General features: G+C 36.6%; 6 protein-coding genes across 6 annotated transcripts; 3 read left to right on the top strand and 3 right to left on the bottom strand.

The window, feature by feature from the left end:
- Positions 1 to 1,519: 1,519 nt before the first annotated feature.
- Positions 1,520 to 2,464, top strand: LOC125362245 (olfactory receptor 51V1-like). Its single transcript, XM_048361001.1, has one exon. It carries the CDS (start codon positions 1,520 to 1,522, stop codon positions 2,462 to 2,464), a length of 945 nt encoding a protein of 314 aa, XP_048216958.1.
- Positions 2,465 to 3,326: 862 nt separating this feature from the next.
- Positions 3,327 to 8,969, bottom strand: LOC125361932 (olfactory receptor 52Z1-like). Its single transcript, XM_048360554.1, has 2 exons — positions 8,101 to 8,969; positions 3,327 to 3,336 (listed from the first exon to the last, which is right to left on the bottom strand). Exons 1-2 carry the CDS (start codon positions 8,967 to 8,969, stop codon positions 3,327 to 3,329), a joined length of 879 nt encoding a protein of 292 aa, XP_048216511.1.
- Positions 8,970 to 19,224: 10,255 nt separating this feature from the next.
- Positions 19,225 to 20,178, top strand: LOC125362384 (olfactory receptor 51I1-like). The gene has a single exon (XM_048361238.1). The coding sequence runs from the start codon at positions 19,225 to 19,227 to the stop codon at positions 20,176 to 20,178; it is 954 nt and encodes a 317-aa protein (XP_048217195.1).
- A 7,628-nt stretch (positions 20,179 to 27,806) lies between these two features.
- On the bottom strand, positions 27,807 to 28,760 carry LOC125362765 (olfactory receptor 51G2-like). The gene has a single exon (XM_048361722.1). It carries the CDS (start codon positions 28,758 to 28,760, stop codon positions 27,807 to 27,809), a length of 954 nt encoding a protein of 317 aa, XP_048217679.1.
- An 11,681-nt stretch (positions 28,761 to 40,441) lies between these two features.
- On the bottom strand, positions 40,442 to 41,401 carry LOC125362383 (olfactory receptor 51G2-like). The gene has a single exon (XM_048361236.1). It carries the CDS (start codon positions 41,399 to 41,401, stop codon positions 40,442 to 40,444), a length of 960 nt encoding a protein of 319 aa, XP_048217193.1.
- A 13,875-nt stretch (positions 41,402 to 55,276) lies between these two features.
- Positions 55,277 to 56,230, top strand: LOC125362382 (olfactory receptor 51G2-like). Its single transcript, XM_048361235.1, has one exon. The coding sequence runs from the start codon at positions 55,277 to 55,279 to the stop codon at positions 56,228 to 56,230; it is 954 nt and encodes a 317-aa protein (XP_048217192.1).
- The last annotated feature ends 4,718 nt before the right edge of the window (positions 56,231 to 60,948 follow it).

Genomic DNA, 60,948 nt, shown 5'->3' with positions numbered 1-60,948 from the left:
TTGATCCTTAGATCTCAGCCTCCTGAGCAGGTAGGTTTACAGGTGTGAACCACCAGTGCCCAGCTTCAGATAATAATGTCTAGTTGCTCATAAAACCCGAGTTGTTTTTTTACAAGACTAAGTTTTGCATTCATTATGAAAATCAAATCAACACTTCTTAGAAAGAGCGTGCAATGACCTCACAAATAATTTTGGTAGTCTATTGAAACTCCATTTTCATTCAGAACTCTTAGAATTACTATCTGTAATAATTAATCATCTCTTTTAAACAAAGGCACTAAACCATGTTCTTTTAGCACTTCATGTGCTAAAAGTTCTAAACTTATTTAGTGGTAGAATTATCTACACAGGCAAGGTACAAATAGGATGTCTTCACACATATAAGAATGTAGTATATGAAATAACCAATTGTATTCTATACATATGTAGATAATACAACCATAAATAACATACATTTTATTTTTAAATTCTATTTTATTATCATGGTAAAATACATTTTACCCTCTGTGTGTGTGTGTGTGTGTGTGTGTGTGTGTGTGTTGTGTTGTGTATTTATGTCCTGGGGCTTAACCTCAGGGCCTTGGCATTGTCCCTGAATGTATTGTTCAAGGCTCATGCTATACTACCAGAGCCACCGCTCTGCTTCCTGAAGTTTTGGTGATTATTTGGAGACAAGATTCTCATGGACTTTCCATCTTAGCCTGGCTCGGAACCATGAGACTCAGATGCCAGCCTCCTGAGTAGCTAGGAGCGGGCCACCGATGCCAGGCTAGATTTTACATTTTTATATGATATCCCAGTTTAAAATCCATGCCTAGTATCTCATGTTATGTATCAGAGAATCCACAGAGAAAAATACAAATCTTAATTAGGAATCTCATCTCTTATCACAAAGAGTTCCTTGAACAGCACAGTACAAAAAATTCAAAAAAATCACAGAGCTGTATAATTCAGAGAGGGGTTTAGTTATCGCAGAGTGTGAAAATTTTTCATATTCCACATTGATGGCTTAGTTTGACTCAGAGAAAGTTGATGCTCCACAAAGTTTGGTTACTACATCCACTCCATTTCCTTTGTGTTCCAAGTTAAGTGAAAGGCACGACTGTGGCCCCAAAGAGAGAAAACTGACCTAGATAATTCACCATCACCGCAAAGTAATGACTCCCTTCAGGACTGCACACCTGTGACCATGTACTGAGTACCCTTTGAGCTGAGCACAGGCCTCCAGACGGGGAGCTGCAGTCTTAATCCCCTGTGCCAATTAGCACTACTGTGTCTGCATAAAGCTCCCTGATCATCCCCATTGCTCATCCCCAGCACCACAGGATGTTTGCAGTAACCCCAAGAACTGCGCTTTAAGGAGAACAAGGTACCGGCTCTCCATTTTATTCCTTATGAAAAAGTGTACCCTGTTTTATTCTCTTTCCCCAAAGCAGAGGACTATGACTGGGATGTAGAGTGTCTCAAAACTGTGTAGTTTGCAATAAATCTGTCAAATAGTTTCAATCTTCTTTCATCCATGACCGATTATTCTATCTCAAATTCTAGCAGTTCAGGCTTTGTTCTCACAGGTTTTCCGGGCCTAGAAGTTTACTACCCCTGGATCTCCATCCCTTTTTCTTTGATCTATGCCCTGGTGTTCCTGGGAAACTGCATGGTGCTGCACGTGATCCGCACTGAGCCAAGCCTGCACCAGCCCATGTTCTACTTCCTGGCCATGCTGGCCGTCACCGATCTGTGCATGGGCCTGTCCACCGTGCCCACCGTGCTGGGAGTGCTCTGGGGCTTTGTGAAAGAGACCAGCCTGGATTCCTGCATTGCCCAGTCCTACTTCATTCACGGTCTGTCCTTCATGGAGTCGTCTGTCCTCCTGTCCATGGCCTTTGACCGCTATGTTGCCATCTGCAACCCTCTGCGCTATTCCTCCATCCTAACGCATGACAGAATCCTGAGAATTGGGGTGGCCATTTTATGCAGGAGTTCTTTGCTCATTCCCCCAGTCATCATCAGGCTGAAGTTCTTAAATTATTGCCGGCCCCATTTCCTCTCTCACTCCTTCTGCCTGCACCAGGACTTGATTCGCATGGCCTGCTCAGACATTCGCTTCAACAGCATCTACGGGCTGGCCCTGGTGATCAGCAACCTGCTGCTGGACGCCGTGCTCATCCTTCTGTCCTACCTGATGATCTTGCACACTGTGTTGGCCATTGCCTCTGGGGAGGAGAGGATCAAGTCCTTGCAGACGTGTGTGTCTCACATCAGCGCTGTGTCGGTTTTCTACATCCCCATTATTGGTCTGACGATGGTGCATCGCTTTGGGAAGCACCTCTCGCCAATGGTGCATGTCCTCATGGGCAATGTCTATATCCTGTTCCCACCCCTGATGAACCCCATCATTTACAGCATCAAGACCCAGCAGATACGCGTGAGAATCCAGAGGTTTTTCTATGTGAAAGGAGTCTGAACTCTGAGGGACAAGTGGAAGGGATTTAAAGCTGAGTAGTGAAGTTAAGAAGGGAGAGAGTCAGTGAGTGACTACATTGACTGTATTATTTTAGTAAGGGTTTTAAAAATCACAGGTTCTCCCCTTTCCTCTCGTCCATCCTTCACAGCTCAAGTGTCAATACTTTATACATTATCGGTGATGGTTGATCATTCTTCAAATCAGAATATGCATATCTTATTGATGTTACATTAATCTATGAGTTAGACTTAACAGTGAAATTCATAGCCAGTTGAGCCATGATTTTTTCCCTTCCTTATTGAGATGATAAGCTTTTGAAAATAAAAGTCATGTAAGTGGCCATCCATTATTACCACCCCCCACCTTGTTTTACTGTTAGCAGCATGTCTGCCATTGATACTTACTCCCTAATCCTCATTTCAGCCTTGTTATCACTTAATAAAATCAACATCCAAGGTGAATATATATGTTTTAAATTATTGAAAAAATAAAACAACAAACAAAAAAGAATCTGATGTGTGATTGTGCCCTTATCCAACAATAACCCAGTTATTCCATATTAGCAATTATGGAACTGGAAATAAAAGTAATTAGTAACTCTTAAAGCAGAAGAAATGCAATTTCTTGGCCAGGTATTTATTTAAATGATAATATCTACTCTTACCGCCATTAGAAGAACATTTAAATCACTTAAATATGTTAACTTTGGTAGGGATTTTGTCTTAACTTTATAAACCACTAGACGCAATTTAAAATAAACTGCTTTGATTTTTACTATGAATAAAGTATCTAAAATGCATTTCTAATTTAGTATCTTTATTAAAGTTTTCAGGTAGTTATTATTTTCTACATTAAAGAGAATTTATAGAATTCTAACAGTAAAATCATATGTTAACTACTTAGGAGATCATTTCTATTGGGGTTTGGATAAATTATTTCTTTTAATTAAATTCAGATCACATAATGCTGTTTTTCTGCTCTCTTTTAGTGTTCCTTTTAAAAAGTGTCTAAGAAAATTAGGGTTTGATGGATGTATATCATCATGCATGTATTATCATAATGAACCTCTCTCTTGTACAACTGATATATGCTAATAAAAATCTTAATTAAAATATTGAGGGAGCTGGGGATATGGCCTAGTGGCAAGAGTGCTTGCCTCATATACATGAGGCCCTGGGTTCAATTCCCCAGCACCACATATACAGAAAATGGCCAGAAGTGGCGCTGTGGCTCAAGCGGCAGAGGGCTAGCCTTGAGCAAAAGGAGGCCAGGGCAGTGCTCAGACCCTGAGTCCAAGCCCCAGGACTGGCAAAAAATAAAAAAATTAAAAAAAAATTGAAAAGCTATTTATATGAGAAGTAGCTGTGAAACAAGATCAGTGAAGTAAATACAAAGAATGCACCTTTTGATTATGATTTGTGTCTAAAGTACTCAAAATGTAATACATAAAATACTCTGCATAAAATACATCACAATTTTATAGATTTATTAAACTACTGATAGTTGCTGGGTACCGGTGGCTCATGCCTGTAATCCTCAGGAAGGTTCAATTGGAAAATTGCTGTTCAAAGCCAACCCAGGGAGGAAAGTCTAGGAGATTCTTATCACTAATTTTATTTCAAGGCAAGTGGTAGAGCACTAGCCTTGAAATAAAAAATAAAACAAACTTGGGGATAGAATCCATACCCTGCAAGCCCCAAGACTGGCATACACACAAAAATATACTTGTAGTCATGTGCTCATCAGCACAAAAAAGAGGTCATATTTCTATCACTCTTATGTCTGTCTTTTGTCTATCTTTCCCACTATCTCAATACCTTGACATTTGCTAATTTAATTTCTGTCATATATGCATATATACTCATACATATATAAATATATGAATATATATTTGCCATTAAGAGAATATCAGATACATTAAAATAAAATAAATAAAATGAATAAATGAATAAAATAAAATAGAAAGATATCAACACCCCAAATAATCATTGGAAAGTTTCACTAACTCCTGTCATTTTGTTTTTATGATGTTGCATTCCTTCTCAATCCTTAGTTCCTTATCTACTTTTAGACATAAATTTATGACTGCATTATTTGTATCTTCTTTGAGTTCACTTATTGAACACAAATTTCTCATTTGAAATTATGTGATATTTATCCTGTAAACTCCATTTCCTCTGAAAAGTGTTCTTAATATTATTTCTGCATATGCACTTAGATGTATATTGTGGTTGCAGTTTATTATAGTTTTAAGATGCTTTTTGGTACATGCGTCATTAGATCAGGTTTTCTTTCTTGCTGTGAGCATATATGCACAATTTGCATATGTTTGTGAGTTCGCATGTATATTTCCTTTGGTTTGGTGATGCTGATGTGTGAATTCATGGACTTGCATTTGCATGAATATTTGTACAAATGGGTAGGTGAAGGTTTGTTCCTATTATTTTTTTTTAATTTTCTATCATCCTGTTACTGCACCATTGTCATTGGTATTAGCAGTGGCCAGAGTCCTAGCAGTGAAATCGTGCATCCCATAGTAAAGTCATAAAATGCCTGAAATGATAACTGCTCCCTCTATAGTTGTTTAGAGGAAAATGGAAAGGTTTAGTCCAATTTAAATGGTTTGTATTAGCATGTATGCAAAATTTTTTGAAGTCTATCTAAGATAAGTTCTTTCTTCTGTTTCTACACTGAAAAAATGGAATGGTTTAAGGTGACATAATTAGGCAAAGTCATTTTATTGCATAATGTCTGATACTTTGTGTAAGAAGGAAGAAATAAAATGAATATACTTTTTTATCTGTATTTCTACATGTGATGAACAATGAAAATTCATTTGCTAATAACAACAAAAGAAAGAAGATGCTTAAATTTTTATTTAATGACAAATACTGATTTAGATACTATATTCGTCTTATATTAGCTTTTCAGTCAGTCACATTTAATGGGCTTAAATCATATATATATGTATCTATAATTTATATATACACATCTACATATATATTTATACATATGTGTATGTGTGTGTCCCCTTATTTACAGAAGTGTACAGAAGCAAAGAAATGATGTACACTCTTCTCCAAAGTCCACATCTGAAAGTTTTTTTGAACTCGTAGGAGAAATGCTAAATTACCAAGACATTCAGCTAAATATTAAGTAGCACTGTTTCTTATAATACAGTGCTTTTTAAGTCTTATCTAGTGACAATAAATCTGCTTCTTTAACAGTTGTGTATAAATTATCATGACATTTTCATTCTTCCTAAGTCTTTTTCACCGACTTAATCAAAGAGATAGTAATAAAAATTGTATTTTGTGGAAATAATAACTGAATATCTCTTGGCAACTGTTTTTGAAAGAGTTTGCTCTTCTTTAATTGGCTTGTGTGCTGCTAACATGGTTAACATAACTGGTATCTGATGCATTAAGTCTTCCATTACCTCAAATACCATGCAAAAGCCGCCCAAACATCTTTCTCTTTGGGTCCTGGAAGATACCTGGGGAAGGGATAAGCAGCACCTATTGGCATTGCACACACAGCCACTCCAAGGGGTGAGCTCTGTTCATCAAGGAACTATGCCTATAGATTTTTGTTGTTGGTATTGGTTAACAGGCTGGGACACTGGGCCTGGGCACTGTCCCTGAGCTCTTCAGCTCAAGGCTAGTGTTTTATTACTTGAGGCACAATGCCACTTCCTGTTTTCTGGTGGATAATTGGAGATAAGAGTTTCAGAGACTTTCCTGCCTCGGCTGGTTATGAATCAAGATCCTCAGATCTCAGCCTCCTGCGTATGTAGGATTACAGACACAAGCCACTGGTGCCCAGCTGCCTATAGATTTTTGTTATTGCTATTGTGTCTTTATCCATTTTGGTGTGAAATTGGTTTTACATAAATTTAGCAACATTCTTTCCCTTTGGTAGTATCCTTAGCCTTTAGTAATATTCTTTCCCTTTCCATTTTATAGAATCGTTGGAGGGATACTGTTGGTAATTACTTTTTAAATATCTGATGGGATTAATTAGCAAGTCTATGCAGTCCTGGGCCTTCTTGGATGGGAGACTTCATTATTCTTTCAATACCATTGCCCATTATTGATCTACTTGTATTTAAAATATATTTTGATTCAATCTTTGTAAATCACAAATGTCTAGAAATGTTTTGCTCAGACTTTTCAATGTATTAAAATACAAGTTTTCAAATTATTCCTAAATTAGATTTCAGTGGTGAGTGTAGTATATTCTCTTTTGCATTTTTAATTTCCCTGGGAAACAGTTTTTTTCTTTCATTATGCTTTGTCAATTTGTATGCCATTTCAAAGATTCACTTTTTAATTTCATTGACTTTTTATCATTTTATTATCTTCCCTATTAATTTCAGATCTAATATTTATGTTTCTTTTATTGTATCGATTTTGGGGTTAGCTTATTATTTTTCTAAGAAGTACTATACCAAATTAAACTAATTCAAGTCTCTAATTTTATAACTTGCTATATCATCTCTGACACTTCAAAATATTTTGTTTTCACTTCCACATAGCATTTGTAAGTGATTTTTCAGTAATTGAAGTATATTTAGGATGTTCTTTTTTTTTTCTTTTTTTTTCTTTGCCAGTCCTGGGGCTTGAACTCAGGGCCGGGGCACTGTCCCTGAGTTTCTTTCACTCAAGTCTAGTGATCTACCACTTAAGGCGCAGAGCCACTTCCAGCCTTTTCTGTATATGTGGTACTGAGGAATTGAACCCAAGCCTTCATGCATGCTAGGCAAGCACCCTGCCACTAAGCCACGTTCCCAGCCCAGGATGTTCTTTATTTCTACTTTGCCATCATAACATTGGTAATAGAGTTGTGATATACACACTTGTGAATTTGTGTGTACATTTGTGCAAGTGAACACGAGTTTTAGTTTACTTAGCTCTTAGCTATTACTTTATTATGATTTTTAATTTTTTGTATTTACATTTATTGCATGATGAATACACTTATTATTTCAATGAGCAGTAATCATTTTAATGTGCAATCCATAGTGCAATTCATGAGAAAAACTGTCATCTCCACATTCATTTAGAAAGAACAGGTATTGTTTCACTTACATGGTTTTAATTAGAATGTATGCAAGTAATTTTGAGATATAGCTCTGGTATACTCTCCTCTATCTCAACTGAAAATATTTAAATAGTTTTGTGCCCAGGATTTCTGGAAGTTATTATGTCACTTAGTAACTGAAATTTAGTGTGAGAAGAGAGAAAAAGTAAAGAAGCGTTCTTTCTCATCTTGTACATTAGGAATTGTGTGAGGCTATTTGATTATTCAATACCAATTATAAAAAAAACAGCAAACACTCTCTCACAGTCCCTGTGCTCTTACGTGAATCATCTCATATAAGCTTTGAAATTATCGTTTCGTGGCCATAAAATTATAAACATGCCCATCATATAGACAAAATACGTAAGAGCTCAGGAAGCAAGATTTGTTCTTCTTGGATGGAATAAACCACAGAAATTTAACATTGTCTCATTTATTCAAAGACTGTAAACTTAGAGGCATTTCAATTTTAGAACATCGTGTGTAAATTAGTTACTAAACTTGTTAGCCTAAATCAACACAAAGTCTTGTTTAAAGAGAAGACCTGAATGAACCTCTCCTGGATTTTCTTGGTCCTGACTCCATAGATGATGGGGTTGAGGCAGGGTGGCACCACCACATAGAGATTAGCAATGAGGATGTGCACACTGCTGGGTATGCTGTGGCCTCCAAATCGGTGAGCAAGGGAGGAAAAGAAAAGTGGTGTGTGGAACAGGAGAATGACACAGACATGGGAGCCACAAGTCCCCAGAGCCTTATGCCGGGCATCTCGAGAAGGGATTCTAAACACAGTACAAAGAATAAGCACATAGGAGAAGATAATAACTACCACATCTAAAAAGATTGAAAATAAGGCCAAAATCATACCATAGTAGATGTTGACTTTGATGTTATCACACGCCAACCTGGCAATATCCATGTGTTCACAGTATGAGTGACGGATGATGTTCCTCCCACAGTAAGTGTGCCAATAAACCAGAAAAATCAAGGGGAAGCAGATCAAGAAACTCCTAGTTACAGAGGCCACACCCAAGTTTCTGATGACTGAGTGGGTTAAGATGGTTGTATATCTCAGTGGAAAACAGATGGCCACAAAACGATCAAATGCCATAGTCAGCAATATGGCAGACTCTGCCACAAAGATGAAATGGAGGAAAAACATTTGAGACACACAGCTACCAAAAGAAATACCTCCAGCGTGGAACCAGAAGATGGCTAGCATCTTCGGAATGGTGACTATAGCCAGTAAGATATCTCCCAAGGCCAACATGGAGAGGAAAAGGTACATGGGCTCATGGAGGGTGCACTCGGTGAGGATCAGGAAGATCAAGAAGGTGTTGCCTACAATAGCTATTATGTACATAGAACAGATGGGGATGGAGATCCAGATGTGTGCATCTTCCAGCCCTGGGATGCCAATCATGGTGTACCAGATGTCTCTGAGGTTGCTCTGATTGGAAGATAGTAGAGAAGTTGTCATTGCTTCTTCTGGCCTTTCACTAGAGTCTGGAATACAACTATGAATATATAAGGAAGTATCAGCATAAGTGGGTGTCCTCACATTGTGGAAACGCCATTGCCTTAAGAAAGGAATTTAATCACTCATACATCCAACTTAAACTAAATAGATATGTTGTGTGAAATTTATCATAGTTTTGTAAATCTTCTGCTACTGGCAGCAATGGCAATGGAAACCCTACTAAGTCTTTCTGAGTTTATAATTTGATCGATGCACTGTATTGTACTCTGTTCCTGTTGTCTTAGTATTAAACATAAAACTCTCTTCAGGTTTTATTATTGTTATTGGGTTTGAATTTAGGGTCTTCCAAGGCCTGTATTAGTATCACTTTGCTATGCCAACAACTCATGACTGGTTATTTCTGTTGCTTAATCACTATCTTTTTTCCCCCTAGACCTCTAGAAATATACTGAATGTTAATAATACTCACAGAGTATATAAGCATTTTAGTAGCTATATATGAGTAAAGTTATGAAAATCACTACCTCATTCATTAATGAATATAAACCTTCTTTACAGGAGCTCTTCTTTTCCTTTCTCTGCTAATTTATTTGGAAAGATTCAGAGATAAAATGAATGTTGCCTTACTTTTCACAATTATTTAATATTGAAATAATAAAATCATTGTTGTTTTATATGGGTGCAATATGTTTGTCAATTAAGCCAACTCTATCCAAGATGAAGACTCAAATAACGTTCTTTTCACTAACCGGAGTGTTTTCTCCTGTTGTTTCTCATTTTCATTAGCATTAATAAGTTTTACAAGGATGTTTAATTTTGACATTCCCATGTGTGCATGCAATGCACCTAGATCAGATTCACCTCTCTGTCTCCCTTAGCCCCTATTTACCCAATTAATTTCAATAAGCTTCATTATTTCATTATCATATAGGTACATGAAGTATTTCAATCATATTCTTTCTCTTAAACACTGTCCAGTTGTCCTCACCCCCACCACTAGAGGAACCTGAATTATATTCCAGTAATTCATTTTTGTGTATACTCATTAGTCAAAGAATCCTGATTTTTCTCTCACATTTATATCTTATTATTTATGATTAAATACTAGTTTTTCCTACTTTTTTATTGTCATTTCTTTACAAATGTCACTATTACCGGAGAAAGACAAAAGGTAGCTCAGTCAAAACAAAGTAAGATAAGAAATTATCTACAAACATATGAATCAAGTTAACAAACATTTATGATCACTGTGAATTGGACTACACTAAAGAGAAATCAGATATATATTTATGTATGCACACACACTTACATACATATATATGTATATATATATATATAAATTTCAAGGATTTTATTCTCTTGTGATGACTCAAAACTGGACACAAACAACTATTCTCTTAAATTCAGACAAGGTAAAAGTTGTGGGAAATATTTAAGCTGAATGTCAATAAAGAATAAACATTAACTTTCAGAAGGGTTAGGAAGAAGAGTCATGGAAGTACTGTCATTAAATCAAAAAAAATCCAGGGCTTTCAAAAATATATATCCATATAAACAGGCTTTCATTCTAATGCCATTCAGTTTTTCTTCCTAAGAAGAATTAAGACATATAACACCCTTAAATGTGAAGTGTGTATACCAATGCATGAAAAATTGAGAACTCAGAGATGAAGATTATAACTCAGCAAGTAGATTGTCTTGAAAAAGTACTATAACACACATACAGCCATGGTAGCAAAGTAGTCGCAATCTCTTTCCCAAGAATCAAGTGTGTACTTAATCTGAACTCTGACAATTATAGAATAATTCTGTAGTTAGCAGCCACCTACTATTCAATTAGGAATACTAGGTGTAGTTACCTCCACTCTACAACTGCAAACTTGATGCTCTGCAAGATGAACTGTTCCTTCTTGATCTAGATTTTAGCACTAGCTGGGAGACTGACTTTATAGCTCTCTCCATCCCAGGAGCCCTAAGACTCAAGTGGTATTGAGGATCAGGAGAATGTCTGCATCCTTCTAAATCCTGAATCTCTTTAGCATAAAAGAAAAAGAAAGATTCATGAGACAGGCGTATAAGAATAGTGTTTTATTGAAATAATCGTGGGCAATTAACAAAAGCGCCATTGGTGGCAAAGAAAGACTGTATAATGGTGGGGTTACCACGTTTTAAATGTATGAATTTTGTTTTGTTTGTTGCCAGTTCTGGGGCTTAAACTCAGGGCCTGAGCACTGTCCCTGGCTTCTTTTTGCTCAAGGCTAGCACTCTACCACTTGAGCCACAGCGCCACTTCTGGCCTTTTCTGTTTATGTGATGCTGAACCCAGGGCTTCACACATTACCCCTAAGCCACATTCCTGGCAAATGTGTGAGTTTTGATGAAAAGAGGATTGCAGGACAGGAGGCCTGTTTTGCAATTTTAGAAATGTACTCCTTAATAATTTACTACTACCTAATCACAGTATACAATTCATTGAGTATAAAATGATGTACAGTTTATCAACCTTTCCTTACATGCAGTCCTTCCTCTAACCCAGGATCTGGTACATTTGAGGCAAACTCTCTACCACTGAGCTACACTCACTCAACATCAAATATTTTAAGGATTTTAAGTGTTAATTTTAAGTCAATAACAGTTTAAGTCAATTATATTTAACCTCTGTTTCCTGCTCCTGGTTTATTACAGGAAGAAAGAGACAAATATGCAGGGAAAGATAGAATTCAACTTTATCTCCTGCGGTCATAGAGCTTCTCACATTTAAAATTCATTTTTGTGTATTAATTATTTAAATCCTAAAATATCTTCCATATTATAACTTTTCTATTGATATTAAAGGTCAGAACTTGGTTTCCTTAGTTGATCTGCACAAAAAACAATTCACTGAGTAAAAATTACATGAGTATGTTCTTGCCCATATCATGGATAATGTAATCCCCAATTCCTAATGCCTAATCTTCTTTATAAGTGAATCTGGAGAGCCCCTAAAAGATTTTCCGCCTTTTAGGATTAATATATTTTTATGTAAATAAAACAGCATGATATCCTTCCTCACACCCTGGCAGCCTCATAAAGGTATAAATTTCCAAGAAGAATATTAATTTAAGTTTTCAGTATCATAGGGCCTCTAAAGGAGTAAATAAGATATTAAGAAACTATAATTTAAAAACACGTGTGTTTAATATGTTATGGTTATAGTCTTCTTTCTCTGTTTTCTCCTTTCCTCCTTTCATTCTTTCCTTTTTCCCTCCCTCCCTCCCTCCCTCCCTTCTCTCTCTCTCTCTCTCTCTCTCTCTCTCTCTCTCTCTCTCTCTCTCTCTCTCTCTCTCTCTCTTTCTCTTTCTTTCTTTTTTTGGCGCTGATCCTGTGTCTTGAACTCTGGACCTGATTGTTGTCCCTGAGCTTGTATGCTCAAGGCTATCTCCTTACCACTTGAACCACAACTTTACTTCTGGATTTGTGTTAGTTAATTGTAGATAAGAGTCTCGTGGACTTTCGTACTTAAGCTAGCTTTGAATTGCAGTCCTCGTTTCTCAGCTTCCTGAGTAGCCACTATTATAGGCATAAGCCATCAATTTTCAGTTATGTTTGTATACTCACAATACTACTATACTGGTGTGAATTTGCCTATGGAATGATAAAATGGATAGTATTTAGTGAATAAAGCAATGTTCAATGCCTACAGTAAAAGAGTGCTGAGAAGAAAAGGATAACAACATGAATGATAACATACAATAACTGCATGGTCAGAACCTGCCCTTTTTAAAAAATAATTATTGTCAAAGTGATGTACAGAGGGGTTACAGTCTCATACATTAGGCCTTGGGTACATTTCTTGTACTGTTTGTTATCTCCTCCCTCATTCCTCTCTCCCCCTCCCCCTTTCCCTCTCCCTCCATGAGTTGTTCAGTTGGTTTATACCAAATGGTTTTGCAAGTATTGCTTTTGGAGTTGTTTGTCTTTTTATCCTTTGTCTCTCAATTTTGATATTCCCTTTCACTTCCCTAGTTCTAATACCAGTATATACAGTATCCAGTGTATTGAGATGAGATACAGTGATAGCTCAGGTACAACCACAGGAAGGGGTACAAGAAGATCATCAACAAAAGAAGCTACAGTTTCACATGGCATGTTGAAAGTAATTACAACAGTGATATAACAGTTGTTTCCACAACATGGAGTTCATTTCACTTAGCATCATTTTATGCATTCATAGGGGCATAGCTATTAGGCAGAGCCTGCCCTTTACTAAAGCTTTCAGTTGGACTCACTAAAGGTACAAAGATCCAACACAATAGGTCAATGAGGGACAAGGTAACAAACAGTACAAGAAATGTATCCAATGCCTAACGTATGAAACTGTAGCCTCTCTGTACATCAGTTTGATAATAAAAATTTGAAAAAAAATCAATTTAGATTAAAAAAATCAAGAATACCATTTATTATTATTGTTATATCTTGCACAGAGGGCATAAGCTACAGAAAACTCAGCTGGCGAGGGTATCTCAAGAATCATGGGAATATCAGGCAGTAAAGGTATATTTTGTGTTGGTTGTCACTTTCATTATATCATTTTAGATAAAAATAAAGTAAGCCCATATAAGGATTCAACAAAGTTGGTTGAACATATTTACAATTAAAGTGTGCAAGAAAACAGATTTGTTTTCTTCTGTGCAGCTTTGTCTTCTTCAGGACTATAAACTCAATAGATTGGATCACTTAACTCTCAGCTATGATATTTCATCTGAGTCCTTGGGCACAGTTTAAGTTTCTATGAACTCCTTCATAGCATTATTATCTTGGAGGTTAATGACTTTGGTTTCAAGATTTTAATTATTTTGGAAACAGTTGTTTTAAACATTGTATTTATTTGGGGATTTATTATCTATTTTTTCTATTGCACCTCAATATTGTGAATAAAAATGCACATTTATAATAATAGTCACAAATACGTTGTACCCTTCAGCTTCTCAGAGCAAAGGCTAGGAATTACATTTCAAAATTAGTCATCTCAGGCTGGGAATGTGGCTTAGTGGTACAGTGCTTGGCTAGCATTCATGAAGCTCTGGGTTAGATTCCTCAGCACCACATAAACATAAAAAAGCCAGAAGTGGCACTGTGGCTGAAGAGGTAGAGTGCTAGTCTTGAGCAAAAGGACCCAGGGACAGGGCTCAGGCCCTGAGTTCAAGGCCCAGGACTGGCCAAAAAAGAAAAAAACAATCATCTCTGCAATAAACTACACTAAGTCCAGGTGCTAAACAGTCACCTATTATTAATAATCAAAGCTTTTCATATGTTATGATAGATAGCAGAGACAAAGTGAGTTCCATAGATTAATTTGTGATAAATTATAAAGACTCTGGGGGTACTAAAATAAACACAAAAGTTTGTTGTCTCCTTTGGTAGAAGTAATTTGTTTTCGTGGTGTCTCACGTGTGGCATAGTTTCACCAGTATCTCATGGGAAATTTTTAATAACCTCCCTCTGGTACCTTCATTCTCTATTTCTTGCAAAAATAATTCTGCTGCAAGCTAACAGAAGTTCAGAAGGTCTGGGCTCTGAGATCCACTCATCTTTGCCTATGCCAAAAAAGGTGCGGTTGAAAGAGAATTGTCATTTGTTCTGTGCTGAGAATTCTGGCTTGTTGGTAAGGATATCACAATATGTTTATTTAAAAAAACAAACAAACAACAACCCACAGAGATGTGCCATTGTCTTTACAAGTTGCTTAAATGAAGTTTTCCTCCTGTTGCTCTCTCTCTCACTTTACCTTCTCTCTCTCTTTAGTTCTCTCTATGTCTCTCTTTCTGTCTCTCTGTCTCTCTCTGTCTCTTTGTCTCTCTCTTTTTGTCTCTCTCTCTGGTTATTGAGTCTGTTTTCTGCCCACACTGAAATTCTTTGTACTGATAATTCCGTATTTCACTGACTTTTCTTTCTAGTACTTTTTCACTTTATTCCTTAGTTCTGGCATTTTCCATCTGGATAGTTTTCATCTCCCATTTCTTCATTAAAACACATATATTGGGCTGGGAATATGGCCTAGTGGCAAGATTGCTTGCCTCGTATACACGAAGCCCTGGGTTCAATTCCTCAGCACCACATATATAGCAAATGGCCAGAAGTGGTGTTGTGGCTCAAGTGGCAGTGTGCTAGCATTGAGCAAAAAGAAGCCAGGGACAGTGTTCAGGCCCAGAGTTCATGGGACTGGACAAAAAAAAAGAAAAAGAATTATCCAACAAAACACATATATTATACTCTCTCTCTCTCTCTCTCTTTCCTGCAAATTGCTTAACATTATCTCAACTGATTACAATTTTTTAATTGGTCCTGGGGTTTGGTCTAAAAACCTGGGTGCTGTCCCTTAGCTTTTACACTCAAGGTGTCACTGTACCACTTGAGCCATAGCTTCACTTCCAGCTTTTTGATGTCTAATTGGAGATGAATCTCACGTACTTTTCTGTCCCAGCTGGTTTTGAACCGGGATCCTGATATCTCAGCCACTTGAGTAGCTGCATTTTGCTCTCTCATTTTTAAAATGAAAAAAAAAGTCACTAAAGTTCTAAAGAAAAAAGGAGAACTGGGAAAAGCTGAAAGTAGAAAAGGTCTGATTGGAGAAGTGAGAAGAACATTATAGCCATTAGCTTTAATAGACAGAGAGGCAGCATTAAATAGATATTTTGGAGGCAGATACTCAGCTATAGAATGAGACTGGAAAAAGTATATGTCAAAAAGGGATTCATGAAAGGTTAAAAAGAACCATGCTCATTGGTTGTTTGTTTGTTTGTTTGCCAGTCTTGGGCCTTGGACTCAGGGCCTGAGCACTGTCCCTGGCTTCTTTTTGCTCAAGGCTAGCACTCTGCCACTTGAGCCGCAGCACCACTTCTGGCCATTTTCTATATATGTGGTGCTGGGGAATCGAACCCAGGGCTTCATGTATATGAGGCGAGCACTCTTGCCACTAGGCCATATTCCCAACCCAGAACCATGCTCACTGGAAGAGTGATATATCCTTTGGAGCTCCAGGAATAGTCTCAGGAATACATCTTAGCTAGGCTAGGAGTTCTAACATACACACAAGTAGAAATGCAAGGTAAAGGTAACTGGAAACTTACCAGGTTGACCAAGTGTAGAACACGTATTCTCTACCAGATATGTACATCTCTTCTCTTACTTTCAAGAATAGTAGCATCAACTCTTCAGTTTTCAATAAGCCCAATAGAAAATATAACCCCACAGGTCTTTAAAATTAGAGTTTAAAATGGATGTTGGGTTATTGATGAGTTGTATGTCTCTGCTCTATAGATAGTGGAAGGCATATGCTACATTAGGAAACTCATTTTGTTTAATCAACATATGCCACTCCGTTCATTGTTTGTAAAACTATCCTTAGGTATGTGAAGGATGCAATCCCAAAATTAAAGATATGTAAACTGAAATTAGGTAATGTATGGAACACTCATTTAGGCAACACATTGAGTAACATTAAGTCAAATATTCAAGAAAATATTGCAATGTAGAAGTACATTCCAGATTTAATGACTGAAGCTAGTTTAATGAAATTAGTTAATCGTAAGAATACCAAGAGTATGCTATATTATCAACTGACATTTAATTAATGATTTTTATCATTGTCAATTGAGAGGAAGCATGGAATTTGAGAGTGTGATGAAAAGGCACAGAAAATTCTGATATGAGAGTGAATGTAATATCTAGTGGGTTGAAACACCAAACTTCAGATGGAAGACTGACAAAAATTATATCAGTTGAAGGAAAACTATTCTCACTGGCCATAGGTATAGATATAAGAAGTATTAAAAATGAGATAAGGCTAGATACGGTGGATCATTCCTGTAATCCTAGCTACTCAGGAGGCTGTAATCTGAGGATCACAGTTCAAAACAGCCCAGGAAGAAAATACTGTGAGACTTTTATTTCCAACAATCCCCCCCAAAAGGCCAAAAGAAGATAATGTACCTCAAATAATAGTGCTAACCTTGAGCAACCAAGCTAAGGGACAATGCCTAGGCCCGGAGTTCAAGCCCCAGTACCATCAAACACACACATGCACAAACACACACGTGCACATACATACAATTAAATAAGCTATCCCATGAACTGAATATTGACTTGAGTTTGTGCTATTTGTGGCAGAGGTGTAGATTCTGTTTGCAATGTGACAGGTACTGATACAGATTATTCCAGAGCTAAGTATAGAAGGGAAAGATGAGTATAAAGAAGGAAGCAAATTCCAACATATGGTGGAAGAGAATGAAAGCAACTCGAGGGCTGGTCATATGTATGTGCATGAACTAGTACACAATGTTCACCTGAGAAATTTGTACTGAGGTAAAAGACCTTATCAGGGGCAGTATATGTTGTCGGTTACTCTCCACCACGTAGGCATGATTTGTAAAAGCACTTAGTCACTACTGTGTGGTGAAGTACCTAGGCATCAGTACAGTGAAGAAAATGAAAACTTTGCTCCATTTGGGATTGCTTTACGCAGATGTATTTACACTTTAACAAGTGCCAACATTAATTACATTTACTTGGTTCAAATGATACTCGGTTTTTAATTTGTCTAGAAGGAAAAACAAAGAATTTATTGTCTCACTTCTCTGAATTCTTTTCTCCTAAGAAATAATCCTTTAGTGTTTCTACTTAAATTTTCTGCTGATGATTTTTATATTTCATTGCATTCTTAATTAATACAATTTTACAATAGGCATTGTGGATATTGTTCAAAACATGTACTCATTACCACTGTAACCCCTCTTACATTACCTGTAAAATAACAATATTTAAGGTATTCTGTTTAGATTCTATGCTTATGCTAGTATTTATGGTTTAATGGATATTCAAAGACTTCAGTTATCTTAATATTTTCAATTTCTGCATGAATGATCTCTACATAAAAATTTAGTCTTTTCAAGACAAATTGTTTCTAAAACAATTATAGATAATATTTCTTCTGATTTCTTCATTGATTACAGGCAAGTAATAATATAGTTTTCACTAATGAGGCTAATTTAAGGCATCTCTAAAACATTGACATTTATTGATGTGCAAATATAATTTACTCATATTTTGAAGTAGATACATTTCATCTTTTCAAGAAATTATTTGTTAATGCTTGATGCTTTTCTCACATCATATGAGAAGTTAAAACATTCTCTTATATTTTAGTAAGTTTTCACATTTGGAAAAACAAGTCTATCCTCTCCAAAGAAAGTATTAAATATAGCCTGGTGCTGGTGGCTCACACCTGTAATCTTAGATACTCAGGAGGCTGAGATCTCAGGATCATGACTGGAAGCCAGCTCCAACTGGAAAGTCCATGAGATTCTTATCTGTAATAATCTACTAAAAATGTAAACAGAGCTGTAACTGGAGTGTTAAGAGCGGTAGCCTTCAACAAAAAGTTCAGGGATAATTCCCAGGCTCTAAGTTCAAGCCCCAGGACCAGGAGAGAGAGAGAGGAGAGAGAGAGAGAGAGAGAGAGAGAGAGAGAGAGAGAGAGAGAGAGAGAGAGAGAGAGAGAGAGAGAGAGAGGAGAGAGAGAGAGGGAGGGAGGGAGGGAGGGAGGGAGGGAGGGAGGGAGGGAGGGAGGGAGGGAAGGATGGAGGAAAAAGAAATCAAACACCTGAAAACTTCACTGTAAGAATGAAAACTATCATGTAAAGTTAAATAAAAGACCTCGTCTTATGCAAGTTACTGAAATATCCTCTGAATTATTTCTGCAAGGAGAAATGCTAGAAAAAAATGGTCTATGTTTCAAGATACCTGAATGTCTATAGGTACAAAATTGATGTGGAAGAATTCCTCCACATTTTTGACCACAAAAAAAGAAGAAAAGAAAGATAAAGCAGATATACACATAACTAAGAGAACTATGATAAATAAGGACTTCTAAAAATGATGTTTTCCTCTTAGCATCTTACCAATGATTGAGTAATTTGTGCCAAATGAATGCTAGTAGTTGTTAGAATTTAATACCATTTCCCCTTTTCCAAACTCCAGGTAGTTATTCAAATGGGTCTGGAAACCTAAGGATCACTTCCTAAATGAAACACGTCCAATTGGCACTCCCTGGGATGAGGTAGATGCATTATCTCTTCCTTTCTTAAAATCTTCCCCCCCTCCCCTCTTCCTGCAGAGACATGTGAAAGCATATCTGACCTGACTTCCCCGAGGCATCTTCATGGAGCTTAGCAACAGTAGCTGGTTTCAGCCCCCAGCTCTTCTTCTCACTGGCATTCCAGGACTGGAAGCTGTACAAATATGGATCTCCATCCCGCTGTGCATCATGTACTTAATTGCCCTCCTAGGAAACTCTACCATCCTCTTTGTCATCAAAACCACTTCCATCCTTCATGAACCCCAGTACATCTTTCTGTGCATGCTTGCAGCTACTGATGTCGGTCTGTCTTTTTCCACTCTACCTACAGTATTCAGTGTCTTCCTCCTGAATCGCAGGCAGATTGAATTCCACTCTTGCCTGGCACAAATGTTTTTCATTCATACCTTCTCTTCCATGGAGTCAGCTATCCTGCTGGCCATGGCCTTTGACAGGTTTGTAGCTATTCGCAACCCTCTGCAGTACACGGTGGTTTTAACTCCTTCTCGGATTATTGGCATGGGGCTTGCAGCTGTGACTCGTGGTGTGATTTTGATGGCACCGTTGCCGATCCTGCTCAAGCGGCTGCCCTTCTGCAAGGGTGTCATTCTCTCTCATTGTTACTGCTACCATCCTGATGTTATGAAGCTTGCCTGTGGACGTGTCAGGGTCAACGTCATCTATGGCTTGTCTCTAGTCCTGTGTTCTTTTGGAATTGACTCTGTGTTCATTGTCATTTCATATGTCTTGATTCTGCAGACAGTGCTGGGTATCGCCTCAGGAAGTGGCAGGCTCAGGGCACTTAATACTTGTGTTTCTCACATCTTCACAGTCTTCATCTTCTATGTGCCACTCATTGTGTTAGCCCTGATTCACAGGTTTGGTACATTCACTTCTCCTCTTCTCCATGTCACTATGGCCAATCTCTTTCTCTTCTTGACTCCTGTCCTTAATCCTTTAGTTTATAGTCTTAAGACCAAACAGATAAGGTCAGCAGTGTGTAAAGTATTCAAGGAGAGGGAAATCTTGCTCAATTAGTCACAAAGTCTTAGTGAGACAAATACTGTGCCTCTAGCTTCTCATCTGTCTGCTCCCAAGATATTTACCATTGCTTCCAGGTATGTTTATCTTATAATTCAAGAAAATGAAGGTGTTTTGATTATGATTGTGGAAGAAAACTGCCAAATGTATAATTTACCATACTGTGAAATGAGAGATGGAGCTATTTTTTCCCTCTTTTAAAGAAACACAAAAGATATGTAAATCTTGAAAAAGTGTAGAAACCATTCAGTTAATTGATCATTCCTGGGAAACAGCAATGAAATAGGATTAGCTACCACAAGGAAGAAAGGGACTTTTTTCTTATAAACTTCAATTCTTTTCTTGCATATAATCATCCATTAGCACAAGTAAAACATCTTAAAGTTAGGCGAACCAGTGCAACAGCAATACTTACAAGACAATATGTTGTAAGCCAACTGTAGAACTCGGGGGTTGGGGGGGGGATTAGGGAGGAAGGAAGGTGGGAGTAAAATGAGGGAGGAGGTAACAAGTTTGATAAGAAATGTACTCACTGCCTTACATACGTAACTGTAACCCCTCTGTACATCACCTTGACAATAGTTCAAGCATGAAGTGATATTGGATAAAAGTCAATCTAAGTAGATGAAAGAAATAAGGAAAGCTTGAATTAGTGAACAGATTATAGTGGTACAGATGAGTGAAGACCTTCAGGATATATCTGTCATCTCTTTTCTATCATCTATATATCTATCTATATGAGACATAAGTGAATGAAATCAGTGAAGGGCTAAATGTGATGAAATGAGAATGTACACAGAAATACTGGAATGTTATCGGTATAGCAACATAGCAATATATCGTCATGGATGTATATGAACAAGTTGCAAAAGAGGAGAGAGAAGCATAGAAGAAGGAAGAGGAGGAGGAAGAGAGAAGAGGAGAAGGTGGAGGAGGAGAAAGAGGAGAGGGAGGAAGAAAAGAATAAAAGAAGGAAGAAGAGGAGAAGAGGAGGAGGAGGAGAGAAGGAAGAATAAGAGGAGGGGAAGAGGAGGAAGAATTTCCCTTTGGTTCGCCTTGAATTTGAGGATGGGTATAATGAGAAACATGCCCGCATGTCCCCAAAGTCTAAAGACAAACACTAAATAAAACAGCATCTCAAAATGTTTATATAGAATGTATTCTATAATTGTGAGGTAAGTAAAAGTTATTAAACAAGCTCACAGTGATATAATCTATAAGATATTCAGACAAATACACTTTTCTGCAGAAAATTTCATATATTGGTGGAGGATATTGGGAAAGATTTTCTTGAATACAAACCTATTCTTGGATAAACAAAAATAACATATAAAATAATATATGAATTGATTTTGGCCCTGGTACTCTACTATTTGATATAATTAACTTAGTATATATAATGCAAATGCATTTTGCTCTGGTGAAGATGATAAAAGAGAAGGTTATAAAATAAAACATAATAAAGCTTATGGAGAAGAAAGGAAAGTGGTATGTTTTAGAACATGTTGAAAATGTATTGACCTTTCTGAACTCTACAGAACGGCTGAGTTATGAACTCATTCATAAGTTGTGAACTTATGAAATATGAAGAATTTGGTGAAACTCCAGTCAATAGTTTCTCATTTGTTTTAACTTTGTGTGAATAAAGTATTTCAGATTACATATTAAGAAACATAGGAGCAAATGAAATATTATGAATGTATAAATGGACAATCTTTACTCATAAAACTATGACTAATAAATTTTATCCTGTTTTCATACCTAAATCTATATCCTACACCTAAAATTGATGTAGAGATCTGCATTTATCAAACAAATCTAAAATTGACAGTCTTTTTAATCATCAAATTTCTTACTTTTCATATTGTCTATTGAGTGATTTTCTTTTCTGAGCAACATGAATCTTCTTGGTCTTTAAGAATATACTCAATTTGAGTTGGACATCAGGGACAACCAGAGGTAGATATTTTTCAGGACTGACCTGCTACTAGAGAACTCTTATGACTGATTTAAACAACTACAGTTATGCCAGGAGAGGGCCACAATAAATCAACCCAGTAAGAATGAGATGATACGTGCTGAAAGCCTTCACCTGGGTCTTTCTGGGAACATTGCCCAGCACAGCTTAGAATATCAGACAAATAAATGGCTACAAGCAGAAAGTCAACCACTAAAGGAACTATAAGGCAGACTTTTGGTTGTGACATGAGAAGGACATGGTTGTGATATGAGAGACCATCAGGGAGGCATGTCTTCAGGGTTTGATAATGGCATGTGGCCAATGGCAATGGTATTGATATTGACCACTTGGTCACTACCATATCTAAAGGAAGAGACCTCTAGTCAAAGGAGAGATCAAAAGACTGGTCTCGGGTGTAGAAGAGAAAGACATAAAGTTAAGTGTGAGTGAGTAAATTAGAGTGCTTTCCTGAAATCGTGGTGAGGTGAGACTGAGTGAATTATGAAAGTCACAGGTTATAAGGAACCCCCGAAAGTCACTGAAGGTTTTGAGATAATGGAATCATTTGATCACATTTTCATTTTAGGAAATTCATTCCAGTTCATATGTGGATAATAACTAAATGGGAAGAACTGGAAGAGGGTGAAACATTTGGAGCCTATTTTCATGTTCTAGTGAAGACCCAGGGTTAGACTATATTTCATAATGTGAATAAAATTGCATTACCCCATATTTCAGAAGAGTGACAGCAAAATTATTTCTGTAATCACTGGTATAGTAGGAAATCCTGCAAATACTTTTTTGTCCTGCAAATATTTCTTAAATTTGCATCCAACAATGTGTGTCAAGTCTGGAAACCATGTCCTATCAAGGCATTGTGGTCTTATATATGGGCAGATGAAAGTTACCCAGGAATAGGCAAAGACTAAAAAACTGTTTATAACTTAACAGTAAAGAACTTCTCAGTGTTCAAGGAAATAAAAGGCATTCTGACCACTACATTCCTATTAGTTTTTTAGGAAATATGTTCCCTATCCTATCTGAGGATGAATCCTAAGCACTCAACTATTTTGGTTTAGATTTAATAAACTCATGTCTGTATCTGAAGACCTTGTGTGAACTGGCAATGCAGTCCCATTATTGACCGATTTGTTAAGGAAGTAACTAGTGTTTTTGCTAATGATTCTGGTAGTATTGTAAAAAGAAGATGTTTGTTCTCTCTTTACCTCACTCATTGATTTATGAAAATAAATATCCATAAACAAATGTGTTTTCAGAGAAAAATTGATTTAATATTTTCCAGAATCCTGGGTTTAATTAATTGAAAAGGGAGTTGTTTAGGGATATCCAGTAGTAGAATTACCAGGGTAGAAGAAAGTGAATTGAATATTCTGATCCCACTGGGATCAGAGATAGATAGTTTCCACATCTCACAGCTCAAATGGATTTTAAAATTTTGGTGAATGCAAGTTAAAAACCTACAGTGTGTTATTTTCAATCTAATGCACTACCACAATGGAAATAACCTCTGGTTTATCTTTTCTATGTTGTCCAGCAAGAAACACATCTTAATGATGTCAATTTTCTTCAAAAATGTTAACATAGGATAATACAGAGTCTATTAAAAATAACCTAACCCATGTAATATAAAATATCTAGTGTAGAAACACAGGGAAGTATCTGTTATATCTAATAGACAAAGTCAAGTACCATAGATAGAAAAAGGTCTATGATTACAAGAGTTCTTAAGAAATATGTGGAACACTAGAATATGCCTCCCCCATGTATAAATGGTTGTTCAGAAGAACAAAATTCAGAAGCACATACAAAAGAGTGTTCTTCTTTCACTCTATTTACCACTATGAAAGACATAGATTTACAAAGACAAAACATATTGTGTCTCCAGTTACCAGTTACAAGATAGGTTTAGTTTTTTGTTAGCCTTATGATGATACTAAAAGAATTTATATTAAAAGAGTTCTTCCTCTTTGCCTGCCATGTGTTTTGTCTCTCCCAGAAAGATTTTCCCCTTACACTCATTGTCCAATATTTATTTCTCACATTTGTCCTTAACTCATTGATTTACAGTATGAAAACATATGAGAAGTGTAGTGTGTGGGCTGTTTGCACGTAATGTAATATGAAAGGTACCAGGGAAAGAAATTTAGCCGTTGTTTTAGAATGTCTTTGCATGGTTTGACTATAGCATTTCTGGAAAGAGGGGATCATCTCTTATTTTAAAACCTAAGGATATTATATAAAGGAACAACTTCTCAGCATTGTGTTTCTTGTAACATACCCAATTCTCCAGTCTGAACTATTCTTTACTTTGACCCCTTTTCCATTTCATTCTCTTCTGTACTAAATGACCCTGGCTCACTATACAGACTTCAGGAACACAGCATGGAAAGTTATTTCCTCTGTGCAATCTTCAGGGTCTTTACTCTGGCAACTTTTAGTCCATATGAAATCAAAGTAGATAGTTGTGACTCTGAGGTGCTAAAGATAGGAGTACTGTCTTCTGATCAACACATTTATCCAGATGAGAACCCAGACTTAGAGAGGTTAATTAACTTGCTCAAGGTTGTAATGGTTAGCCTTGGAACCACACTCTAAACCAGGCACCCTGATAGGAGGAGGAGGAGAAGGAGGAGAAGCAGGAGGAGGAGGAAGGGGGGGGGGCGATAGGAGAGGACAGGACAGAACTAGTTTGAGAGCTAGGTGGGGTAAACATTTTCACTTCAGCAAAAAAGGCTCTGCCTTTTCTTCAAATGCCAGCATCAGACCACTTCCCTCTGTGTCCAACTGAATTTTCACTACTCTAGAGATACAGAAGACTTGGTTCAATAAAGGACAGTGTGGTGTAAGCAGGGGTCATTGGCTTCTAATCCAGACAATCACACTCTACAACCTCCATCACCCAAATACATGTAAGGCAGTTAGCACAGGGCCTCAACTCTGTGTCAACTCATTCCTGTGTTGCTTTCTTTCTTTCTTTATTAGTTTATTATTTATTTATTTTCTTATTTATTGTCAAAGTGAGGTACAGAGAGGTTACAGTTTCATATGTTAGGCATTGGGTACATTTCTTGTACTGTTTGTTACCTCCTTCCTCATTCCCCCCTCCCCCTCCCCTTTCCCTCTCCCTCCATGAGTTGTTCAGTAGATTTACACTAAACAGTTTTGCAAATATTGCTTTTGTAGTCGTTTGTCTTTTTATCCTGTGTCTCTTGATTTTGGTATTTTCTTTCACTTACCTAGTTCTAATACCAGTATATACCGTTTCCAATGTACTCAGATAAGATACAGTGATAGTGCAGGTACAACCACAGGAAGGGGATACAAGAGGATCATCAACAATAGAAGCTAGGAAAAGTATTTCTAAAACATCATGAGTCGTTTCCAGGTTTCACATAATTCACCTGTGAGATCCCATTTCAATCCACACAGTCATATCAAAATATATTTTGTGTGTGTGTGTGCTGTCTTAGGACTTGAACTTGGGGCCTGCACACTGTCCCTGAGCTTTTGTACTCAAGATTGGCACTCTACCACTTGATCTATAGCTCCACCTCAAGCATTTTGCTAGAGATGAGCATCTCACAGACATTCCTGCCCAGGCTGGCTCTGAACCACAGTGTTCAGATTTCAGCTTCCTGAGTAGCTAGGATTACAGGCATAAGCCACTGGTTCATGGGAAAACAGTTTTTGAAGAGAATTCCTTCTTTTTTTTTTTTGCCAGTCCTGGAGCTTGAACTCAGGGCCTGAGCACTGTTCCTGGCTTCTTTTTGCTCAAGGCTAGCACTCTGCCACTTGAGCCACAGCGCCACTTCTGGCCGTTTACTATATATGTGGTGCTGAGGAATCGAACCTAGGGCTTCATGTATGAGAGGCAAGCACTCTAGCCACTAGGCCATATTCCCAGCCCGAGAATTCCTTCTTTACATTTATGTGAATCAAATCTAACTAAAATAAATCATTTATATTGTTATACAAATATGTATTGTTGGTGAAAAGCTTTGATATTATATAAAAATATTCTAAGAGAAAAGAAGACTCATTTTTCATAATTTTTACTTAAACCTGTTTATATTTTACAATTTTTATTCTGCAACTATTCCAATAAAAAATCTCATCTAACATAGAAATTGATTAAAGATTAAAGAAAAAATACAAGAAAGCAATACTATGAAATTTGTACCCTAAGTAATACATACTTGGTTTCCCCAGACTAGGTTAAACTGGATTTAACATTTAGTTGAACATTAGCACATACTGATTGAAATTAGCCTGTATAACTTATCTGCTATGTCATTTAGGAAAAACAGCTAGAATTACATCAGTACCCAAATCTATGTGAAGAAGTCTGTATTATTAAATTCTATCTACTTGTAAGGAATTCAAAAGGATAATATCTCTGTTACTCAGATAGTGATAGCAAAGGTAACCAGAAAATACTATTGTCTTCCAGCTCAAGAAATTCCTGAATTTCTCAAATTGTATTTTGTTGTGAAAATCTTGTGCTTGAACATGTACTAAAAATGTTATTCATTTAGCTTTTTCATAATAGTATAATAGTATATGACATATACTGTTTTGGGTTATAAATGCAAATCAAGGACAAACATCACATTATTCATGCATATCTATATTGCCTTTTACTCTAACTTCAAAATATTTTTTTAAAAAGTCAACATTTGCTTATGTGGCAAATTTAAAAGATGCTCAGAAGAGAACAGTGTCTTCAGGAATTTAAAGAAGAGCATTACATCCTTGTTTTGGAACTCAGGACACAATCTCTAAATATGAAGATGGAAGCAATATAAAATACAAAAAAGTAACATTATGAAGTAATAACATAATCAGAATGATCATTTCTCATGCTCCTATTCATTACCCCATTTCAAAAGGCTTTATTTTTTGTGAATCATTGAAAGAAAAAAAAAAGTTCAGGCAATCTCTACCACACATACAACCATAAAATTGTCATAAATTTTGGATTTTTAAAAATGATTATCTTTGGGCTGGGGATATGGCCTAGTGGCAAGAGTGCCTGCCTCGGATACACGAGGCCCTGGGTTCGATTCCCCAGCACCACATATACAGAAAACGGCCAGAAGCGGCGCTGTGGCTCAAGTGGCAGAGTGCTAGCCTTGAGCGGGAAGAAGCCAGGGACAGTGCTCAGGCCCTGAGTCCAAGGCCCAGGACTGGCCAAAAAAAAAAAAAAAAAAAAAAACCAAGAAAAAATGATTATCTTTAAGTAGTTGTATGAACAAAACACTGCTTAACAAAGCAATTTATGAATCCAATGTAAATTCCTCAAGTAGAACAACACTGAAATTCGGAATCGGGTGACATTTTTCATGTTCTGTAAAGTCACACCTTGACTGATGGTTGTGTAGTCCAGAACTGGAGTCCACGACAAAGGCAGTGATACTCAACTCAAAGCCCATTTCCCATCACGATAGCAAACAGGGAGCATCACCAATGGCATCATTGATTTCAACAGGCTGCCTCCCTTGCCTGCCTCAGTTCCCTTCCTAAAGGGAAGGCCTGAGACATTTTTCATGTTTGAATTCGCAGTGCTGGGCGTACTATTGGGCACACAGTAGATCCTCTATAGCAATTTAAAAACGATTTCCCCCTTCTGATTCAGAGACGAGACTCATTCCCCAGCAATCACACGTTGCACCCAAAATCTCTTGCGCAGGGCAGCTTGGATCTGCCGGGACTTGAGACTGTAGACCAGAGGGTTGAGCAGCGGAGTCATGAGGAGGTAGGCGTTGCTCATGGTCGTGTAGAGAAGTGGGGAAGTCTCCTCACTGTACCGATGAAGTACTGCGAGACTTATGAGGGGTAGGTAGAACACCAGCACTGTGCACAGGTGACAGGCGCAGGTGTGCAGTGATTTCCAGTTTCTCTCTTGGAGTCCCAATTTCATAACAGTGCCCAAGATCTTCATGTAGGAAACGAGGATGAAGATGACATCGACAGCGAATGTGCAGAGAACACAAACCAACCCATAGACACTGCTGAAAGTGACGTCTCCACAGGCCAGATTCAGCATATCTGGGTAGTAGCAGTAAGAGTGTGAGAGGACATTGGCCCCACAGAAAGGAAAGGTCCTGAGGAAAAAGGGCAGAGGAGCCAACAGGGTGGCCCCTCGTAGGAAGGCAGCTCCACTGAGGCAGACAACAGTACAATGGGTCAGGATCCTGCTGTAGTTGAGAGGAGCACAGATAGCTACCAAGCGATCGAAAGCCATGGCTACCAGCACTCCTGACTCGACAGAGGACAGAGTGTGAATGAAGAACATTTGAGCCAGGCAGGCATCCAAGCCAATATGGTGGACATCAAACCAGAAGATAGCCAAGACACTGGGCATTGTTGACAATGAAAGGCCTAGGTCAGTGAGGGCTAGCATAGCCAAAAAATAATACTGGGGCTCATGAAGATTCTGTTCTGATCTAACTAGAACAAGGAGAAGAACATTGCCGCCAACGGCCACCAGATACAAAAGACAGAAGGGGATGGAGATCCACATGTGTGCAGACTCCAGACCAGGAATGCCAATGAAGGAAAACATGGGCCAATCAGAAGTGTTACTAACAGCTGACATGATGAGACGTACTTAGGCCTGCCGTCCAGGATGCTTGCAAACCTGCAAAAGAAATCCTGTGTCAGAGAAGCCGAGAAACGGATTCGAGGCACAAGGAAGGTGGTTTAAACACGAGTTCTGAAATTATTCTATGGAGAGCTTAAAATGGAGCACTACATCCTGTTGATGAGAATGTAGAACAACTGGAATTATCATACATTGCTAATGGGATACAATATTATATAGCCTCTTTGGGAAAGAATCCGACATTTTATTTTAAGGTTAAGTATGGATTTATCATACAGTTAATATTACTGAGGGATTTCACTCCTAAGGAATTAGACAAGAGAAGTAAACGTACATGTCTACCTAAAGACATAAAATTATTTATGGATTCTTTACTTATAATAGCAAAATCCATGAAGAATATCAAACATGAACTTGTTGAATGGCTAAATCAATTAAGGCAAATCTATATAATTTAAATTTTAAAAGGAAGATATTACTGAGAGATACAAAAGCAGAAATTATTACTGGTTGTTTATGATAGAAGACAAATACTAAATAACCAAATGTTGTAAAATCTTGTTTTATAGAAAAGAAAATTCCATAGCAATATAACCCTGAGCATAGGTAAAGGAGTTAGAGAGAGAGAGAGAGTAAGAAGAGCCTGGGTGTGATTTCATAACAGTTACCAAACTTTCAGAGAGATAAAAATGTTCCTACTATGGTGGACATAAAGATCCCACATTTAATATATTTCAAAATATCAAAATTTTTCTCAACTGACTAATTTTGTTATATATGTATATATACATATATACATATCAACCTTTGACTACAATGGCTTCTTAATAATACTAAATCTGTCCTTCTCCTTTCCTCTCTTTCTCCTCTCCCTCTCCCTCTCTCTCCCACTATTCTCTCTCTCTCTCACTCTCTCTCTCTCTTCCTTCCCTCTCTCCCTCTCCTTCTTCTCTTTGGGTTTGTTTTGAACCAGCAGATGTCTCTGTGTGCGCGCGTGTGTGTGTGTATACAATAAAAGATTAAACTATACATATATCTTAAAAATAATAATAATAAATCTGAAGAAATGAAATTAAGTAGACAGGTACTGAGTACCCTCCATAACTGCTCTCTTTAAATTCATTTATAAAAAATATCATTTGATGTTGTAAAATAACAAAAATTCATTAACTACAGTGTGTGTGTGTGTGTGTGTGTGTGTGTGTGTGTGTGTGTGTGTGTGTGTGTGTCCTGGAGCTTGAACTCACAGCCTAGGAGCTGTCCCTGAGTATTCCTGGCTCAAAGCTGGTGCTCTTACCACTTGAGCCACAGCTCCACTTCAGTGGATTTTTTGGAGTAGTTAATTAGGGATAAGAATCTCATGGATTATCCTGCCCGGGCTGGCTTCAAACTGTCATCCTCAGCTTTCAGACTCCTAAATAGCTAGAATGGGTGTGAGACACTGGGTGTAACTACATTAAAAATATATATATAGGGCACGAGTCCAGGCCCATGTATTTTATACATTTCAGCTACTTAACTCTGTTATACTTCATCCACATGCCACAAACATAATAAGAAGCACTTGGGTCTCACCAATAGTTTTGCTGAACTATTATCCATTTTAAGTGGTTTTGTTCTTTTGTAGATCATCCCCCATACAAATTTACAGCTTCTTTTGGACAAAGCATATATCTACATTTCTCTTGCACTTGCTTCTTCTCTTCTGATTCATATAAAAATTAGGCTGCTTGCATTCCCTCAAAGCTTCAGTTAGCACATGAACTCCCTCATTCAATCCAAATTCCTTTTTGAAATAAGTTATTTTACTTCTATTCTTCATGTTAATTATTGTTGTTTTAAAATAAACTCAACTTTTTTCTGAAACTTCTAGCTCAGGATTTCTCCATAAATTTATTGTTTGTGTATATGGAGATTTGTTCTTATAATACTAGTTTATCTTTACACCTTCACTCTGACAAATTTGTATCATCTTTTTTCTGTACTTAATGAATTTGTGTTTAGTCTCTAACGGGCTTTTTAATTATCTATATAGCTTATCTCACCCAGAGAATATTTTCTCATCTTTAGAATGAGATGTAAATTAACTTTTATTCTCAATATTCTTTGACACCTTTTAGTGCTCATTGCACTCATAAAGTTTCTAGATATGATTATGTTTCTTCTCTATTAGCTAGATTGCAAACGATGGGGATTACAATATCTTGACTTTCTGAAATGTTTTCCTGAACTGTTGTTGGTGTTATGGTAAGTGATTTTTGTGTAAATGCACAGTTGAGTTAGAAATGATTGAAGAATGTTATATTATTTCAGCAACTCCCATATTTATTTTAAATAAGCGTTTATTAATAGTGACATAGTTAAATACTACTGTGAGGATTACTTAGATGAGGCAATATAGCAAAAGCATATTTGGCAGTCTCAAAGTTTATAAATAAGTAATTGCTTTGAGCTTTTTCATAGTGTTCAATTTAGTACGAATGAATATACAAATGAGATTATAGATATTATGAAACAGTATTTCTTATTTTCACTAGAAATCATTAAAACTACTTCTGAAAATCAATGAAACATATTGATTATGTAAAATTTTATATTGAAAAAGCTTTATTTGTGCTGAAAATGAACTGTACAATCAGGAGTGGATGGTTAGATGGAAAAACTGGGAGAGAGCAAGGAAAGGGGAGACATTGTTCAAAAAGAAATGTACTACACCTGATTTACGTACCTGTAACCTCTCTGTACATCACCTTTTTAATAACACTAAAAACTGTATGTCATTTTATTAAAATCATTATAAAACATCAGCATATTAACTGAATGGCATATATGAATGAGGTTATAGGAATATAAATAGGTTTACAATCAATCAAATCTTCCTTATTTACTATTTATACTTTGTAGAACATTGTAACTATATATGATTATTCATTTTACCAAGGTTTTGGTTACCAATAGCAGCTTAAATATTTACTGGATAAAGACAGCAGGAATAAAAAGACATGGCAAGAAAAAACATAATACAATGTGAAGAAGTAGGGGGAAAAAGAATATAGAATTTTTAGGAAAAATAATTAAAGGACTTTTTCTATGACCCATCTCCATATTTTTCTGGTGAAATTGGTATATTTTTATTGAAATTATGTTAAGCAAATGCACTTAATAATTACTACTAAGTGATAAATATATATATATATATAAATAATACATAGAAAGCAAATGCTTTGCAGATATAAATACAGGTATGAAGATTTTTTTTCCCCCTTCAAAGTCTAACCCGAGAATCAAACATGTTCTCAAACAACTTATTTTGTGAGAATACTCCTGGTAGATGTAGGTCAAAATCGTATAACAGATATTGTTATTAAATATTATGTACTTGCACATAAACCTACATGTTTTGTACATGTATCTTAGTTACTTTAGTTTTAACCTCCATTCTTGTTTCCATTTTTTCTTTATATTTGATTATCTAATTTATTTATTTTCTTTACTTTCATTTATGTTTCTTTATACCTAATTTGAAACTCATTTTTATATTTGTTGCTGGAAAAAACGTTTTGTCACTCCTGCTTTTCCTTCAGTTATATTGTAGTAGTAGTATGTTATTTTATGCCGCATTATGAATTACCTCCTGTATTAATTTTTGTGTCAGGCATAATTGTAAGCATCCGATGAAAGATTAAAGCATAAGTGATAAATAAAACAGTAGGATGAAAGGATACTGAATCACTACAGCTTAAATATTATATTTGCTACTTCATCTTTATGTGGTCCAGAAGGCCATTTAACCTTGCTGCGAATATTCCTATTGTAAAAAACATATGTGTAATCATATTTACCTTGAAAAAAATAGTACTGATAGAATTGAAAGACAAAATTTCATATGTGTTTTTTTCATGGTCATGACACTGATAGAATTGAAAAACAAAATTTCATAAGTGTTTTTTTCATGGTCATGACTATAAAACACAAACTTCTATTTGAATACCTTTGAATTGAAAAGTATTCATTACCTTACTTATGTAACTGTAGCCACTTTGTACATCACCTATACAATAACAATAAAAATTTAAACAAAAAAATCACATTGTTCAAAAAGAACTCTACTCATTGACCTGACTGATGTAATTCTAACCCCTCTGTATATCACCTTTACAACAACAGCAAGAAATTGAGAAAAAAAGACAAATACCACCAGTAGGCATATTGTCAGCATTTAGAGTATGAAAAGCTGTCTTTTAAAGCTTAATGAGGGAAGAAAAATAAAATCTCCAGACTTGCAAAGGCCTATGAACTTCACCTAATTCAGCAACTAAAACCAGGCATGGTTGATTTATTCAAAGATAATGCATGCTTGCAAATTATATTCATAATATACTTTTTCCAGGATCCAGAGATCTGTTACAAAAACAAAAAATATACAGTTTGTGACATTTGGAAGATTTTAGAGTTACAGATTGAGCTTTGTAAACAACACATACACATATAGCATCAACCAAATCCACACCTTGAAAATTCTTGAGGAATACAATATGAATTCCTTAGAGCAAAGAGCTAAAAGCCAGATAAAATGAAGCAATCATTTAACTTTAAAGTGCCATTAGTTAAACAGAAGGCTTTCCAAATAATTTCAACTTCAAGTCAGATACTACCCATATGTGTTTGCCCCTCTCACCATGGCTTACGTGAAATTTAAAAAATTTTTAATTTTGATGTGAACTACTTTTGTATCAACTGAACCACATGGACTTTTCAGAGTTAAGATAGTAGCTGATATGATTTAGCTCTGAAATATTTTACTTACTGGACAATGGTCTTTGCTGTTCTCTTTCCCTGTAAGGCACAGAACCCCTCACATCAGAATGGAGAAGTGGAGCCTCACATGAGTTTTAAGGTGCTTTTGCAGCCCACACGAGGAGATACCTCTGGTGCCTAATATGCTCTACAGAGATTTTTAAAGCCTTGGGGAGTTTCTAACGGGCCTGTCCAACCAGCTAATAAAGATCCCTGTTTCCTTAAATACACATACTTTGTATGGCATTTTTTTCTGTTTATATATGCCAGGAGTAATGTACATACTGATTTTGCATATCAGAAGTTAATTGGTTATACACACATATCAGGTTTTCTGAAGATACAAACAAATGAGACATTCATAAGCTTGATTTTTTTTTGTATTTCATGTGGTGGTCTTTTTTTTTTTTTTTTTTGCCAGTCCTGGGGCTTGAACTCAGGGCCTGAGCACTGTCCCTGGCTTCTTTTTGCTCAAGGCTAGCACTCTGCCACTTGAGCCATAGCACCATTTCCGGCTTTTTCAATGTATGTGGTGCTGAGGAATCGAACCCAGGGCTTCATGTATACGGGACGAGCACTTTACCACTAGGCCATATTCCCAGACCCCTCTTTTTTTTTTTTTTTTTAATAGATCTTAGGTTTTAATAAATTCTACTCTTCTAATTTGGCACTTGTACATAACAATGTATCCCCATAAGAATGTAGACATGTCTCCTATAATAAGTAAGTTTATAAAGAATTGCCTTTAATAGAATGAGAAATATTATTTTTGCCACTGGACAACTGTTATTTGAGTGGCTCGGAGAACACCAAACTCTGCCTCAGTTACTGTTTTAGAATAAGTAATTCACTGAATGCACAGATATGATATTCTGCTCCTCCACTGAGATATCTTCAGTGAAAAGCAGTTCCCCTCACTGAAAGGAGAGAAAGAAGATCTGATTTCAGATAGTCTGAGGGGAGGCAGCAATGAGAGAGGAAGAAGCTGCAGAGTCCCAGAATGCTTATGTCCAAGACTGAGGAATCACACAAAAAATTACATCCCTCAATTCACTGTGGGGAATTTGGAGATTAAAATATCTTTATTTTATATATCTTGTTCTCTTTAGCTTTTACACTATACATATTACGGTGCCAATAAGAGAGGCATAGAAAGTTCATATAAATTAGAAGCACGTGCAGCAGAGCAGGGAGTATGTTAGCTTATGAAAGTAATTGATAATGAACAGGTTGACTAGTACGATATAAAAGAGTAGAACTGTACAGATGTGACAGGCACTAGTGGCTCATGACTGTCCTCACTACTCAGGAAGCTGAGATCTAGAGATGGAACTCCAAAGTCAGCCCAGGCTGGAAAGTCAACCACCAACAAGACAGAAGTGGAGCTGTGGCTTAAGTATACAGCACCGGCCTTGAGCAAAATAGCTCAGGGACAGCTCTCAGTCTCTGAGTTCAAACCCCATGATCAGAAAAAGAAAATGAAAAGGTGCAGCAGTGGAACTCACTGGACTCTGATGAAAGTAAACTGTACAACTCATGGGTGGAGACAGGAGGAAGGGACTGGGAGACAGTGAGGGAACAGAAGACACTGTACTCATTACTCATGTATATGTCATCCCTCTGTACATCACCTCTATAGTAACAATAAAGTAAATTAGTTAAAAAAGAAAATGCACAGATGTGCAAAATGTTGATGAGGAAAGATTTCAACTACCATTACTGGAAGCAGTGCTCAATACTCTCTTTGAGATCAGCATGTGGGAGAGGGTAATGAGCATAGAATCTATCTCAACGCAGACAGCATATGAAGATCAACAAACCACTGTTGACAGGAGTGCTAGAGTGGGACAACCATAACACTTCAGGATGGACACGTGAAAAAATGAACACCAGCAGGTAGGAACGTCTGTCTTCCACGAAAGACATACAGGGACAGATGCAAGTCACATGGCCAGCCCAATATCTGAGAGGCAGAGGCTAGCCAATGACAGCAAGAGAAGAAGAGCTACATGGGGGTGTGGAGGCTGGCCAGAGACAGACAATGTTTTCTAATGTGATGTAGCCAAGTACAGAAAGAACTTAGGCAAAGCAGACAGAAGGAGCTGTCCGACAATAAGCAGCCTCCCTCCACCCCTGGAACTTCAGGAATGTGAAGATGCTGCTGCCATTTAAATTTTTTTTAGGAATCTCCATACGACTGGGAAGAGACTTCCCAGTAAAACTGATAAATAAAGCTAAATCTACTTCTTCCTATGATTTCAATGCTGCCTCACCTTACCTAGCACTCACTGCTCTTGCCTGCAGTGTGTATTGCCCTTTGTCTTCAGACAATACTGAGTTTCATTCTTCTAGAGGTCAGAAGGGAAGAATGTTGACTCTTCTTTGTAGTGGTTTGTGTTTTCAATTGCATATTTGAAACTTTAGATACGAAAAATTGCCTCTTCATCTTGAAAATACTATGAAGTTTGAAAATTATGTAAGGTTACCAACCTTAGGTTATAGAAAAGGAATCTAGAATATAGGTAGGTTTCTAAAAGGAGCCAAGATATAGACAGTTGTATCTAATGGTTGTTTGGGGACTTATGGTAACTATTGTAAGTAATCAATAATTATTCTGGTCTTGTATATCAATCCATATAAATTTAGGTTGCATTAAGAAACAGTGATAAGCATTTTTTTGTTTCTCAAGAAAATGTAAATATTTGTGTCTTGCACCTGTACTGAGCTAGGTGCAGATTTGGGGGATAGAATTACATCTTTAATACTCAACTTCAGTTACATAATACCTGTCAAAATGCTTTATCCACTTCAAAGAAGTACTGAAATCATCGCATTTTTAACATATTTCTCAACTCTCTGACACTCTTTGCTTTATTTATCATTCATCATGGATAAACTAAAACACCCAGACTGTGACATTAAAATTTAGTTTTAGATGATTTGCAGCTAAATTAATAATAATTTCAACTATTAATATTATTATCATGATCTTCACACTGTTTAGTATTTTGACCCTGGACAGCTAGTTTTCAAGGAAGTTTTTACATTGTTAAGAAAACATATAACACACTAAAGCCACCAGTACAACAATGTTCATTGCAGCACAATTTGTCATAGCTAGAATATGGAACCAACCTAGATGCCCCTCAGTAGACGAATGGATCAGGAAAATGTGGTACATATACACAATGGAATTTTATGCCTCTGTCAGAAATAATGACATTGCCCCATTCGTAAGGAAATGGAAGGACTTGGAAAAAAATTATACTAAGTGAAATGAGCCAGACCCAAAGAAACATGGACTCTATGGTCTCCCTCATGGGAAATAATTAGCACAGGTTTAGGCTAGTCACAGCAGAGGATCACAGGAGCCCAATAGCTATACCCTTATGAACACATAAGATGATGCTAAGTGAAATGAACTCCATGTTATGGAAACGACTGTTATATCATTGTTGTAATTACTTTCAGCATGTAATGTGAAACCATAGCTTCTATTATTGATGACCCTCTTGTATCCCCTTCCTGTGGTTGTACCTTCACTATCTCTGTATCTTATCTGAGTACATTGGAAACCATGTATACTGGTATTAGAACTAGGACACTGAAAGAGAATACCAAAATCAAGAGACACAGGGTAAAAAGACAAACCACTGCAAAAGCAATACTTGCAAAACTGTTTGGTATAAATGAACTGAACAACTCATGGGAGGGAAAGGGAAAGGGGAAGGGGGAGGGGGGAATGAGGGAGGAGGTAACAAACAGTACAAGGAATGTATCCAATGCCTAAGGTATGAAACTGTAACCGCTCTGTATATCAGTTTGACAATAAAATAAAAAAAAAACTGTTTGGTGTAAATCAACTGAACAACTCATTGGGGGAAAGGGATAGGGAGAGATGGAGGGGGGAATGAGGGAGAAGTTAACAAACAGTACAAGAAATGTATCCAATGCCTAATGAATGAAACTGTAACCTTTCTGTACATCAGTTTGACAAAAAAAAGAAAACATATACCAAGGACATCAATCAGGAGAACGTAAAGATGAAGACAGAAAATTCTGTGAAAGAAATTCTACAATTTAGAGTAGAGCTCCATAACACCTTACACAAACATTCTGCATCTGAAATGTTTGCATGCTTTAAAATGCAACCTTGACTATCTGTTAAATGAATCTTCTGAAAGCGTAGCTTCTCTACCTTAATGATACTTAATGATTCTGTTTGAAATCAAATTATTTCTCTTTATATCTTTTAAAAATATTTTATTATTACTGTATTGGTGATTCTTTGTTTATCTTAAAGACAAATTATTTGAGTATTTTTGCCTGCTTTTTTTCATTTTTTTCCTTTATTGTCACAGTGAAGTACAGAGGGGTTACAGTTTCATATGTGAGGCATTGAGTACATTTCTTATTGAACTTGTTTCCTCCTCCCTCATTTTCCCCCGCCTTCCCCCTCCACCTTTCCCTCTCCTTCTTCCCCCATGAGTTGCACAGTTGTTTACACTAAATGGTTTTGTAAGTATTGCTTTTGTTTGTCTTTTTATCCTTTGTCTCTCGATTTTGGTATTCCCTTTCCCTTCCCTAGTTCTAATACATGTATATACAGTACCCAGGGTACTGAGATCAGATTCAGTGATAGCAGGGGTAAAACCACCAGAAGGGAATATATGGCATGTTGAAAATAATTACAACAATGATATGCCACTTGTTTCCATAACATGGAGTTCATTTCATTTAGCATCATCTTATGTGTTCATAAGGGCATAGCTACTGGGCTATTTTGATCTTCTGCTATGACTAACCTAAACATGTACTAATTTTGACAATTAAAATTTATATCATTGTTATACTGGATCTATGCAATAACCTTTGACACATTTATGCTTCATATTTTTATGTCTTTTTTTGTCAGCAGCTTATGTTAGAAACAGCATAGCACTGTTTAACTGCTTGCAGAATTCTTACATTAAATATGGATGGAAACACATCTATCATCTCAACCACCTTTAGTTTCATGTCAGTAATATGTGCCAAGATCCAATTACTCATTCAAATCAGATAAAGACCTAATTTTATCTGATAGAAGCTGATCTCATAGAATTTGAAAGAATCGTGGCTACCAGAGCCTGGGATGGGCAGAGGTGAGGGGAAAAGGTAAGTCTGGTATGTCCATGATCACAAGGTAAAAGTCACACGGAAAGCAAGAGCTCAGGTTTTCTATTGCCCAGAAAGGTGAATATAGTCAATAGTAATGAGTCCTGTATTACAAAATACCTACAAGAGATCTGGAATGTTCTTACCACAAAAAAGATAATTTTTTCTGGTGGTCAATTGGAGATAAAAAGTCTTATGGACTTTCCTGCCCAGGCTGACTATGAACCACGATCCTCAGATTTCAGCCTTCTGAGCAGTTGGGATTACAGGCATGAGCGACTGGTGCTGAGATATGTATCAGTAAATTTTAAAGTCCTAATTGAGATGAGTTGGAATATACATATTCAACAAATAAATGGTGTCTTTCTGTGGTGGCATAGCATTATTGGTGCTATTCATGACTATTTGTGTGAGGGCTTAGTTTGACTTATTTAATTAACAAAATTGTTTTCAGACAAGTTACACTAAGGATGTATCTCTAGAACATGTTAATAAACACTTTATGCCTCATTAAGATTTGATTTTATCATCATCAACTCCAGTTATACTACTTACTATAGTGTGCTTAACAACATGGTAGGGAATAGAAACGAGTAAAGGACTATAAGATACTGCTTTGCTCTTTCTTCCTTTTTGTGGAGCTACACCTTCTGCATAACAATTTTGTTTCCCACTTATGAGGGTTATCTGCTCATTTAATACTTGCAGCCCATATTGTAACCACACTGAAGTTTCCCACAGGATCTACGTAAGCAAGGAAAAAAGGTCTGAATGTTTTTTGAAGCACACAAGTAAAGTAGTTTATTGCATATTGTGAAGGATACAGTCAAAATGTCTCATATTATGTTTTCAGTCATATTTTGAGTGACTACGTTCAAACTGATGTGAGATTTTAAAAGGAAGTGGACCCCTAAGAGATGTTTGAAAATGATTTTATTATGATGATTTTGAAAAGAAATTCTAACTACAGACCAAAAAACCCCAAGAAGTTCTAGCTTTAAATAGTCATGCCTTCAAATTTTCTGCTGGAAAAGAGATGAAAACAGCAACATCCAAAATGTTCCCCCTTTGGAGTTAAACAATCATAATTAACATGCCTCAGAAACCTGGGGTACTGCATCCATGCTTTCATACAGATTTCACCCTTGCTAAACTACTCCTCCAATGTGCAAGCTATTCAGCCACTGATTCACACAGCAATATTAACCCGGTGTGCAGTATTTATAAAGAAATTCCATGATAGTCCTCATAATTAGTATATATTGACTGGGGAAGGTTCCATATTTTTCAAATATGGCTACGTTCCAAATATGTCCACTATCCAATTTGCATAGATGTTTCTCTCCATCAGCTCTAAAACAATATCCTATGCATACATTTATATATTAGTGAATTTCTAATGTCATTAGCTATTTTTCCATTTGGAATAGCAATTCCCTTCATGAGTCTTAATATTGCATCACTTTCCAAAACTTAGTTTGGATCTTACTGGCATTGCTATTTCTAATTGCTGTTATTGCATATTTAAGCTCAATTATACAGTGCTCAAATAAAACTTCAACTAAGTGGAATGTGCATTTTTTCCAGAGATAAGATTTCATGTAAAACAAATATAAAGATACACGTTATGTCATTCTGTTTGTTCTTCTTGCTACATAACTCTCAGTTTAATAGCTCCTTAAACAAATATTATAATCTGTATTTTTTTCCTTTAATGATTTTTAATGACCTTGGGTTTCTTCAATGCCAGCTCTTCCTGACCGGAAGACACGCAGTATCCTCACACGGATCTGCTTGGTCTTGATGGTGTAAACCACGGGGTTGAGCACCGGGGGTGTAAGAAAATGCAGGTAGGACAGCAAGACACGGCTGCAAGGGGAAGCCCACTTCCCAAATCGGTGGATCATGGACAAGCCAATCATAGGAGTATAAAAGAGTAGCACAGAACAGATATGGGAGACACAGGTGTTGAGAGCTTTGAGACGCTCCGCCTTGGAGGCAATGGACAGCACTGTTCGGAGGATTAGCCCATAGGACAGAACAATGAGCACGGAGTCTATACCCAATGTAGAGAGAACTACGAAGAGGCCATAGGCACTGTTGATGTGAGTGTCCGCACAGGCCAGCTTCATGACATCTGGGTGCAGGCAGTACGAGTGGGACAGCAGGCGTTTCTGGCAGTAGGGTAGTTTCTTCAACATGATTGGGGCTGGAATGTGGAGACCAACACTGCGCACAATAATAGCCAGGCCCAAGCTGGCAATCCGAGAATTTGTGAGAATGGTGCTATAGCGCAGGGGGCTGCTGATGGCCACAAAACGGTCAAAAGCCATAGTGAGCAGTACAGAGGACTCCATGATGGAGAAGGTGTGGATGAAGAAGAGTTGGAGCAGACACATGTCGTGTGCCACCTCCCTGAGCCCCAGCAGGTAGATGGTGAACATGGTGGGCAGGGTGGAGGCAGACAGGCCCAGGTCAGTCACTGCCAGCATGGACAGAAAGTAGTACATGGGCTGGTGCAGGGAGGGCTCTGACTTCACCACCCACAAAATCAGGCTGTTCCCAGCCAGAGAGGCTATGTACATGGCACACAGAGGTATGGAGAGCCACACGTGCACAGCCTCAAGGCCGGGAAGGCCTATCAAGAAGAAAGAGGTGGTGGTGTGGTTGAAGTTGGACATAATGAACCAGAGGCAGAAGTCCAGGAGGAAGTACAAATGCAGGCCCTAGATACAAATAGGTTGCTGGTTCAGAACATCTACAAACCCAGATCTTGCTATGACCGACTCCAGTGTTTCTCTGACAAACATGGCTTTATAATTTATCCAAGTATGTCTTATAGTTCATATATAAAAGGCCATGTAGTAAAGAGGAGCTTTTGTCATTTTCAGAAGAAATCTTCTACATATAGTAAACTTGGCTCAGTAACTACACAATGATGGTAATTCCAAAATAATAAATGCACTGAAGCAGTGTTCTTTCTAATTCTTCATTATAAATGTTAGGAAATGCATTTGATTTCCATCAAAGTTCCTGTGTCAAATGTGGACATCCTTCCTATTAATTTCTTTCTTTTTAATCTCCCTGACTGGTTGCCATTTGCAAAGCAACTTAAGCAATGTTTATCTTGATTAATTATGCAATATTTAAAGTTCTGATAATTTCTTCAACTATCTTTTTAATATATATTTCTCTAATTCAGCGAATTTGAGAATTTTAAGGGCATTTTCTTTCATAATTAAATCAATGTAAAACAAATTAATACTTCTTATCCAATTCACACATTTATATGGAAATATAACACAAAACTATTATACACTGCAGTTAAAATGTCAAATAGCCAATAATATCCAAATCTACTTCATTCTCTAAATAGTTATATGCATGATGCCATTACTTCAGTAAAACGATTCTTAACTTCCAGAACACTGGACAATTATCTGAAATTTTATGTCACTATTCAACATTTCACCAATTAGCATAGAAAATAACCTTTATTCACCCAGGGAAAAATAGACCAATGTTGAGCAAATTTCCAGAGCTAAGTTATAATCTGTGAATTAAAAAATTTTTTCCTTGCATTCTCTTGCATTTTCACCCGCTTTACTTCTTGTATCCAAGCCATTACTGAAAACCAAACTAGGACAACTTAAATTTGAGGGATTATACTTAATTGAATGTTTAGAGTTAAGCAGTTCCTTGTTGTTTGTTTTCTCAAATGACATTATATCTCCCTTAGTCCTCTTACCACTTCCATCCTGTCCCCTGCTTAGGATATGTGATCATAACCTCTCCTTTGAAAAGTTAGGTTACATAATAAATTGTTTATTTTCCGTCTGTAAATAAAAACTGTACCAGTTCAATTCATTGCACTACTATTTTGCTTAATTTATTAAATAGCTATAGACATATCACTCTAAAGTCTTAACCCCTAGGTGTTGACAGATAACTTTTCCCACATAAGGTCAGCCTTATCTATGACACTGTAACCCCTCTGTACATCACTTTGACAATAAAGAAAAAAAAAAAGAAGAAAACCAATTCAAGTCTACAACTTTGTCATTTGGATCACCAGATGATGGAGTTAATTAATGGGTGGAGTTAATTCTGACTAACTTCATGTTTTGCTTCCTAAATCTTTAGGCCTAAAGCTAAGGATAAATATTACCTGTTAATTAACAGGATCCCAGATATTCATGATTTTTTGTTAAATTAAACAAAAATTTTCATAGAACTTTTTTCTTTTTTTCTGTCATGAGCGAGTTTTATTCTGCTGTAAAAGGTAGACATGAAGCTGCTAAGTTGACAAACATGACAGGTAGGACAGGAGAAATATAATGCGCCTCAGTCAATCGGGATTATTCTAAGAAGGCTAATGCTCATTTGCTGACTGATGAACATTTCTGATTTTCCTCTTGTAATCTATCTTTCTGCCTCCATATTAGAGAAGTGCACATGTTCATTCATTAATTAAATTGCCTTAGATGCTGTTTCAGATACAAGGATCATAGGTATGATAAACAGGAAGGTCCCAAGAATCAGAGTCATTTCTGTTGAGAAAATAGAATAATTCGGGAAGTGAAAGAATGACTTTAGATCAAAAGTTCAGGACACCAGTTGGTGAGGAGGGGAAATTTACCAAAAGAGAATTCAGACCACCAAAGTCACTTAAGATGGCAGGGTGAGGATCAATTTTTTTTCTTATTTTTTTAGGGGGGACTGATTCTTTATTGTGCTACATATATCTATTAGCTCTGAAGGTGGTGGTGTGGGATTCCTGACATATAATACACAGGAACTTGTATGAAATGCAGGTTTAGTTCCCACTAAACCCCTCATAAATCACCATGACCTGGCTCAAAGGCTAGGACATACTAGAAAGATTGTTGATGTTTCAACAATCTCTTGAGATAATTTTGATCTACAGAAGGTCTGAGAACTGGTGCTGTTATTAGGCACAGGGCTGCTCTGTTATTAGATGACTGTAATGGTGCCAAAATCCTACTTAAAGAAGTAATTTGTGGAGAAGTACAAGTTAGCAATTAAGAGAAAAGGGAGATACTATGAACCTTAGTACAAAGCTGTGAGAGTATTCTAGCAAACACACTCAAGTAGTAATGTAAGTTCTCTCGCAGGTTTCCTATAAATGATTATATACCTGATCACTAAATACACACACACACACAGAGAGAGAGAGAGAGAGAGAGAGAGAGAGAGAGAGAGAGATGCATATTAAATAAGGTCACTAAGTCTTTCCTGATAAATTATTCTGTAAAGCATTAAATTATTAATAAAGTAATCTGTGTGAGTCTTAAACCCTAAAGCTATCAGAGCTTCAGCATGTTGTTTAACCTTTCTATATGCAGATTTATGAATGCCTTAATTCCTGACAGAAGGAACAAATGTGAAATGGGTTCAGAGAAATGTATAGAGCCACACTTGAAAAGATTTGGGCATTCAGGGGAAGTGCTTGAATACTCCCCACCTGTAAATTCTTTGCCTCACACTGCTTTTCATCATCAGAGCTTATAATGCATAGATTTATGGTAAAGTGAAAATCCTTTGGTTTCACCCACAAATCTCAAACACCCTTGATATAAACAAAGTCAAAGTTTCTTCTGTATTTCAATTAGCACTTGGGTGAGGTTATGTGAACGATGAGATTCTGATACACATAAAGTGTATTATTTTTATGTTTCTTACACTCAGCAGAATGCGGAGAAGAGAGCTTTATGAGTATGTTTGGTCCTTTTCCTTATTTTAATTTTTAAAATATCTGATGGAGTGAGGGCGATTTAGACATAAGAATATATTAGAAAATGCACAGCATCTGTATCTGGTCCTGTCTTTGGCACAAAAGCAAAGGAAGCAATGTATTTTTGTAAAACCTTGGATTTAGGCATGAGCTACTCTTTTTAAAATGCTAAGAAGACAATGGATGCGCTTACCACTTTAGGGAACTACTCCATTTGACTGGATATTTGATTTTCCCTCAGCTGTGGACGCGAGGCATCCGGAAGTAGAACAAGGCAGGAACACATATTAAATTTTCCAAACTAATGTCTACAGATTCAAGACACTATAAATAAAGACCAATACTCTGCAATGGTAAAATAAGAGAATACTTGCAATTTCAACATGAAATGTATAGACAAATTGTATCCATTGCATCAGTAATGTTAAGGCAATGTCAGTCATCTCACAAGCATAACAAAGAAATCAGTGAAGTATGTTAATTAAGCATATAAATCTATGTGAGTTATTTGATGACAAAATGTTATAATGAAAAAAGTTCACTGCATTCTATAAAGCAAATGAAATAGAAATTTAAGCAGTAAAACCCAAGCAGGAACTGCTGGCTCATCCTGCAGTTCTAGCTATTCGGGAGGCTGAGGGCTGTGGTTCAAGACCAGCTTGGCTACGAGAATCCATGAGTCTCATCTCCAATTAACCACTAACAAAGCCAGAAGGAGGGCTGTAGATCAAGTTGCAGAACATAAGCCTTGAGCACAAAAGCTCAGGCACAACACCTAGGTCCTGAGTTCAAGCCCCAGGACCAACACTAAATAAAAAAATAAATGTAAAGGAATAAAGTGAATAGTAATTTATTTATATTTGCCTTTTAATTATCCTAAGTGTACTTACCATACAAGATTCAAATTATTTTCTCAATGATGATAAAACAAATATTTAGAAAGAATCACAGTTAATCTTGATCACCATGGGTTTTTAAAAGTTATTCTGCTCAATTTTTTTATCATCTGTCTGTGGATAGAAAATTGAATAAATAAATTGTTGTGCTACTCAGGAATCCCCAAGGAAGAAACAGAACCAGAATTCATCTAAACACAGCTCATGATAGATTTAAGACAAGGAGAACTTTGCTGGTGAATAACTTATGTATGAGTAATTGTATAATTAATTGCCTTTTTATTTCCCTATAATAGGATGTGTTCAATAGGTATCTTGCTGAACAGCTCTAAGGTATTACCTGAAGAAAATGAGCCCCTTTCATTCCTCAATGTACTCTCTTTTTCATGGTCATAACTCAAAATATTTAAACACCTCTAGTAATCTTGGAAATAACTTTAAACCTTTCTTCTCTAAGCCCCTTGTTTTTTTACTCACCTCCAAAATGGGAAGAAGGAGACTGTTTTGAAGCCTCCTCAGGAGTCTAATAGCATTGAATTCTCAAAGCAGAGAGGTTTTATGGAAAATGAGCAATGTCCTCATCTCGTTTCTTGATGAACACCATAGGGACTATAGTCTTTCTTGTTCACAACAACTGACTTTAACCATGTCCCTGCTAAGCAAGCTATCCAGTGGTCAAAGGGACTTCATCATAATTTGAAATCATTTGTACAAAAGTCTGAGTGGGTCAGCTGCTGATTGCCCTTCTCAGTGTGTTTTAAAAACAATTGACTTTTTAGATAGTTTAAACTTCATTATTATGGAGACTTGAATTGAAGATAATATCCACTCATTTTAAATATCTTGGTTGAACAAATTCTGTCTTATTTTATGCTCATAAAATATAATACCATAACCTCTGTAAGACAGCGGATAAATGGTTAACAAAAACACCCGTAGGGATATCTGTGTGATTGAATCTCAGCTACATCATGTAATATCTCTTGGGTATTTGTTCATCTTGTTTTCCTTCAGAATAACTTGATTTTCTTAATTTGTTCACAATTTCTTTAGGATAGTTAGAAAACCTAGTACCTTCATGTATTCTGAGGATTAAAGGATACTTGTTGCCAATCAAGTAATTAGCTATTTTCAAGAAATATCTCATGACATTTGACTATAGATTATAATTATACATGCATATTACTTCCCATAGTTCATAAAATTCAACATTTTAGGAAGTAATAGTATTAATTCTATACAAGCAAAGAAGCTTCCCATAGCCACATAAATAACAAAAGTTCAATAAAATATAGAGAAATTATATGTACATATACTATGTGAATAGATTATAATATTTGTGATGAAATTAACTTTTTGAGGGAAAATATTTATTAGCATAATCCTGAAAATCTTCTCACATTAACTGCATGACAAAGTATTCAAATTATAAGCAAATTATTGATATCTCCTTGCTTCATTGATTATTTCTTTTATCATGGGCTTTACCAAACTAAAGGTCTATCTAGTAGTTTCAGAAATTCAGAATAATTATTGTTTGCTTCTGTGCATTTTACACTTATACAGCTCTGCATACCTTAGATTCTCTGGCGTAGAAAACAACCAGCTCATGAACATGGGCCTTTTTTTTTTTCAATGTAAGGTTTCATCGTTTTCAAACTTTGTAATACTTTCAACATGGGGGAGTAAATTTTCTTATCTAATGTTTCAAATGTGCAGTTAAAAACAAACACACCACTACCAAGACACTATTCTCTCCTTCTGACCTCTAGAAGAATGAAACTCAGTATTGTCTTAAGACAAAGGGCAATACACACTGCAGGCAAGAGTAGTGAGTGCTAGGTAAGGTGAGGCAGCATTGAAATCATAGGAAGAAGTAGATTTAGCTTTATTTATCAGTTTTACTGGGCAGTCCCTTCCCAGTGGTATGGAGATTCCTAAAAATTAAAATGGCAGCAGCATCTTCACTTTCCTGAAGTTCCAGGGATGGAGGGAGGCTGCTTATTGTTGGGCAGCTCCTTCTGTCTGCTTTGCCTAAGTTCTTTCTGAACTTGGCTACATCACCTTAAAGAACATTGTCCTGTCTGTGCCTCCATTGTCCAGCCTCCACACCCCCATGCAGCTCTTCTTCTCTTGCTGTCATTGGCTAGCCTCTACCTTTCAGCTTCCTCACTGCTTTAAAAAGTAGCAGTTTGGTTCCTGGACTAGAGGGAGATAGGTCCTCCAGCATGCTTTATACAATTTTTCGTCTTCATTTTCTCAGTCACTGAATCATCTAGTCTATGGCTGTGACTGGGGACAACCACTTGGCCATTCAAAAGCCTTTACCCAGGGCTTGCATGCTCACAGCCAAACACCTTGGGTCTATTGGGTTGGCCATGAGACCTCCATCTGCCCTTATATGTGTTCCTTGGAAGACTTAAGTTTCATCTTGGAACGTCTATTTTTCATATGTTCATCCTGATGTACCAAGGTTGTCCCATTCTAGCACAATTGTCAACAGTAGATTGAAGATCTTTGTTGTATGCTGTGGGATGGAGGTTGTGCTCCTTACTGTCTCCAAATATTGATCTCACAAACAGTACTGAGCCTTGCTTTCAATAATAGTAGCAGGAGCTTTCTACACCTGCATATCCCACTTCTGCACAGTTCTTCTATTTTATTCTCCTATAGTTAGCCTACCCAAGACCCATCACTTTGATAAAAAGAAATATGCCCTGCTCAGGTGCACATGCATCAAGAGGGGCTCAGTTGTTTATAACTTCAGAAAAATTTTCACACATGCATAATATAAACAAAATAACTATGTGGATAACCCCTAGAAAATATAAAATAAATTGTCACATCCCAAAAACTTTTAAAATAAAGAAATAAATACCTAAATTACTGCAATATAGTATCATAAACAAGTCAACAGCAAAGCTACCAGCACAACCATATTCACTGCAGAATTACTTACCATAGCTAAAATATGGAATCAATCCAGATGCCTCTCAGTAGATGAATGGATCAAGAAAAATGTGATATACGTATACATATATGAATATATATATACATATATATATATATAGAGAGAGAGAGAATCAAGCCAGACCCAAAGAAACATAGGCTGCATGGTTTCCCTAATTTGTAATGAGTAGAATATGTCTAGGACATACTTAGCAGAGGACCAAAATAGCTCAATAGCTATGTATGTATGAACGTATAAAATGAGGCTTATAGAATTGAACTCCAGGGCTGGGGATATGGCCTAAGTGCTAGCCTTGAGCAAAAAGAAGCCAGGGACAGTGCTCAGGCCCTGAGTCCAAGCCCCAGGACTGGCCAAAAAAAAAAAAAAAAGAATTGAACTCCAAGAAATGGAAACAAGAGGGTTTTTTAGGGTATTCTTTGCAGTTATTTCTTTTTCTTTCTTTCTTTCTTTTTTGTTTCCTTCAGATTATTCCCTCTTATCACTTTTTTTTTTGGTTTCTGCACTCCTTATCTTGTTTGTAAGTTTATCAGATTCGGGGAAGGTTAGGGGAATCTTAGAAACAGTAGGACAAAGGGTGAACCATGCAACAGTGATACTCACTAGACATTGTTGGAAAAGAACTTTACAACTTGGCAGGGGAGGGGAGTGTGGGGAAAAGCAGGAGAAAATGAAGGAGAGGGAGGGTAACTATTCAAAAAGAAATGTACTCATTTCCTTACTTAGCTATAACCCCTCTGTACATTAACTTTAGAATAAAATGTTTTAAAAATCAAATGGTAATATAAAAATTAATATTTTTAAGTTCAACATCTTTTTTTTTTCTATTTGGTCATGTGGGCCTTGAACTTGGGGCTTGGGCACTCTCCCTGAGCTTTTTTGCTTAAAGCTAGCACTCTACCACATTGAGCCACAGTGCACCTTCAGTTTTTATTTTCTTTCTGGTAGTTAATTGGAGATAGGAATCTCACAGACTTTTCTGTCCAGACTGGCTTCCTACTGAGATTCTCCGATGTTACCTCCTGGATAGCTAGGATTACAGGCATGAGACACTGGTATCCAGCTTAAGCTCCATATCTTGAAAAGTAGATGGAATTTCCATTATTCCGTAGCTTTCTCAATTATATTATATCATTTGCTCTGTTATTTATAATAGATAGATGGAAAATTCTGTGCTTTCATAAACCATTAAATGGTATTATATATTTCAAGTGAAAAACTCTACACACAACTTGATTTTTACTTCAATTATTTTTAGCAAAGATGAGAAAATAATCCCAGTACATTTCTTCTGTAACTCCAGGCCATCTGAAACCAGATTTCAATTCTCTACTTCCAGTAAGAAGGAACTACTTCTGATAGAAATCAACTTTTCTGAGACTGCAAAAGATTATCAGAAGGAAAACCTAGGTAAACACAGATATGATTTTAACCTTCTGTTTAATTTTTCAGAAAGAATAATCACTATACACTATTTGTTCAACATCTGATAAACTGTACATGTATAATGTTTGAGGAGCTTATTAAATTGGGTAATGTCTAAATGCTACTTCTCTTTTATTACACATATTATTGAAGTAAAAAGCTTTCGAGTCTTCTTCATTTTCTTGACTTCAGTTGAGGATTTGCCCAAGTTGGTGTGCATATAACTAAGATTGAGTTTCTAAAGGGTTCTTTTCCTTACAGTTATATTGTGAATCAGAGAAATTCCACTAACAGTTTTGCTGAAAATGGATTGTTGGCCTTTGTAGTCAATACTGCTTAGTTTTTAGAAACTGATATTTCCAGTTAGCTTCAGTAGGCATATTGGGTAAAAGAAACTTGAAATCCTTGTTCTGAAGACTTCAAGCCAGTGAAATACTGTTAGGTTCAAAATTCTCACTGCTTCAAACTGAGTGACTTTTTAAGAGTGCAATTGGCTAATATCAACTGTTTAGTCTTTAGGAGCTGATATTTCCAGTTAGGTGAAATAATTGATTTCTAATTAATCAAAGAGCTGCTACACATATTGGATAAATTTTCATCTTATTGAACTCTTTTATTATTTATATTATATCCATAGGATCACAGTTCAAAGCCAGCATGGCAGACAAATATAAGAGATCTTATCTCCAATTAACTATCAAAGAGCCAAAAGTGGAGATAAGGCGCAGTTGAAGGCCAGTATTGAGCAAAAAAGCTAAGGGATAGTACCCAGTCCTGAGATCAAAGCCCAGCACCAGCACACACAAAAATAATTTCTTGAATGTTGAATGTATACTTTTAGAAATTATAGTAAGTAATTTGCATATATAATTATATTACATATTAAAATATGGCATAATTTTAAAAACAATTAGATATTTATTTGGTGACAAGTATCCATCCAAATACACCAATATGTTCATTTCTTTAATTATTCCTAAGAAAGTGTGCAAGGAATGAGAAAATATTCATTCAGAAGCAAAATAACATAATTAAATACTCAAGAAATATTATACAATGTAGTTCAGATTCAATCACACAGATAATCACTACAGCATCATTGTTTCAATCATATATCTATTACCTCACAAAGATTGTATTATTATATTTTAAAGACATGGAAAGAAACTCAGAGAATTTGGACAACTTAAATATTTACAAGCATTTACAAGGATAATATGTATGGTAGTCTTGAAGATGATGAAGCTTAAACTATCTAACTGGCTAATTATTTTAAAGTCATACTGATGGGGAATCAGCAGCTAAAAAACTCCCACTTGCATACTGCCAAAGGATTTCTAATTATGATAGAATCCCATTAGTAACTATATAGTTTGTTTAGCAGAGACATGGTTAAAATCACTTGTTGTTTTGTTGTGACCAAGACTATGGTCCCTGTGGTATTCATCTCAGAATGAGGTTTGTACATGGGCTAATTTGCCATAAAACCTCTCTGCATTGAGACCTCAATGCTGCTGAACTCCTAAGGAGTCAGAGAAATGTCCTCTTACCATCTCGTGAGGGAGTCACTAACATGAGGCTGGGAGAAGAAAGACTGAAAGACATCTCCAAGATTAATAGCAATGTTGAAATTTGTTTGAGCTAAGGCCATTAAAAGGAAAATATATTGAGATATTAGAGGAAAGAAGGGAGTCTTTGTCTTCAGATAGTAGCTTGGAGCTGCTGAATAAGATATCTACAGAATGCTCAGAATTTTCTATTATAGGAAAATAAAAAGGCAATTAATTATACACTTAGGAGGCACACTAGTTATTCACCATCAAAATTTCCCTTGTCTTAAATCGATGTGATTGTATACAAACAGGAGAAACTGATTCTATGTCCCTTCCTTGTGATAAGCTAGAGAGAAAAAAAGATTGATGAATAGAGTTCCTAATGGATGAAATGGTTCAGTATTTTTTCTCCTCATAAAGTGGAAGGTTACGAATAAATTATCTAAACCCCAAATCTATGGAGATTTAGAGTCACTGCAATTCTTTCTAAGTCCTTAAATTATCATCTTTGAAGAAAAATCTTTGAAACTTATATGGTGAGTACCCTTAGAAAAATTGCAAGACAAATGTAATTAATTACTTTTTACTTTCTACATATCTAACACTATGAATTTTTCATTAGGGCATTTTATTTGTCACTAGACAAATACAATTCATTTTCAGGCTAAGAGAATTAAGATACTTTACTAATCCTTTGTTGTGTAATTGCAAAGCCTGAAATTGCCAGAATACTGTTTATGTAATTGTTTGCTATTTGTCCATACATCTCATGCTCAATTTCTTATTATCATCTAATTCTAACCTACTGAATATTTATTCTTAATTCTGCTCTAAATTCTGTAGACATTTGTTTGGGAAATTCAATATGACTTCCTGCCTTGATCTGTTCCATGATGCACCAGACCCACAGCTGAGGAAAAATCAGCTAGCCAATCAAATGGAGTAGTTCCTTTAAGTGGTAAGCTCACCATTTCAATCTATTTAAAGTAGTTCATGGTGAATTCCAAGTTTCATCCAGCTTCTTTTCTCTCCATGTTTTTGTGCTGAAACCATGACCCGAAACAGATGCTGTCTGCCTTCAACTCTATTTCCCTCACTCAAATTGGATACTGTAAAAATTAAAACAGGGAGAAAGAATACACCCAGCCATACTCCTACAACTCCCTTCTTGGCAATCTGTTGAATTTGAAATATACAAAATAATATCTTACTTGTGTATGAGAATCTCATTGTCTAACTAACTTAGCCTCTTCGAAAGGCTATGTTAATACAGGCAGAAAATTCTGGTCTGTTTATACCAAGGATGTCTATCCCCATTTATGTCTCTGCATCTGAGATTTATGGGTGAAGAAATAGAACTTTCAGTTTATTTTAAGGCTTATATGTGATTTTCTCTAACTAAAAACATCACCACACACACACACGCACACACACACACACACACACACGAAACAGTGTAGGGTGAATATAAGATGGAGAATTTAGAAATAAAATGCTATTCAAGTACTTCCTCTAAATGTCCAGTTGTTGTCAGTATATCCCCAAATATTTCTCTTCACCGCATTTGTCCCTTCCATCAGAAACTAATGAAAAATTAATAAATGTGCATGTAAAACATACAAACAGCTTGCTGAAATTCCAACATGCATACTATTTAACAGGCACACAGATTATCTTATTAAAATTTCGGTACTTTTCAGAATAAGTGGTCATGAGACCTCTACTATCCTTGTTTATTATACCTTATGTATTTTGGCATGTGATGACTGGGAGTATAGTTATTTATAGGAAATCTGTTAGAGAACTTATGTTAATAGTTGACTGGGCTTGCTGAAATCATCTCAGCATTATACTAAGGTTCAGTGAATCTCCCTTTCTCTTAATTGCTAACTTTCACTTCTCACCCACCATCTTCTTTGGGTACAATTTTTAGTAACATTGCAACCATCCATTCACCCATTTGTAGAGCAAGGTTTTATTTCACAATTGTGCCAAGTCTTAGAACTTCTATATATCAAAATCACTTCAAGAGAGTTTTGAAGCACAAAGTTATCCCCTGGACATTCTGATTCATGAGGGTATAAACCAGAACTAAAATTTGCATTTTGTGCAAGTTCCCATTGATAATATATCACTAGTCCTGGACCACCACTTTCAGAACCCATAGTTATGCTCAATAGCATACAATAGAATAAAGGAGTTGACCCTACAGTACAGTAGAGCAGTAAGGGCAGGTTTCCTATGTGAGGATTTTCTGTGACTCTGGTAGTCTGAATTTTCTTGTGACAAATTTCCTCTCCTTACTAAGCTATTTCCGGAATTTTCATTCTAATATAACCCCTCTATCTCTTTACAAATTATTCTATTTTTTGGAACATATTTAAAACTAAATTGACTCTGATTCTTCCTTTATTACTGGGACTTTACCGCTCATCATGTCTGGAATTCCTGTGCTAAGAAGAGCACCTAGGAGAATTTAATTGGAAGTCTCTAATTTGGAGGTAGTAAGAAAGATTAAAGAGAAAAATCAGAAGTGTTCATCATTCAGGGAATGAAATAGTTAAGTTTTAGGAGAGTGTTAGTTTTGTTAAGAATACATTTGGTCAACGTGTGTATTAGCAGCTGGTGTTTATATTCAGTTATAGACTACAGTATTCAGAAAGCAAAAGAGGTCACCCTGAACCATTCCTCCATCCTATTTTGATGATGCATATAAAAGTTACCTACTTGATTATGTATGATTAATTTGTCTAGATCTGGAAAAGTGATCTGTCAAGAGCTGAGAGTAGATATATTTTAAACTGGCATCTAAAACTATTTGATAACTACGGTGAAATGATAATATAATGGATTAGCCTTGTATACTTTAATCTACAGAAGAAAAAGTGACAGGTTCATTACATGACTTAACTTTTCAAAGTGGGTTGATACTGGACTGAATAGCTTAAGGCACTGGAGAGAAATTGTGATAGGATTAAAGGTAAGACAACATTAGCTGAGAAAAATAATACAACTACCCCACAGTCCTGCTTAGCTCTAAACATTTAATAAGTTGTCTTTAAATCTAAATTATCTTTTTATAATTTTCAATAATGACATGTACACTTGTTCTCAAAATATGAAACTCATGATGGATTAAGCATAATGCAAGGAAGACATAGCCATATACATAGATTACAGTTTAGTTCTGGAAATCTGATGAAACATGGGTCTAATCACTTTTTTTTCACTAACTAAATCTTATTTGCTATTTTGTGAATGCTTATGAGTATATTATTAAATCATGACAGATAAACCTTAAGGTAATGGCAAATATTCTGTGTGTTAAGTATTATTTTGCTAAAGTAGTGCCCCACATGACTGTAACCACTTAAGGAACAAATGTATTTGAAGAAAATCTAAAATTGTTTCCACAGTGTGGCATAATATTGTATATCTATTTAGTTTATGTTTGTGTATCCATATAAATATACTAACTGGATAATGGGAATTGATTTGTTTTCCACTGTTTCAGTTATAAAAAGAAGTTATATTTAAGAAATGCATTCACTAAATTGAAGAAGAATGTATTGAAAAGAGAGATGATGAACTTAATGGGGAGGAAAGATGCCGGCATTTTGGTCCCATATCTAACACACTAACTCGGTTGCAAATAGAATTCATTTCCCACTGTGTATAATGGAGAGTTGGAAATAACACTGCTTAAGTCCATTACTAGTGACATATTCCAAAGTTTGATTGCAGAATAAATGCCATTGGATAGCTTATGGACCAATGTTTCTTCTACTTATTGCAAGAATTTGTCTTTATTGCATGACCTTTATTAAAGCAATCACGTTAGAGAAACATTGGCGAGATTCATTGTAAGATCTGGGTTTACAGATGTTCTGAACCAGCAACACATTTGTATCTAGGGCCTGCGTTTGTACTTCCTCCTGGACTTCTGCCTCTGGTTCATTATGTCCAACTCCAACCACACCAGTACCTTTCTGTTCTTGACAGGCCTTCCGGGCCTTGAGGCTGTGCACGTGTGGCTCTCCATACCTCTGTGTGCCATGTACATAGCCTCTCTGGCTGGGAACAGCCTGATTTTGTGGGTGGTGAAGTCAGAGCCCTCCCTGCACCAGCCCATGTACTACTTTCTGTCCATGCTGGCAGTGACTGACCTGGGCCTGTCTGCCTCCACCCTGCCCACCATGTTCACCATCTACCTGCTGGGGCTCAGGGAGGTGGCACTCGACATGTGTCTGCTCCAACTCTTCTTCATCCACACCTTCTCCATCATGGAGTCCTCTGTACTGCTCAGCATGGCTTTTGACCGTTTTGTGGCCATCAGCAGCCCCCTGCGCTATAGCACCATTCTCACAAATTCTCGGATTGCCAATTTAGGCCTGGCTATTATTGTGCGCAGTGTTGGTCTCCACATTCCATGCCCCATCATGTTGAAGAACCTGCCCTACTGCCAGAAACGCCTGCTGTCCCACTCGTACTGCCTGCACCCAGATGTCATGAAGCTGGCCTGTGCGGACACTCACATCAACAGTGCCTATGGCCTCTTCATAGTTCTCTCTACTTTGGGTTTGGACTCCGTGCTCATTGTTCTGTCCTATGGGCTAATCCTCCGAACAGTGCTGTCCATTGCCTCCAAGGCGGAGCGTCTCAAAGCTCTCAACACCTGTGTCTCCCATATCTGTTCTGTGCTACTCTTTTATACTCCTATGATTGGCTTGTCCATGATCCACCGATTTGGAAAGTCAGCTTCCCCGTGCGCCTGTGTCTTGTTGTCTTACCTGCATTTTCTTACACCCCCGGTGCTCAACCCCGTGGTTTACACCATCAAGACCAAGCAGATCCGTGTGAGGATGCTGCGTGTCTTCCGGTCAGGTAGAACTGGGGTTACTGGAGGTCATTAGTAGAGCGATAAAAGGGAAGAGTCAGCTTAATGGTGGTGCTTGTTCCCTGAGCTACCAAGGAACTAATGAGATAGTTTAAATAAGAATAAAAGGACATGTTTATCTCTATCTGTCTTCCACATGAATTCTCATGCCTGGAATTGTCCCCTCATAGTAATTAGTAATACAAATATATAGTAAAATGTAGCCTCTGTTTGTGAAAATGGTACCTATTCATTAAGGCCCCTGAAAGGAATTCCTATGCTAAATGGAAAAGTGACTAAAGAAAATTTTATAATTCCACTGATGTGTTAATATATAAATAGAATACTATTTAGCACTTAAGACAAACATTATTTTCACAGATAGGATAATGAATATGGTTGTAATTCAGTGCTATTCGAAGAATTTTGAAAATCTCCAATCATGTAGACTATTTATCAGGTTGGTCATAGCTTCTCTCTTGTTCACCATTGCATTGCTTTGTACATGTCGCACCGAGGTTGGTGTTGCTACAGGAATGAGTGGATGAATTTCTTCCTCATGGCAGTAAAAGCTCTCACAAGAGGAAAGTGTGTGTGAGGCTGTAGGTGCTGTTCTAGGTATCAGCGTCATATCTGTAGGAAGGTCTTTATTACAATTTTACAAAATTTTACTGTTTTCTTGTCCAGTAGAACTTCCAATTCTTGAACTGCTTGTTTCTTTGCCCTAGTGAGTATTTCTTTCTAAAGCTTGGTAATGAAAACTTTTTCCTGCATGTTGTCTTACAGGTGAGCTTCTGTTTAAAGTCTCTCCTCAATGTTGAAAAGAATCAGCTGCTCAATAGATGACTTAAAAATAAAATGTGAGAATGTTATTACTGCACCCTTCATACTAGGAAATAAACTACATAATTTTGTGTTTTGTAAAATGTTCAGATTTTGGCTTCCTTATTTATGACAGAGTGTGTGGGCATCTTGCATGGAATTACAAAATAGGAAACAGCAAAGAGGCATGTAACCCTCATCACAGGGAAGCAAAATCGTAATGCTGGACGTCTAGCTCAACTAAAAGGAAGAATGAGCAGGAATGTATAGTCTTTCCTTCTTTAGTCATTCCCTAACATGTTCATTCCTAACATGTCAGTAGGCATACCAGAGTAAATATTATAACTGGAGTTGATGATGATAAATCAAGTCTTCATGGGACATAATATGTTCTTTGAGCTCATGTTCTAGAAATAGATATTAGTGTAACTTTTCTGAAAACAAATGTGTTAATTAAGTAAATCCATCCACTTCCCCCCATTAGTAGCACTGCTAGTGTTTAGTCACTGTAGGAACCGCCATTTATTCATTGATTGTGCACATTCCCTCAATTGCTCTCAGAGTTATAAATGTTATGGATGCATAATTACACTTGCTTAGCAGATACAATGTGAAATCTGAATGTATGTTCACAATATAAATTTTAAATTTGATAATAATGAAATAATAGAAATGTCAATTAACACATCCTTCTTAAACAACTAACTTATTACCATTGTGAAAACATTCCAAATCTTCTCTTGAAGGTTTTGGGATTTTTTTGCCAGTCCTATGCCTTGGACTCCTGGCCTGAGTACTGTCTCTGGCTTCTTTTTGCTCAAGGCTAGCACTCTACCTATGAGCCACAGCGCCACTTCCGACTGTACAGGGCTTCATGCATGCTAGGCAAGCACCCCATTGTTATGCCACATTCCCAGACCTCTTGAAGGTATTTTGAAACATAGAACTCATTACTGTTGACTATATTCACCCTACTGAGAAATAAATTCCTGGGCTTGCTCTTTTTGTCTGACTTTTACCTTGTGCTCATTGGCACACCTGTCTTATTCTTTGATCTCACTCTGCTGAACCTCTACTAACCTCTCTTTTCCTCTTAATTGCTATGAGGTTCATTTCTTTGATCTTTTCCTAGTTTTAATGCATGGGTGGATGGTGGCTATATTACTGGAACTCAAAATAAAGATGGTTGAAGTTATGGATGGAGTTCCAGCCATTTTTATCCTCAGATTTCTTTAAGCACTTAAATGGTTCTCTACAACTTTCCTAATATAGTCTGCTGAAACTCAGAAAAGACAGTGAGGCATTAAATATAGAGTTGCCGATGGTTAGAACTTAAAAGTTGAGTAAAACAGTGAAATAAATCTTTTTTTTTTTTTTTTTTTGCCAGTCCTGGGCCTTGGACTCAGGGCCTGAGCACTGTCCCTGGCTTCTTCCCGCTCAAGGCTAACACTCTGCCACTTGAGCCACAGCGCCACTTCTGGCCGTTTTCTGTATATGTGGTGCTGGGGAATCGAACCCAGGGCCTCATGTATACGCGGCAAGCACTCTTGCCACTAGGCCATATCCCCAGCCCAGTGAAATAAATCTTATTATCCAAAAATTTAAACACAGAAAAATAACCAGTAACCTAAAAGTAAACTCAGGCCCCTCAAGCTTAAGACATAAAGAGAATTCATTTGGATTCAAACAGTCTCAAAGAGAAAATGTACCGTAAGAGAACTTTTTTTTTTTCTTTCAGAAGACTCGATTTTAAATGTCTTAAATGTATTCACATATTTCAGACATGGAATTTTGGTGAAAGTTGTGATGACCTCAACTCTGAATTGTAGAATCTCCTTCATAGAAGTGCTTCTTGTTTCCTCTGGGACATCTTCATTGCTGCCCTCTGTCTATGTTGTGCCAATATGCAGAAACTTAAAAACGAGTTGTCTATCATCAAAAAGTTGAACAATGTCAAGGCTGTGATAATAATATTAGTGGTTGTCATTATTAATAACTTGATGGCAACTCACTTAAAGGAAAATTGAACTTTCGTGTTTAAGACTATGTGCTTTGAATAATTCACTACTGAAGAAAAAACAAGCAAAGAGGTGAAAGGCAGTTAGGAAATTTCATGATTTCAAAGTTTTCTGATAGGTGTTCTGTAACTGAAGTCAGAAAATCAATGAAAAATATCACTTATATTTTCTTCAGAAATCCTTCTGAAAAAACTTATCAATGTGTTATAATTTCAATTAAATTTATTTTAACTGGTACATAAAAACATAATATATTTCTCTTCAGGAGTACCACATGATGTTGGGCCCTTGTCAAGTTTGCATTAGATTAAATGTTTCTGTCTCTTCAAAGGGTTATCATTTCTTTGTGGTGAAAATATTCAAAATGCCTTCTTTGAGTTTTTTAAAATACAGAGTTATTGTTACATTTAGTCATTTTTCTGTTCAACACTATGCCAGAAACTCTTCTTTATAATTCTAACTTACTATGTTGATCAATCAACTCTCTCCAAGACAATTAAGAATGAGCATATACCTTGTAGCTTCTAACTTCAAGACAGAATAATCAATGAGAAACCAAGAAACATTGAGAGGAAATATTGAAAACAGTGTGAAAAGGTCCCACAGAAACCTATGTGCAAGCAAGCAGGTAATGAGAGCATTAAAGAATTCTATAATTACAGTATTATTTTTTTCAAGGTGATAAGATAATTTTTATGGAAAAACTAAAGCATAGAGATGGCTGATTATCACACAGTATATGTAAGGAAATTACACACTTTACCAACAATAAACCCTTGGTTAAAAAAAAAAAAAGAGCTTAGGGCTAGGTACTGTGACTTTCTCACATTAATCGACCTAGAATCACCTTTCAAGGATAGTGTTTGTGAGACGCCATGGGCTTTGAGGCATATATCTGTCATTCCAGCTACACAGGAAGTGTATTCAAAGTATTGGAAATCATGCAAAAATATGATGTTCCTAGCTATTGGAAAGTATGCCAAAACCTGGTGTTCATAACTACTTAAAACTAATTGGGCCCTATTCATTACTTCAATTCTTACATTAATATTCAGTTTGATCTCGTCCTTGAATTGAAGGCTCTCTTCCTTGATTTTTTTCCAGTTATACATAATGAAGAAGTCTCATTCAGACTTAGAGGGTTCAAATTCTCTAAGACAAGCAATCATCTGAAAACGGTTATTGCACTTTCCAACAAAATAGTACACAAGCATTTGAAAGCTTGAAGGCTTGGATTTTTATTTATCTATATGGACTTAATGCTCTACTGTAGTATTTACAATTCCTTTCAAGGAATGATCTAAGCTACATTTCACATTCTGCCTGTGTGTATATTCGTGCATCATACTGTACCAATCTACCTTTTGATGTTCCTAAACACCATGTTTAATAGCACTATCATGTGTACAGTGCTTATTCTGATGCCTGTCCTATTTACTTAACAGTGGAAAGCTTGGCAGAGTACACCTCTGGGGCAATTTCCTGATCAACAAGTTAATACCTAATCAGTTTCTAGAACATTTACTCTCTATAACTTACCCCAATTAGTTTTGTCAGTACTTTCTTTAGTTCTAATAGGCAACATCCTTCACCCAGTTAGAATGCATCTCCCTTTGATATTTTATAATAGTGATATGGAAAGACAGATACTTAAACATCTCAAGATTTCTCCAACTTATTTAAATATGAATAATGCTACCAGCACCACCATCATGAACAACATTACGACCCCCACTGCCAGATATGAGTATGACAAAAACTAGTATCTGCAGCACCCCGTACCACTTGCATATTAGTGAATATTTTTAAGCATTATTTTTCACAGGGAATATTGGAAAGTAATGAAGTCTGGATTCATACATTTGACTTAATAACCACTGATAAGTATGACTCAGAAGAGCTGTATTTTTAAAGA

This window comes from Perognathus longimembris, chromosome 13 (assembly GCF_023159225.1).
Source record: "Perognathus longimembris pacificus isolate PPM17 chromosome 13, ASM2315922v1, whole genome shotgun sequence".
Taxonomy (NCBI): Eukaryota; Metazoa; Chordata; class Mammalia; order Rodentia; family Heteromyidae; genus Perognathus; species Perognathus longimembris.
The sequence above is the reverse complement of the archived record's forward strand: the minus strand, read 5'-3'. Positions and strand labels throughout refer to the sequence as shown.

Coding starts and splice junctions, on each gene's coding strand:
- LOC125362245 (XM_048361001.1), top strand. CDS start 1,520: ATGACCGATTATTCTATCTCAAATTCTAGCAGTTCAGGCTTTGTTCTC.
- LOC125361932 (XM_048360554.1), bottom strand. CDS start 8,969: ATGATTGGCATCCCAGGGCTGGAAGATGCACACATCTGGATCTCCATC.
- LOC125362384 (XM_048361238.1), top strand. CDS start 19,225: ATGGAGCTTAGCAACAGTAGCTGGTTTCAGCCCCCAGCTCTTCTTCTC.
- LOC125362765 (XM_048361722.1), bottom strand. CDS start 28,760: ATGTCAGCTGTTAGTAACACTTCTGATTGGCCCATGTTTTCCTTCATT.
- LOC125362383 (XM_048361236.1), bottom strand. CDS start 41,401: ATGTCCAACTTCAACCACACCACCACCTCTTTCTTCTTGATAGGCCTT.
- LOC125362382 (XM_048361235.1), top strand. CDS start 55,277: ATGTCCAACTCCAACCACACCAGTACCTTTCTGTTCTTGACAGGCCTT.